The 72,089-nt window shown below is 40.5% G+C and overlaps 3 protein-coding genes across 5 annotated transcripts; 1 reads left to right on the forward strand and 2 right to left on the reverse strand.

Moving 5' to 3' along the window:
- Positions 1-9,396: 9,396 nt before the first annotated feature.
- LOC122612447 lies at positions 9,397-9,967 on the reverse strand. The gene is made up of 2 exons (XM_043786072.1): positions 9,816-9,967; positions 9,397-9,733 (listed from the first exon to the last, which is right to left on the reverse strand). Exons 1-2 carry the CDS (start codon positions 9,965-9,967, stop codon positions 9,397-9,399), a joined length of 489 nt encoding a protein of 162 aa, XP_043642007.1.
- A 2,227-nt stretch (positions 9,968-12,194) lies between these two features.
- LOC122612452 lies at positions 12,195-13,019 on the reverse strand. The gene has a single exon (XM_043786078.1). It carries the CDS (start codon positions 13,017-13,019, stop codon positions 12,195-12,197), a length of 825 nt encoding a protein of 274 aa, XP_043642013.1.
- Positions 13,020-14,045: 1,026 nt separating this feature from the next.
- On the forward strand, positions 14,046-48,136 carry LOC122614130. Of its 3 annotated transcripts, none has more exons than XR_006325726.1 (5): positions 14,046-14,208; positions 46,369-46,494; positions 46,548-47,107; positions 47,657-47,758; positions 47,821-48,136. XR_006325726.1 is itself a non-coding variant. In XM_043788617.1 (4 exons), exons 1-3 carry the CDS (start codon positions 14,122-14,124, stop codon positions 47,097-47,099), a joined length of 765 nt encoding a protein of 254 aa, XP_043644552.1. In that variant the 5' UTR covers positions 14,046-14,121; the 3' UTR covers positions 47,100-47,107; positions 47,821-48,136. The 3 variants fall into 3 exon arrangements, 1 of the variants encoding a protein (XP_043644552.1); XR_006325727.1 differs by lacking the exon at positions 47,657-47,758 and having other exon boundaries at positions 46,548-46,773; positions 46,841-47,107; XM_043788617.1 differs by lacking the exon at positions 47,657-47,758.
- Positions 48,137-72,089: the final 23,953 nt, after the last annotated feature.

Below are 72,089 nucleotides of genomic sequence, written 5' to 3' on the forward strand. Positions count from 1 at the left end.
GTAGGGAAAAACGACTCGGTAGTACGGCACAAAGTCCACACTTCAATTCATTCTCGCGTCAATGCTCATAATTTCGCTACCAATTTTTGGGTGTTAAGATCAATTTAATCTTATCAACCCGATCACGAAGTCAATTGTGCCCAATGGAAAATTCCGGCAAACATTGAACTGGCAGACCCTCGTTTTCACAAGCCCGCAAAAGTGGACTTACTGATTGGCGCAGAATCCTTTTTCGATCTTTTGAGCGTAGGCCAAATAAAATTGGGTTCTGAACATCCTTCACTTCAGAAAACTTTACTAGGATGGATTGTTTCGGGAAAGTTCACTCAACGCGCATCAAAGAACGCTGAGGTATGCAGCGTCTTTGGCAATGAAAATGTAAGTTCTCTCGACTCTCTTGTGGAACGATTTTCGGAATTGGAACACGTTCCTGAGAGATCGAAGGCTGTTTATACAGCTGAACAACGTGCTTGCGAGCAGCATTTTGAAGTTGCCATTTAAGAAAGATCCGAGTGTCTTAGGCTTATCCTTCGAATCGACAAAGCGCAGATTTCTTGCATTGGAACGCAAGCTCGCGAGTTACATGACATGTATCAGGAGTTTATGAGAGAGTATCTTAACCTTGGGCACATGTCACTGCTTCCAACACCTCCTCCAGAGAAACACTATTACATTCCACATCAATGTGTCCTGAGACCTGATAGTAGCACCACAAAGTTGCGAGTTGTTTTTGACGCTTCAAGTAAAACGTCAACCTCGATCTCATTAAATGAGACTCTAATGGTGGGTGCAACTATTCAGAGGGAGCTTTACGCCATTCTGGCAAGATTTCGTTTGCAAAATATGCCTTGACGGCGGATATCTCAAAGATGTATAGGCAAGTTAACATTGCAAACGAAGATAGAGATTTCCAACTTATTGTGTGGAGGGAAAAATCAACGCAAGCTCTCCAAACCTATCGCCTCAACACTGTCACTTATGGGACAGCCTCTGCTCCGTTTCTGGCCATCCGCTGCCTCTTTGAGCTATCAAAAATTTACGCTGAGTCGCATCCTGTTGCATCAGAGGTGATTTCAAGCGACTTCTATGTCGACGATATGCTCACCGGAGCGAACAGTATTGAAGAGTTGGAGGTAATTCGCAAAGAAGTGACGAAGGTTTTGGAGTTAGGGGGTTTCATCTAGCCAAATGGGCAACAAATCACCCAAGTTTGATGAACAACCAGGGATTAGAAAAATCTCTTATATTTAACACTTCTGAATCCGTTAAAACGCTCGGATGAGATGGAACCCTCAAAATGATGCGTTCATTATTGCTTGGAGGATTCGTTTCAGTCCTTACCACCAACTAAACGCAACATTTTGTCCGTCACAGCTCGTTTGTTTGACCCTTTGGGATTATTATGTCCACGAGCAAAAATCTTGCTTCAGGAACTGTGGCGACAGAAATTAGATTGGGACGAATCGGTTCCCATGAACTTGCATACCAGTTGGAACGAATTTAAGCAGAATTTACTAGCAATTGACAAGATCTCCATTCCTCGATATATCTGTCTGTCTGGCTATGACACTTTAAATCCACGGATTTGCTGATGCATCGAGCCACGCCTACGGCTGTTGCATTTATATTCGTACCGTGGCTGGGACAAATAGGTTATCAAGACTTCTAACCGCAAAGTCTAGAGTGTCCCCACTAAAAACAAAGTCAATTCCAAGGCTCGAGCTGTGTGCAGCGCATCTGCTGGCCAAATTATGGTCTCAAGTATCTCCTTTGCTTAACAAATTGGAGCTTGAAAGCATTAACTTCTGGTCGGATTCACAAGTCACATTATACTGGTTAAAGAGGGATCCATCAACTCTAGCAACATTTGTCGCAAATAGATCTCTGAAATTCAAGAACTCGCAGAGAATGTAGTTTGGCGTCATGTGCCCACGAAGAAAATCCGGCTGATTTAGTCTCACGTGGAACAGACTTAGAAGGTTTGAGGTGTACTCTATGGGAAAATGGACCGGAGTTCTTACTCCGAAATCCAAGCGATTGGCCTCGGTCCCATCAGATTGAAGTTTCAACGGAATTACAGTTTTCTGAGAACAAAAAAGCGTGGCAGTATGTTCCGTCACAAAATCACCGAATGTCTTTATTGAGCTTGTTGGAAGATGTTCATCATTTAGTAAACTCTTACGGATCATGGCCTACGTAAATCGATTCATTCAAAGGAAGAAGCCTCAACGCGAGGTCGTCATTTCGGCTAACGAACTGAAGTTGTCGTTTCTTAGGATGGTCCAAATATTCCAAAGGCGGAGTTCAGTTCAGAATACGTCAAGTTGGAGAAGTCTGAATGTTTAAGCCCACATCTACAACGTTTAAATCCTTTTATACATACCAGCGATTTAGAAGGTGTGACGTTCAACTTAATCCGAGTTGGGGGGAGATTGCTAAATGCACCAATTCCGTATGATGCCAGTTTCCACTATTACTGTCCTCAAAGTCAGAATTTGTTTCGCTATTCTTCGCAACCTGCATCGCACTCATTACCATGCTGGTGTCAAGGTGATGGTTTCACTTTTGAGGCAACAGATATGGCTGATCAATGCGCGAGAAGCATGTACGAAAATTGTCCGTAGCTGCGTTCACTGTTTCCGGTATAAACCAGTGCTGATGAGCCAGATAATGGGCAATTTGCCAGCAGATAGGGTCCGAATGGAGCGCCCCTTCCTAGTTTGCGGAGTAGATTTTTGTGTTCCATTTTATGTGTCCTTAAAGGTCCGCGGTAGACCTCCTATCAAAACTTATGTGGCCGTTTTTGTGTGCTTTTCGTCAAAGGCTGTTCACCTTGAACTTGTTGTCGACCTATCACTGACAGCTTCTTATCCGTCTTTAAAAGGTTCGTCGGGAGGAGAGGCTGCCGGAGAAAGTGTACAGCGACAACGCCACGAATTTCGTAGGAGCGTGCAACGTGCTGAAGGAGCTCAGCGAAGCGTTTCACCGCAGTCGGGACGACTGAGCGGATACGCGGCTCAGAGAGGCGTCGAGTGGTGTTTCATACCGCCGAGGTCACACACTTTGGAGGACTTTGGGAAGCAGCCGTCAAGTCCGCCAAAACCCGGTTGCTGCGAGGAGTCGGCAACGCCAAGCTCACAACGGACGAGTTGAACACCCACCTGGTCGAGGTAGAGGCGCTGCTCAATTCGCGTCCAATCGCGTCGCCGGGCAACGATCCCAACGATGGAGAGGCCCTAACACCAGGACACCTACTAATCGGGCAGCCTCTGATCACGCTGCCGCAAGAATCCGGCACAGGAGGAGTGTGCAGCAAGGCCAGTTGCGCGTATTTGAAGCGGTGGCGAATGCTGTCCGCTCTCAAGCAGCAGTTTTGGGACAGCTGGTCCAAGGACTACATCGCCCGCCTGCAGCAGCGCAACAAATGGAGTGTCGGATGCCGCGATCTGGAGGTCGGTTGCCTAGTGGTCGTCCACGAGGACAACGTGCCCCGCAGCGGTGGCTAACAGGCCGCGTGGTGGCAACAACAGCAGGCGAGGACGGTAGAGTGCGTGTGGCGGAAATTCGGACGTCAGGAGGCGTCATCAAGCGCGCCATCCACAAGCTGGCATTGCTGCAGTGGAGACTGCTCCTGTTGAGAAGATCAAGAGCCGGAAGCCTTAACGGGCCGGAATGTTGGAGCAGAATTTATGTTAAAAAGAATACTTGTAATTTGTAACTAGATGAAATGTAAACATAGCATAACAGCTTACATGAGAGCTTAATTGTAGTTGTGCTCACTGGATTACTCTTCTATTGAGAAGCTTTATGGTCAGAGAAAAATTTGGTATGGCCCGTGTGATCAGTCGTTTCGTGAGCATAACCGTGAAGCTTTCACAGTCTTAGAATTGAAGTCGAAGCCGCCAGCTGCGCCCGCGCAAATAAACGTATTAAATCGAACCTTTCGTCTATTTTTGCTAGCCGCCAGTCCAAATTTTCATCATTTAAAGAAACAGAACATTTTGTCAAAATATTTATGCGACTAGTGTATGTCTGACTATAATAGAATTTTCCTATTATCTCGAATCTTGACTCTCTACCACTCTTAAAGCAATCAATACTAAATTTTTTAACACATAATAAGATCTTACCAATATTTATACATTTCCTCGTTTCTGTAAAAAAAAAATTGTTTCCTTGCCAACTTAAGCCGATAATCTGGATTCAATACTTCCTTATAGTGGGACAAGCGGATTCCCTAGTTGTGACACCAAAGCCGACGAATCGCAATTTCTAGCGGTCCCAAATTGCACCCCATCTACTGATCAAGTTGGGATGTTGACTACCACCAGCGTAATGCTATTAAGCACGGAAAATAGATCATTAGTAGCTACGCATCTCCCGATCAGTCCCTTCAACCCTTAGAAGAAAAAGAATTTTTTAAAAACTGCCTCTAGATTGAGCACAAAGCTCAGATGCATAAAAAACAGATCCGTAAAGTCAAAATTTATATTTGCGTATATTGTAAGAGAATGCAGCCATAGATACAGATTTTATAAGTAATATGCAGCACCAGGGCTAATATTTTTTCCGAGATATTTGCGACTTAGTGATACCTCTATAAAATGAGTGCTTTGAACTGGCGAAGGTGCGGTGAACACAAACGCATATACGTCGGCGAAATTTAATAAAGCCAGAGAAAACAATCTATCATAAAACTCTATTGTTGTTCTGCGATCTTAGGCATTTAGGCCACTTAGGCCAGCCATGCTAGACTGAAGTGGCTCATAGGACAACAAAACATATTAATACTAGCCGGTTGAGTCTAAAAATGGCAGCGGTTTCTTACATCGACCTCAGAAAAGGTGCTCTAAACGTGGTGCAGGGCGATAGTCCATATTTTGATATAGCGGAAATTCAAATCGATCTAAAATCTAAAATCTAAAAAGTACGAGGAATATAGAAGGATATAGAAGTGCTCACAAAAGGATTCGAATATTCAAGGGTTCGCAGGTTACTTATAATACGAATATGATTGTGATCGGGAGAATGGATTAGCGGAGATCAAAGGTGTAAACTGTAGGTTCTGCTGGAGCATGGAAAGAATATGGTTCATCAGGATGACGTGCTAGGACGTAATGGGTAATATTAAATAACACTAGTAAACATAGCTCGCAAATAACTCTCAACGTCTTTCGTTTTGCGGTCTGCACTCTAACACAACTGTAAAGACGATGCGCTTGTGCTCTGGCTCTGAACAAAATTTTCGTTTCTCTTTGTTTTTGGTTTTCGTTTACTGTTCTCAGTTGCGTGGTTCTTGTTATGCTCACTCAAGAACAACTCAGAGAGAGCGATCCAACTGAACGATCATTGAGGGTCAGCAGAACAGCGAAAAAACGAAAGACCCATCGTAACAGTCTTTAGTCTTCAGTGTCATTTAGCTTAGAAACGATGTTAACATATTTATAAAATGTAAACATTAATCTAATACGTATTTAGTATTAAGCTTTAGAACTAGTAGCGTATTAACATTTTCTGCACTTAAAGAGCTTCGTCGATCGCTTAAAATGTAATGAAGCGCTAGAAAGGCCTCTCAACAGACACCTGAGTCGCCGATATAGCAGTACAACGTGTGCGAGCGCATTCACCGAATCCACAAAAGCAGCAATCCACTCCTTACTCAGGAGGATCGCTTAATTTTCACTCACTTTTCACTGAAACTTTGCCATCAGGTATCAGGAATATCATGTTAAGGCCTTTTTGCTGCGTTATAACCCAATCAGTATCAGAAAAACTTCGAGGGAACAAATTTGAATCCTAAATTTCAAAAGATGAAGGGAGCCTTAGAGCGCTAGGGAAAAGAAGAGGGAAGAAAACACACGCCGAAAGTTGATCGGCACTAGGAGGCGGAGCACGTCTCTTGTGCCCAGAAGAAAGCATGTAAGAGGAAAGCTGAAACTTCCATGTAAATAATATAAATATAAATAAATATAAATAGTAATGAAGACAAAATGAGGCGGAGCACGTCTCTTGTGCCCAGAAGAAAGCATGTTAAGAGGAAAGCTGAAACTTCCATGTAAATAATATAAATATAAATAATATAAATAATAATGAAGAACAAAATGATAACAAAAAAGCAAGAGTAACGCTATAACAAGTTCCTTGTATATCACACCAAAATGTTTTTGGCATAACGATATAAATTGTCAAGATTTAGCTATATAATAGAATCGTTTACGATTCTACCGATCGTTTTACGATTGTTGAAGCTAAGCTTGCGGGGCAATTTGGACAGACGACCAACGAACTTTCGATCTTACGATTTCAATATATCTTGAATTTTTTATGTATGTACATATTATATGTCCCAATGAAAACGGCACTTTTTAACATTTCGTCAGGCAACAGGACATCCGATGATGGTATCCCAACAAAATTCAGTCGGGGCTAGTTTAAATCTGTCTGAAAATGTGACTCTCCATATTGACTGCACGGTTTATGAATGTTGGCGGTCTGAATCAGCTTCGTTGGGCTTCGTTCCTAAATAGGATTTGGGCCGGAGCTAGTTTAAATCTGTCTGAAAATGTGACCTCTCCATATTGACTGCACGGTTTATGAATGTTGGCGGTTTGAATCAGCTTCCTTGGGCTTCGTTCCTAAATAGGATTTGGGCCGGGCCGTCACTTTTTAGGTCTTTTTACTTTATTGGGTCTGAAACGCATTATACTTTTTGTCAACGAATCTGGTACATTATTTGGATAGTTCGGTTGGAAACCCAAACTACACTTCCGGCGAGATAATTAAAAACAAATGTTGCATGTGATCTGTTAAAGAGCTTACAAAGTTCAATGTGGAACCTTACCAACTTTTTATATTTAAGCCAGTTGGTTCGATGCGACGTCAGCCTGTTAGGGACTAGATTATTATCCAAAGCGATTTTCAGTTAGTAATTGGGAAAGATTTGTCAGTCTATTATGTAGGACTGCCTGGTGAACCGGTACCAATTAAACAATTCGATGACCAAATTTTCTTTTAGATTGTTAACGCGAATTTGCCGCAACAAAGTGAATTGGTTGCTTGTACAATTATAGTGACTCAATCGGTATCCGCCAAGAACCTGTGTGTCCTTATTATTTTAAAATTCTTTATTTAGTCGCCTACTTTGCATAGGGAAATCGGCCAAAGGTATAAAAGAATATAAAAAAGCACACCATACTGTAGCAGTTTGTTTAACATTAGCCCGCTTAACAAAACGAGTGTAAGTAACAATACCGTTTTATAAATAAATACCAAATGTTGATAATAAAATTATTAATCTAGCCCAACTTCTTCGATAAATACACCAAGTGCCCCAGGTTTCTGGAGCAGGCAGTTCAGTCGTTCATCAGACGAATTGAATACTGCTCAATGTATACCGAACAACGATGTTCGATAAAATTCCGTACCTTTTGGAGTCATTGAAATACAAGTAGGATTTCACAAGAGTAGATACCTTATCGTCGAGTTAAAACTCAGCCCCTGGAGAACTTTCTAAACATGCTTTTTCTTCTAGACAAACAATTGATCAAAATTGTATAAAGAATTTAGATCAGACCTAAGTATTGACGACTGAATGACACCCAACATTTTTATCAACCTCTCAACAGTTAAAGTATCAATAATAGTTTTGAGAAGGAGCAGACAAACGTATGCAAACAGATGAAAGTCGCCATCTGTTAGACCATCAAAATGAAAGACGTCTACATTTGCTGAGTTATAATTTCAAACGGAATTTATTTTGTATAATTCCTAGCTTAGGTAGCTAACGTGAAATTCGTAAAACTACTTATCTACAGACCGACTCGTCGCGGAGGACAGTCTGGTGACCCGTGAATCTTCTAAGTGTGGTAAGAGAGATCTCAGCTCCCCGAATAGCACTTATCTCTAAAAATATGCTACAACTGCTCAAAGGAGGTTCAATTTTTTATTGAGTATTTACAAGTGTACAAATATTTTGGTGTTACAAATTACAATTGTTATTTAAAAATTTACGGTGTGAGGCCAACAGTATTATCTTGTTCATGCGTGAACACCATCAATACGATTTAAATTACAATATCATAGTTGATCAAAATAATCGATAAAAAGTCACCATCAATAGGAATTATATTACAATAACATAGCTGATCAAGATAATAACAACGATAAATAGTTCCAAGAAGATCTATTGTATTTTATACAAAAGGAGACATATTCAAATCAGCGAATTTAACAAACCGAAAACTTCCAATACCAGCCTGGGAACCCACCAGTACATAAATATTATATTCAGCAATCATAAATACCGATGTATGTATAGTCGACGCTGGCTCATCAATAACCATGAATATCTCAAACTTTTGCAATCTTCAAGTTCACAAGTTAAACAAATAGTTGACCGAAGCATGACAGGCTTCTCATCAAATTAAATAATCTGCCAGCCAATGGACTATTCGATCAATCAAAGAAATTCTATATTCATTCATACCATATATACCATTTTATAACATTATATTCGGAAGCAAAGTATTAAATTACGATTATAAAGACATTTTAGAAAGGAAACAGTTATCAGTGGAAAAACATGTCTTCATAAAATCCATCAAGAAATTGTGAAGCAATTATACAAGAAACCATTTCAACCTATCCTTTTTAATCATTATACGTCACAAAATAAAAACCGTTCACGAAAACTCAGTATATATGTATGTAAAAGACCCCATGCATATCCCTTCGCTTATGAAGCAAAAGTTAACAAGGATTTTAAAAAATGCTAAAACAAGGCTATATTTATAAAAACGACTCCCCCAATTGCAGTCCATTATGGATTGCTTCTAAAAAGATGGGTTCCTTGGCAACCCAAAATTCAGATTAATGAAATAACCATAAACGATAAATTCTTAATTCTGAATATGGATGAAACTTTAGGTAATTTAAGAATATGCCAATATTTTACAGCAATCGATTTATGGAAAGGTTTAAACCAATTCAAAATGGACCCACGTCTATATAAAAAACTGCTTTTTCGTCCAAACACGGTCACTACGAATACTCGCATGCCATTTGGTTTGGACAATGACCCAGCAACTTTCTAACGTTGCATGAAAGTTTCCTAAGAGACTTCATTAACAAACATTGCCATGTATATTTATATGATTTAATGGTCTACTTAACATATCTAACTGAACATTTGGACTCACTAAAGATATGACTTTGCTAATAGCAAAAGAATAAAATAATAAGGTGCGCCACTGTACTTTTTACACCAATTTTGGCGATGGTGGTTTCGCCATTTACTTCGTTTGCGTACATATATCTTTTATTATTTATTTAAAGCTTTATTATAATAAGGCACACCAATGCGCGCGTATCAAGTCGTATCGAGAGAATGAGCTTAAATTACTGGGTTACCGTATCGCTTAATCTAGTATGCATTGTCAATTCCTTCAGTAGGAACATTTTTTCTTTAATATGGTGCGATGTGGGAGTTGGTCGAATTTTCTGCATGTGCTCTCGAAAACTGCTCAGGAATGTCGTAGGATCCACAGTTTCATCCATGTTGGCGAAGAATTCGTTTGGCAGTCGAATTGGTACTCCGTATAACATTTCAGCTGCAGATGATTTATGTCTTCTTTGAAGCAGGTACGAAGGCCAAGTAGCACAGTTGGTAATAGTTGAGGCCACGGCGTGCCACTGCTGCACATCAAGGACGATTTGAAGGATCTGTGCCACCTCTCTATAAGTCCGTTTTGATTGCGGATGTAGGCCGTAGTGTGAATATGCTTGCTTCCGATCAGGTTGGCTAGTTGTTTGAAAACTGCAGATTCAAACTGCGCGCCTTGATCAGTAGTGATTGTTTTGGGTGATCCAAAACGGATATCCAGTGTGTCCAGAACGCCATGGCTATCGTATCGGCCGTGATATTAGTGAGTGGTACTGCTTCTGGCCATCGTGAGAAACGGTCAATCATGGTGGACAATAAGCGTAGTTTTGTTGTAAAGGCATAACAACTATATCCAGGTGGACGTCGTCGAATCTTCCATTTGCACAGCGATCTTCCGGCTGAAGGTGATTGTGCTTGTGAATTTTGGAGCGCTGGCATGGGAGACAAAATCTACACCATTTGAGGACATCTTTGTTCATCGAAGGCCAGACAAACTTCTGTCTGATTTGACGGGCAGTTGCTCGTCCGCTGGATGCGAAAGATTGTGGATATATGAGAAAGCCTGTTTGCGAAGTGATTGCGGTACAAAGGACGGAGATTTGTGTTGGATACGTCACAGTATATCATTTTCTCCACCGAAAACTTTTCTTCAGCTTTAAGGAAGTAGTTCCTTGCAAGATGCGTGTCAATCAAAATCGAGGCTTGCTCCTCCTCGAGTTGCGCCGCAGTGATCGCTGTGGGCATCGTGATAGTGCAAAGCTCGAAAAAGCGTCTGCGGACTATATTTCTGTTTCTTTTATGTGAAGATGGTCGTCGAGATTGCGAAATATAATTTTAAATGCCGACTGTCGAGGTGATGCTTTTTCAGGGCGCTGTTGGAATGCGTAACCAATGGCTTGTGATCAGTCTTTATCACAAAAATGCGTGCATCGACAGGTGTCTGAAATATTTGATTGCCTCGTATATGGCAAGTAGCTCTCGCGTACGTGTGGAATATTTCTCTGTGTCGGTGAGCTTCATGGAAAAATCCTAGAGGTTGCCAGTATGGACTAGTGCGTTGTTCCAGAATGCTCCGATTGCGAGGTCGATGCCGTCTACAACCAGCTTAGTTCAGATTCGGGGCAGGAATGATAAGAGCGCTGGTTGCTATGCTCTGCTTGCAATCTCGAAGGCTACATGAGTTCTGTATCCAGATGATTTGTCGTTGGTCGTCTTCTTTACATTCTTAGCAGCCGGACAGCGTGCCTGAGTGTGCGAAGATCAGGTAGGCATTGCATAGTAGTTATAAGCCTAAGAAACGCCTAGTGGTGATAGTTCAGACGAGCATAATTGAGGATGGCATCGATGCGACTGGACGTGGTTTGATGCCGTGTTCGTTAATCGTGTAGCTGAAAAATTAACTTGCGTTTGCGCTAGTTGACATTTGCTCAGATTGATGCTTAGCCGTGTTTCTGCAGGACTGATAAACTGCTCGAAGATGTTCTTCGTGTTCGGCGATCGATTTCGAAGTTATAAGCATATCGTCTATGTGCAATATAGAAGTCCATGCGCGAAAATATGTATAAAACGCTGGAACGTCTGTGTCGCATTTTTTAACCCGAAAGCATGTACTGGAATTCTATGAGTCCAAAAGGGGTGCATACGGCCGTCTTTGGATGTCTTCTTCCGCCATGGGAATTTGGTAGTACGCCTTTACCAAATCAAGGTTGAGAAGACTTTCCCACCATGTAGCTGTTCGGTGAAGTCGTGAATGTGTGCAATCGGATAGCGATCTGGTATCGTAATCGAGTTGAGCTTACGATAATCGTGCATTGCCCTCCAGCCACGTCTTTTTTTGGTGACCATGTGGAGTGGCTGGACCAAGACTTTTGGAGGACGACATATGCTTGCTCAATCAGAAAGTTGATTTCCTTTTTCGTAGTTGCAAGTTTATCTCCAGATAAGCGTCGTGGTCGGTCAGAACGGTGGTCCCATATGTTTCGATATGGTGTTGTACATCATGTTGCTTTGTATGCTTCGATGACGGTTTAGTGATTCACAAACTCTTGCAGAGGTCTCGAAATTTAGAAATTCCCTGCACAGTGGAAACGGATGTTTGATTCGCCTGTGCTAGGCGCGCGGTTGTTGACAGTCCTGTGACCGAGTCAATAAGGCATCTGTTTTTTGAGATCAATAAGAAGCTGGAATTCGGCTAAAAAGTCTGCTCCAATTATAGGTGTGTGTACGTCCGCAATATGAATGGGCAGGTGAAGTTGCGTCTGAGATCCAAGTCCAGATTAGTTATTTATCTACCATAGGTGTGAATGATGGTCTGGTTTGCTGCGTATAGCGTCAGATCGGCTTGGGTGGTTTTCTGTTTAACCAGCGTGTGAGGTACAACTGAAACACAGATCCAGAATCGATGAGGTATCTGATGTTGGAGGTACGATCGGTGACGTGCAAACGCTGCTCCCGTGGAACAGCTGACTGAACGCTGGTGGATCGCTGCTGCTGTCCTGGCTGCCGCTGACCAGCGCGTCAGGCGGCAGCTCCTCTAGTTTAACGACGTGGAGCGTGCGCAGGGTGGTCGGCATTTATTTGCGTTGTCACCAAAGCGCTTGTGGTAAAAACAAAGATTTTCCTGTGCTCCTGAAGTCTGTTGACCGGAATTGTCCGCTGGTCTGGCGCCACGAGATGAACTGCGTGATCGGTTGCGTGATTGGATGCGCTTGACATCCTTTTTCAATGCCGTGACATCTTGCATGAGCGAACGTAAATTGTCAGAAAGTTCTTTCAATGGATCTGCAGGGGCAACTGCGCAGATAGCCGGATTTGCTGGAGGAACAGCAGTTGAAGATGTGCCGATGGCAAACGAGGCGTTCGTGCTAACGGCTTCGAGCATTTTGTCTGCAATCTTCGCAAGCTTGTCCAAGTCCGACTGATCCCATACGGTGAGCAGCGGACGAATGGAGGCTGGCATCTCAGCCAGGAATAGGGTGTGAATGATGTTTTCGCTGCCAGGATCCGGGGCCAAGCGTCGCATATTTGCCAAGATTTCCGAAGGCTTTAATCCGGTGGCACCTCCTCCTTGAAGTAGTCGTCGCAGTTTTGACTCGGGCGATTCAGCGAACTTCTGCAGCAAGCGAGTTTTGATTGCTGCGTACTTGTTGTCTGCCGGTGGACGAGTGACCAAATCCTCCACAGCCAAAACCACATATTCTTCCAAATGCAGTGTCACCAAGTCGAACTTGTCAGTGTCGTCGACAATGTGGTGCAAACGGAATGATCGCTCCACTTGAGCAAACCACAGGTGCGGGTTGTTGTGTGTGAATTTTTGGCAAATGCACGGTAACACGTGTGTGCGTGCGCGGCGTCTCATCTCTGTTCGCAGGAACGTTTGTCCGAAGTGCCTCGTGTTGGAGTTCTCGAATTTGAGCGGAGAAATCTCGGTTCGGGTCCGGCATGGCGGTGGACAGATTCTCTTGATCGCTTTCGTCGTCGAAATTTAGGCGTCTTGGTTGTAAATTTCGCAAATTATAACGGCTGTTGCGCATTGACTTGCGTCAACGTATGTGTGTGAGTGTGCGTGCACTTGAATTTCACAAAAGTACGAACAATTGTTTTCAGATTCTCGCACAATTTGCGCTAGTCGGGGTCACCACTTTGGCGATGGTGGTTTCGCCATTTACTTCGTTTGCGTACATATATCTTCTATTACAAAGCTTTATTATAATAAGGCACACACAATGCGCGCGTATCAAGTCGTATCGAGAGAATGACGCTTAAATGGTCAGGGTTACCGTATCGCTTAAATCTAGTATTTTGTAGGTGACGCTACCAATATATCAGTGTCGCCACACAATTGAGTGTAGTGGCTCCACCTAACTTTTACATAAGCTGTATAGTGGCATCACTGCAGTTTAAATGAATTGTGTATACTGGCAACCCTGCACTTCTAAATGAAGTGCTTCTATTGACACCACTTGTATAAGCTGTTCTGTATAGTAGCGCCACATTAGGGCAATTTACATAGTTGATGGCAGTGACTTTTCCCAAAAATGAAACTATTACCGTAAATATTATAAAAAGTATAATTAAACTTAAGGATATTAACTATTACGCTGAATTTAAGAAATTCATTATTACTCAACACATAAAGTTATTGCACAAAAAAAATGATACGACTTTTTTAAGAAGCTCAATATTTTTCCGACTATAAACAATTAATTCAAAACGTCATTAATTTGAATTGTGAAGACTGCAATTTTCCAAAAACAAAACATATACCAACGAAACGTATTTTGAAATAAACACAACAAAAAAAAAATTTATTTGATTTTAACGAGAAAGCTTTCATGAAAAAAGTTTTTTATTTCTCTTATACTTGACTGTACTCCATAGGTGATTGCCAACCAGTTGGACTTATTGACGTTACTGACTGCTACTATGGATTCCCAATTTCCTTGAGTTTCCCACACTTCATGAACGGTGATTTGGGGCTCCAACAAAACATCACCGGCATAAGTCCAAATCCGGAAAAACACTCATCAACATTTGTTATTCAACCAGTAAGTGCATCTCACTACAAAATTTTATATATTTATATATGCTTACAACAAATTAAAGACAAAAAATAATACTATAGTCGAGTTATCCGACTATCAGATACCCGTTACTCAGCTAGTGGAAGTGCGAAAGAGAAAATTCAACATATTCTGGAATATCTGCAGAATTTGAGGGAAAAAATAATAAAATGAAAAACATTAAATTATTTTTCTAAAGTGGTGACAGTATTGGGCGGCTTCCGGGCGTTAGAAGGGGCGCCACAACATTTGAAAAAAAACTTGGTCTACGTCTATGTCTCCGGAATGTTGTATCTGAACTTTGTAGCCTTTTTTATTCCTCAGTTCTCGACTTTCATACGGAGGGACAGAAAGACGGACATGGCCAGACTGACTTCGCCATTGAACATAAGATCAAGAATATATATATGTATTTATACCCGTTACTCGTAGAGTAAAAGGGTATACTAGATTCGTTGAAAAGTATGTAACAGGCAGAAGGAAGCGTTTCCGACCATATAAAGTATATATGTTCTTGATCAGGATCAATAACCGAGTCGATCTGACCATGTCCGTCCGTCTGTCTGTCCGTCTGTCCGTCCGTCCGTATGAACGTCGAGATCTCAGGAACTATTAAAGCTAGAAAGTTGAGAATAAGCATACAGACTCCAGAGACATAGACGGAGCGCAAGTTTGTCGATTCATGTTGCCACGCCCACTCTAACGCGCACAAACCGCCCAAAACTGCCACGCCCACACTTTTGAAAAATGTGTTGATATTTTTTAATTTTCTTATTAGTATTGTAAATTTCTATCGATCTGCAGAAAAACTTTTTGCCACGCCCACCCTAACGCCCACAAACCGTTGTGAAATTTTTTCACATTTTTGTTCGTCTTGTAAATTTAACTCTATATACCAAAAATCTTTTTGCCACGCCCACTCTAACGCCCACAAACCGCCAAAAACGGTCAGTGTTGTAATTTCCCTTCGCACTTTTACCAGCTGAGTAACGGGTATCAGATAGTCGGGGAACCCGACTATAGCGTTCTATCTTGTTTTTTATATGGTCGGAAACACTTCCCTCTACCTGCTACATACTTTTTAACGAATCTAGTATGCCCATGTACTCTACGAGTAACGCGAATAATGAAGTAATTGCTGAATAAAACGTTCTGGCATTCGCCATAATGTTGCACGAGTAGAGATCGGACGAAATAAAACCATATATAAATTTCAGAAAATTTGCATTGCGATACAATGTATTCGGTTGGTTGACATCTGTGATTTTTCTTTTATTACGGTTCCTGTATCGATTATCACCCCAAAAGTAGGATGATATTAATCTTAAGGTTGAGTAAGTGCTACTGTGGACAAAACACGCTTTTAGGACTTCTTACAAAGCATCGTCAACTTAATCGACCAAGAGAATTGCGAATATGATAATCTAACAATGATATGTCGAGCACGCCGTCAATACCGTAATTACATTAAAGTAATTTTGCGATATGAAGGATATTTGATTTTTCTTCTGTGGACAACGTAGTATCGTAGTATCGGTTTGGATACTGGACAAATGACTAAAATATTCTCGATAGACCTAACCGCAATAAGGACCTATCCGCAATTCCTCGTCTGAAGGGACGGTCGTGCCTGTATTTCTTGTACGTACCTGGATCTCCGGCTTAGCCAAGTGCTCTGTAAACACAACTAATGGAATGCTACGAAAGCATACGATTTTGATTCAAATAATAAAATAATCCGAATCTAAAGCAGAGGGAGATGTACAACCACCTCGTTAAGTCAGACTGAATGCAACAAAGAAAATGCAGTTCAACAATAAACGAGTGGCAAATAACCAGTTCAACGGCCACCTTCGCTGATTGGCAAAGTTCATCAGTCAGGCGTTGACTCACAAAATATGGGAAATAGTGAAATATTGGTGGGATCACTTAGCCAAAACAACCGAATATGGAAGTACTCAAGAAAAAGCTCTAGGCCAGTATAAAAAAACCTCATCCCACCAAGAATTGGGAGATAGAGGTATTGTGTCCAAAGTGAGACTACCGATTTCGTGTCCATGGTGGGCAAAAGATTTCGTGTCGAGCGTGGACGTTAGATTTCGTTTCCAAAACAAACAGAAGATTTTGGGTCCAGCCTGAACGATATTTTGGGATTTTGGATTCTCGGACTGGGATCATAGAGGATTGCAAAAGGACACCTCGTTAAGAAAGACCTCCTTTTGGAACCAGTAGACACGAAGTTAACAGAGGTTATGTTGGTCGAGTAGTTAGATGTTTGATATCGCATTGATATCAAAACTAGAATCGACTGTTCCAGTAACACAAGCTGATTATTATACCCGATACTCGTAGAGTAAAAGGGTATACTAGATTCGTTTAAAAGTATGTAACAGGCACAAGGAAGCGTTTACGACCAAATAAAGTATATATATTCTTGATCAGGATCAATAGCCGAATCGATCTGGCCATGTCCGTCTGTCCGTCCGTCTGTCCGTATGAACATCGAGATCTCAGGAACTATAAAAGCTAGAAAGTTGAGATTAAGCATGCACACTCCAGAGACACAGACGCAGCGCAAGTTTGTCGATTCATGTTGTCCCGCCCACTCTAACGCCCACAAACCGCCCAAAACTCCCACGCCCACACTTTTGAAACATGTTTTGATATTTTTGTATTAGTCTTGTAAATTTCTAACGATTTGTAAAAAATTTGCATACAAAATATGCATAACATTCTTGTCTATGTATATGTATGTTTAATTTCAACTTAATATCTAGTAATAACCAACTCTTTGCACATGATTAGATTGGTGTAAGTTTGCAGAACAAAGTTTCCTGATTTTTTTATTAACTATTTACAAACATATATTCTGGTGTCAACATAATTTCATATTACGTAGAACATTCCTTTGTAAGAGCATTTACAAAAAGATAAAAAGATATTATTTATCTTCCAGGCAATGCAATTTTATTAATTAATATTAAATGTTGAATAATTAATATTCTTATAAAGCAATATTGGAATCAGAAACAAGCTAGAAGAGAAAGTAGGTTGAGATCAATGAAATTAACGATTCGTTGCCCGTTGAAGCGATCTTAAGCGTAAAACATTAAATAAACTTTAATAAACATTAATAAACTTTTGTAAACTTATTAAAATTTAAAACACCACAAACATGATGTGCTAAATATAAATAATAAAATAAACATTTATAATAATCAGTGTTGGGACAGTTACGCTATATTTTTACCTAGGTAAGGTACAAGGTAGTTACAATAACAAGAGAGAACGCTATAGTCGAGTTCCCCGACTATCTCATACCCGTTACTCAGCTATTTGAAATGCGAAGGAGAGTCTTGAACAATGACAGTTATTGGCGGTTTGTGGGCGTTAGAGTGGGCGTGGCAAAAAGGTCTTTTGCAAATCGATAGAAAATTACAAGACTAATACAAAAATGAAAAAATATCAAAACTTTTTTCAAGGGTGTGGGCGTGGCAGCTTTGGGCGGTTTGTGGGCGTTAGAGCGGGCGTGGCAAAAAGTTTTTTGGCAAATGGATAGAAATTTACAAGACTAATAGGAAAATGGACAGACGGACGGACAGACGGACATGGCCAGATCGACTCGGCTATTGATCCTGATTAAGAATATATATACTTTATATGGTCGGATACGCTTCCTTCTGCCTGTTACATAATTTTCAACGAGATAGAGGAGAGGAGGAGATAGAGGAGGAGATAGAGGTATTGTGTCCAAAGTGAGACTACCGATTTCGTGTCCATGGTGGGCAAAAGATTTCGTGTCGAGCGTGGACGTTAGATTTCGTTTCCAAAACAAACAGAAGATTTTGGGTCCAGCCTGAACGATATTTTGGGATTTTGGATTCTCGGACTGGGATCATAGAGGATTGCAAAAGGACACCTCGTTAAGAAAGACCTCCTTTTGGAACCAGTAGACACGAAGTTAACAGAGGTTATGTTGGTCGAGTAGTTAGATGTTTGATATCGCATTGATATCAAAACTAGAATCGACTGTTCCAGTAACACAAGCTGATTATTATACCCGATACTCGTAGAGTAAAAGGGTATACTAGATTCGTTTAAAAGTATGTAACAGGCACAAGGAAGCGTTTACGACCAAATAAAGTATATATATTCTTGATCAGGATCAATAGCCGAATCGATCTGGCCATGTCCGTCTGTCCGTCCGTCTGTCCGTATGAACATCGAGAGCTCAGGAACTATAAAAGCTAGAAAGTTGAGATTAAGCATGCACACTCCAGAGACACAGACGCAGCGCAAGTTTGTCGATTCATGTTGTCCCGCCCACTCTAACGCCCACAAACCGCCCAAAGCTCCCACGCCCACACTTTTGAAACATGTTTTGATATTTTTGTATTAGTCTTGTAAATTTCTAACGATTTGTAAAAAATTTGCATACAAAATATGCATAACATTCTTGTCTATGTATATGTATGTTTAATTTCAACTTAATATCTAGTAATAACCAACTCTTTGCACATGATTAGATTGGTGTAAGTTTGCAGAACAAAGTTTCCTGATTTTTTTATTAACTATTTACAAACATATATTCTGGTGTCAACATATTTTCATATTACGTAGAACATTCCTTTGTAAGAGCATTTACAAAAAGATAAAAAGATATTATTTATCTTCCAGGCAATGCAATTTTACTAATTAATATTAAATGTTGAATAATTAATATTCTTATAAAGCAATATTGGAATCAGAAACAAGCTAGAAGAGAAAGTAGGTTGAGATCAATGAAATTAACGATTCGTTGCCCGTTGAAGCGATCTTAAGCGTAAAACATTAAATAAACTTTAATAAACATTAATAAACTTTTGTAAACTTATTAAAATTTAAAACCCCACAAACATGATGTGCTAAATATAAATAATAAAATAAACATTTATAATAATCAGTGTTGGGACAGTTACGCTATATTTTTACCTAGGTAAGGTACAAGGTAGTTACAATAACAAGAGAGAACGCTATAGTCGAGTTCCCCGACTATCTCATACCCGTTACTCAGCTATTTGAAATGCGAAGGAGAGTCTTGAACAATGACAGTTATTGGCGGTTTGTGGGCGTTAGAGTGGGCGTGGCAAAAAGGTCTTTTGCAAATCGATAGAAATTTACAAGACTAATACAAAAATGAAAAAATATCAAAACTTTTTTCAAGGGTGTGGGCGTGGCAGCTTTGGGCGGTTTGTGGGCGTTAGAGCGGGCGTGGCAAAAAGTTTTTTGGCAAATGGATAGAAATTTACAAGACTAATAGGAAAATGGACAGACGGACGGACAGACGGACGGACAGACGGACGGACAGACGGACGGACAGACGGACGGACAGACGGACGGACAGACGGACATGGCCAGATCGACTCGGCTATTGATCCTGATTAAGAATATATATACTTTATATGGTCGGATACGCTTCCTTCTGCCTGTTACATAATTTTCAACGAATCTAGTATACCCTTTTACTCTACGAGTAACGGGTATAATAAGTACCTAGGTAAGGTAAAAGGTTTTTACATTTTTCTGTACCTAGGTAAAGGTAAACGGTAAAATCAATTTTGGCGCGAAATATTGTATGTGCGTATGTAAAAATGAATGGCTACATCAATATAAGCACACATTCATATAATTAATTAATCGCAATACTCATATGTACAAAAAATATAATTTTATTTTACTGAATGATTACAATATTTATTCTTGAAAAGAACACCGACCGATTATAATTAGGCCTGAAACTGAACTCTGATAATTACTCAGATATGATTGACGTTCAAGCCTCGGTTTCGAGCTTTTCTAATATGGACTTTAGTCTTTAGGGATCTGATCAAATGAAGAGAGAGAGCTTTTGAGTTGCTGATTTTAATTTCTCTTGGATTAAAGTGCTCTTAGATTCTTATAATTTTTTTTATTGCAATATAATATTTCTGTTTTTCGAGATTGCGAGTCCGAGCTTTGAACGTGGGAACGTGACGATGGTGCAGGGGCTTAAGCAAGGAATGTTTAAATTAGGGTTTAGTCTACCAGTGGGTGACTTATGAGGAGGGTGACTATATCGTTGTCAACGAACATAGGATCGAGATGTGTTACATCATTGTCCACTGTGTCACTAACAACTTTTGAAATTAGGAATTTTGGTAATTCGGTCACCTTCTTTTGTTGTTGATGCTTTGGTTTAAGGCACTTAGGTGCGGTCTTAACTTTTTGCATCTTTGGATTGATTTCCTCCACTGGAGCAGAATCATCCTTTTGCGAGGGTCGAGGCATTTAGATGCGGTCTCGGCCTTCTTTTCTCCTTACAAAAACTTAAAGGTTTTTGAACCTAGAGTTACCGTCTCGTTATCATAATCTATCTTAGCTTTCGTATCCTCTAGATACTTTCGACCTAACAGGAAATCATAATTGTCGGAAAATTTGTCGATATAGAATTTCTGAACAGACGGACATACTGAAGTGGGCTTCATTATAATGATTTTTTTTTATTTTATTGCTCCTTCAATGGTATACACTGTTAAATCTTCTTTTTGTTCTTCTAAATTTTCAAACTTTTCCCTTATGATATTGATTGATGAGCCTGTGTCGATCATTCTCTTGTAAATTTTGTTATGATAACCTATTCGCACATGGGGACTGGTACGTCCTCCTGTGTCACTTGAGTGTCCGAGGCAGTTTGATGAAAATTTACATCCATTCTGCTTTGGCCACTTTGACTCTCGCGTTTCCTCTTTATCGGCCGCTGACCGTTAGTATTATTTGAGGTTGAAGCTTGGAAATTAAGGGAATTGTTAAAAGGATTGTTTTGTTGGGCTTGTGTTAACTCCCTTCTAAACGTGTAATAATTTCCCTTTTGACTACCCGGTATGAGACGAGTGGAATATTGATTTTGATTTGTCGTACGTTGATTCGAATTTTGAGGTTGCGTATTATTATTCTGATTCATTTTAGGATAATAATTGCTGTAATTGTGATTTCTATTATTGTAATATCTGTTGGCTGAAGCCATATTGTCGGTCATTGTGTATTGTTTGTTGTTTATTGTTGGCATGTGAAGAAGAAAACAATTTTGAAGTCTAGTGTAAGTTAGTTTAGGGCGAAGGCGGGAGTATAATAAAGCTCTCTCTCGCTCTATGCGAATTCGCCCCGTCTTCGCCAACCTCTGTTTAGCTAGGCCTAAGAACATATATGTTAAATAGAAGATGAAGTCGAAAATTGAATTCAACCCGAGCACACGCATTTCTTTCGTTGTCGTCGTTGCGAAATTAAAACCTAATTATTCTTGCCACCAAAGTTCGATCAGTATTTTTAATAAACTAATTAAAATGGTTCATGGCGCCCCCGGGGGACAAAATAATTAGTTTAAACAAAAGGCAACATTTAATTAAAGTGACAGTGACACATATATAATATATAATATAATATATATATATATATATATATATTATATAATATATAAAAGTGCAACATAAAAATTGTTCTTTTGTTTTTTATTTGAGTGCAAATAAATAAATACATAGTTGCCCGCGACGGCCTATTGTGTTTAAATAATAAATATATCTTAAACATATTCCGTGTCGGTCGTGAAATACCCTGCTTCCGGAATTGCCGCCACCACCGAGGGAACTTTTAAGGAAAGTGGCCGCTAAAATTAGCATTTGGAAATCAGAGGTATTTGTGCAAAAAATTGAAAGCTAGAGTTATAGACAAATTTAATGTTTATTGTCTTGTGCTGGAATATTGCACCTCGCTTTCAGTTCTTGGCACATATGTACGTATCAATATAGTAGAGCTAGATTGCATGCAAATTATCAAATTTATTGGTTGATAAAATAAATACACATACATATATTGAACCGCTTTTGAACGCAACATTTATTTATTATTTTGTACAGTATTATTGCAATCACTGCATCGCATTAATAGTTGGGAAGTTAATCCAAGCTTGCGCACTAATACACAGACAGCCTTATATACCAGCAGCTGCAGCGGTGAACTTTTCGTTTTCGCTTCGCCTTTGCACCGCTACTGCGTTGTTGTTGTTTGGCCCTTTTTCGTTGGCGCGCTTAGATTAGCGGACCGTCAAGTGACGCTCTACTCTGTATTCTGCGGGTATACCCTTTTCGGCGTCATTTCGCACCCACTATTAATTGATACTGCGTGACTTGAATTTCAATTTAAATAATTTGTTTTCGTTGTTCTCATCAGAAAAATATTTAATATACATTTCGAACAATAAATTAATAATTTATGAAATTAAAAAGAACCTATTTTTTTGGTTTAATAAATTTCTAATTATTGATTCGAAGGTTATTAAATTATATTGTCGGTCTGATTTGAGATAATTTGTTTCGGCCATTTATTTATTTAATTCGGAAATAATATTTAATTAATTTAATTTAGTTAATTTAAATATTTAATTTAAAATGAGCATAGAAACCAAAAATAAATCGGTTCTGGAAGAGCTGAAAAGCAAGCTCCAAAGTCGGGTCAGAACAATTCGCCGATTAAATGAACGATTAGAACGGGATCGATTCCGCTATTAGAGGAGAATTGAAATGTCGACTAGAAAACTTAAATGCTTCAATTATAAGGCAAATCAATTACAAGAACAGATAGAAGACATAGATTGTGCGATGAATTTGGCGAAGAGTTGGAAGAACTTTGTATAGTGACCAAGGCAAAAATAATGTCCCTGTTGTCTGCCTTGAAGGTAGCAAGCGTCAGCGAAGCTCCGGATCAGCTGCTGTAGCTCCAACTCGTGCGCGACTTCCGAATTTGGCATTGCCAAAATTCAGTGGAGATTATTCGGAGTTCAAAAATTTCATCAGCCTTTTCGAAACTTTGGTTCATAAAGACGCCAGCATTCCAGTTATCGAAAAATTTAACCATTTAATTTCATGTCTCTCTGGTGAAGCTTTAGGAACAATTAAAGCTTACCAAGTCACGAGAGCAATTACGAAAGGCACTAGCCAGTTTAAAAAAGGTTACGATAACGAATGCCTCATCTTTATGAATAATATATCAACATTGTTTAGTCTGCCTAAAATATCGCATCAGTCCGCTTCCTCCTTGAGAAACCTTATCGATACTGTTTCTTCGATTTATGGTTCTCTGTTATCGATAGGAGATGATACAAAAATTTCGAATGCAATGTTGATATATTTGGTATTGAATAGAGTCGACCCAGTGACCAAACAAAATGGGAGGAACAGCTCGATTATGAGACTTTGCCGCTTTGGGCCGATTTTGAAAAAATGTTAAATCGCCGATATCAGCATTTATCAGCTGAAGAATCGACAAAGCCGAAGCAAGATAAAATTGTGTCAAGCAAGCCACATAATCTCGTGTTCCTTCTCCAACAGCAAGCCTCAGCAAACTTGTAGCTATTGCAATGCAGCAGATCATTTGCTACAGAATTGTAGCCCGTTTGGGCGTCTCTCTGTAATGCAAAGGTTCGAGTTGTTAAGTCTGCCTCCTTATGTATCAATTGTCTGCGAAAAGGCCATACTGTTTCGAAATGCAAAGGCAAAAAGTGTCGAGTTTGTGACCGCTCACACCATATTCTGCTTCATAGATATACAGTGCCTGAGAACATTTAGCGTTGCCACCCCCGCCAGAGACCATGTCTCCTACTTTTAACCAAGATCAGCCTTCCACGTCACATGTTATGCATGCCACGTCCTTGGACAGGGTGATTTTGGCTAGTCAATCGTAAGCGTCCGTACGAAAAACGGAGAATACGTTTGCCCGAGCTCTGCTGGACTCTGGGTCTCAAACGAATTTTATAACAGAAGAACTGGCGAACCGCTTACAGATTCGTAGAGAGGAGTCGTGTATCAACTTACTTGGTATTGGCGAGTCCAATTCTCAAGTCAAAAAAAAGGTACACACAGTGGTGAAGTCGCGAATAAATGGAAGTGAGTTCTCGTTCGATTTCTGGATCTTAAAGTCGATCTCCGGTTACCATCCTGATCAGTCGGTGAACGTCAGTGATTGGAAGATCCCGAAGAACCGACCATTAGCAGACCCATATTTCTACAAGTCACAAAAAATTGATATGTTGATAGGAGCAGAATCATTTTTCGAATTGCTAGCTGTTGGTCAAATTAGACAAGGTCCTGACTATCCAACTGTACAAAAGACCCTTCTTGGTTGGGTTGTTTCGGGCAGATACAAGTCTGCAGTCCCGAAACAAGTTGTGAATAGTTTCAGTTGTAGTGAAGAACCTTTAGTATCGATTGACAGCACACTACAGAAATTTTGGTCGCTGGAGGAAATGCCAAATCCAAAGAAAATTCTGTCGCCTGAGCACAAGTTATGTGAAGACCATTATAGGAAGACTACTCAGATATTGCCATCAGGTCGGTTTGAAGTTAGGCTGCCGTTTAAATCTGATCCAAATGGATTAGGCAACTCCTTCGAGGTTGCAAAACGGCGGTTTTTGTCGCTTGAGCGAAGGTTGTCTCGAGATCCTAACTTGAAGACCATGTACTTGGAATTCATGGAAGAATATCTCACCCTAGGTCATAAGTCGCCTACAGACAACAAAATCCCATCCACTCCACATTATGTCATTCCCCATCAATGCGTGTTAAGGCCCCAGAGTACGTCAACAAAGTTGCGCGTCGTGTTCGATGCGTCCTGCAAAACATCGTCTCAGGTGGCCTTAAACGACATCCTGATGGTGGGGCCGACAATTCAAGAAGAGTTGTACTCCACTCTACTCCGCTTCCGGCTGGTATGCCCTGACTGCCGATGTAAAAAAGATGTATCGCCAAGTAATGGTTAATGAAGCGGAAGGAAGTTTCAACTCAGTGTGGAGGAGAGACCCCTCTGATCCTTGAGATTATACAAGCTCAACACCGTCACATATGGTACTGGACCAGCCCATTTCTGGCTATTCGGTGTTTAAAGAGGTTGAGTGAATCTGCTAAATGTTCTAGATCCCTAGAGTTGGATATTTTTACGTCGATGACATGTTAACTGGTGCTGCATGCGTAGAGGAGCTAAGACAATTAAGTCTGAAGTGTCTCAGGTTCTTCAAACAGCAGGTTTTGAATTGACAAAGTGGTTTTCAAACTCACTGAGGTCACTGCATCTGAGAGCACAGTTAAGTCGATACCTATCTCGGATTCAGAGTCAACTAAGGCGTTAGGAATATCGTGGTTGCCTAGCGAAGATGCCTTCAAGTTCAAAATTGACACTTCTGTCATGGGTCTCCGAGCGACAAAACGGAACATACTATCGGTGACATCGAAGCTGTTTGACCCCTCGGCTTGTTAAGTCCCATTGTGATTAAAGGAAAGATCCTATTGCAGGAACTCTGGCTTAATAAGTTAGATTGGGATGAGTCAATTCCGATGCATTTGGAAACAGCTTGGATATGCTAAAAAGCACTCTGTCTCAACTGGATGAGATATCGATTCCTCGGTCGTGCATACGACCCATGTCACCGGTACAGCTACATGCCTTTGCGACGCTCCATGAGAGTTATGGAGCTTGCGTCTATATTCGTAGCAAAACTGCCGAAGGTTTTAAATTATCGTTGTTGACTTCAAAGTCAAAAGTAGCGCCGCTCAAGACAAAACGCTCCAAGGCTGAGTTATGTGCCGCTACTTCTCGCAGATCCTGCCATAGAATCAAACCCTTATTAAAAGTCCTATCGAACGAATTGTATACTGGTCGGACTCTGAAGTTACTCTTCACTGGATTCGATCTCATCCATCTTCGTTGTCGACATTCGTTTCGAACAGGGTAGCGGAGATTCAAGAATGGTCAGGAGAAGCTACATGGCGGCATGTTCCCACAAAGCAGAACCCAGCAGATATCGTTTCGAGAGGTTGTGACGTCGACGAGATAGGGCAGTCGATCTGGTTCACTGGCCCACCATTTCTGAAGGACGAAGAAGAAAACTGGCCCAAAAATGCGCATTTCGAACCGGATGAGGAAGTCTTGCGTCAGGAAGCTAGGAAGACTGTGGTCGGGCTGACCGCTGCTGTGCAAACTTCCGATTTGCTGGATGTCATCGAGGGGTTTTCGTCACACCTTAAACTGCTTAGAGTGTTCGCTTATATGTTCCGCTTTATAAGAAAATGCAAAGACAAGAGTATAGTTTTCGAAGAAACTCTGTCACCGACTGATATAATGAAGCGTTTCATAAGATTTACGAAATAGACAAAAGCACGAGTATCAAGAGAAATTAAAAGGTTCGTAAAGGCTCCAAGGTCGGCCAAGTCTTCAGCGATTGAACCATTCATCCATGAGGATACAGGCACTTGGTGCAACTTTTCGTTGTTGCGAGTTGGGGGGCGACTAGCTAACGCTCCTATATCATATGATGCCAAGTTTCCCTTGCTGTTGACGAAACGCTCGCAGTTTGTGCAGAGCTACGTCCGGCATTTGCACCATTCCAATTTTCATGTCGGCCCTCGAGCACTTGTGAGCATCCTACGACAGCGTATTTGGACCGTAAACGCTCAGGAACTTGCAGTCAGACAGTTCGATCATGTGTGCGCTGCTTCAAATGCAAGCCTCGACTAATGCACAAATTATGGGAAATCTACCCGCAGATAGACTCCGTGCTCTCCGCCCATTTGCGATATTGGCGTTGATTTTTGTGGCCCTGTCTATACGACATTAAAAATCGAGGAAGGCCCCGTATAAGTCCTACGTTCCTTATTTGTTTGTTTTGCGTCAAGCGGTTCACTTAGAGATTGTCTCAGATCTAAGTACTGATTCTTCTATTGGCTTTTCAAAGATTCATTGGTGATAACGAGGATGTCCGCAGACGGTGCATTGCGACAACGCGACGAACTTCGTCGGAGCGAGTCGCCACTTCTGGCTCTTCGCGATCGGATCGAGGAGCAGCGGACGCAATTCGCGAGTTCGCATCAAAAAGCGGATGCGAATTTGCGTTCACACCCCTCGGGCTCCGCACATGGGCGGACTATGGAGGCAGGTGTGAAAACTGCAAAGCACCTACTCCACGAGCGGTGGGCAGCGCACTCCTCAACGCCGAAGAGCTGGAACAGTCCTCGTCGGGATCGAGGCCACGATGAACTCGCGGCCCCTCGGACGCTCAGCCAGGACCCAGCGACGGAGAGGCGCTAACTCCCGGGCACCTGCTGACAGGCGGCCTCATCGCAGCACCAGCACTCCGGATCCCGGACCAGGCGGGTCTCAGTTGCTTGCGGCGATGGCGGCTTGTCTCGTCAGTCAGGGAAACGTTCTGCGGCGATGGTCCCGGGAATATGTCTGGACCTTCAGGTTCGGGGCAAGTGGCACGAGGAGAAGGCCAACGTCGAGGAGGGCCAACTCGTCGTCGTGGCAGAGGACAACCTGCTGCCTCAACAGTGGCTCCGGGGAAGGATCGTCGCGACGCACGCAGGAGAGGACGGCAAGGTTAGGGTCGTCGACCTTAGGAGGAGTGATGGAGCCATTTCCGGAGGGCGATCCACAAGCTGGCGCCGCTGCCGATTTGTTGAAGCCGTGGAGGCGTTCAACGGGGCCGGTGTTGGCTGAACCATATTGTCGGTCATTGTGTATTGTTTGTTGTTTATTGTTGGCATGTGAAGAAGAAAAAATTTGAAGTCTAGTGTAAGTTAGTTTAGGGCGAAGGCGGGAGCATAATAAAGCTCTCTCTCGCTCTTTGCGAATTCGCCCGTCTTCGCCATCCTTTGTTAAGCTAGGCCTAAGAACATATATGTTAAATAGAAGATGAAGTCGAAAATTGAATTCAACCGAGCACGCGCATTTCTTTTCGTTGTCGTCGTTGCGAAATTAAAACCTAATTATTCTTGCACCAAAGTTCGATCAGTATTTTTAATAAACTAATTAAAATGGTTCATGGCGCCCCCGGGTGGACAATATAATTAGTTTAAACAAAAGGCAACATTTAATTAAAGTGACAGTGACACATATATAATATATAATATAATATATATATATATATATATATATATTATAATATATAAAAGTGCAACATAAAAAAATTGTTCTTTGTTTTTTATTTGAGTGCAAATAAATAAATACATAGTTGCCCGCGACGGCCTATTGTGTTTAAATAATAAATATATCTTAAAATATTCCGTGTCGGTCGTGAAATACCCTGCTTCCGGAATTGCCGCCACCACCGAGGGAACTTTTAAGGAAAGTGGCCGCTAAATTAGCATTTGGAAATCAGAGGTATTTGTGCAAAAAATTGAAAGCTAGAGTTATAGACAAATTTAATGTTTATTGTCTTGTGCTGGAATATTGCACCTCGCTTTCAGTTCTTGGCACATATGTACGTATCAATATAGTAGAGCTAGATTGCATGCAAATTATCAAATTTATTGGTTGATAAAATAAATACACATACATATATTGAACCGCTTTTGAACGCAACATTTTTATTATTTTGTACAGTATTATTGCAATCACTGCATCGCATTAATAGTTGGGAAGTTAATCCAAGCTTGCGCACTAATACACAGACAGCCTTATATACCAGCAGCTGCAGCGGTGAACTTTTCGTTTTCGCTTCGCCTTTGCACCGCTACCTGCGTTGTTGTTGTTTGGCCCTTTTTCGTTGGCGCGCTTAGATTAGCGGATCGTCAAGTGACGCTCTACTCTGTATTCTGCGGGTATACCCTTTTCGGCGTCATTTCGCACCCACTATTAATTGATACTGCGTGACTTGAATTTCAATTTAAATAATTTGTTTTCGTTGTTCTCATCAGAAAAATATTTAATATACATTTCGAACAATAAATTAATAATTTATGAAATTAAAAAGAACCTATTTTTTTGGTTTAATAAATTTCTAATTATTGATTCGAAGGTTATTAAATTATATTGTCGGTCTGATTTGAGATAATTTGTTTCGGCCATTTATTTATTTAATTCGGAAATAATATTTAATTAATTTAATTAGTTAATTTAAATATTTAATTTAAAATGAGCATAGAAACCAAAAATAAATCGGTTCTGGAAGAGCTGAAAAGCAAGCTCCAAAGTCGGGTCAGAACAATTCGCCGATTAAATGAACGATTAGAAGCGGGATCGATTCCGCTATTAGAGGAGGAATTGAAATGTCGACTAGAAAACTTAAATGCTTCAATTGATAAGGCAAATCAATTACAAGAACAGATAGAAGACATAGATTGTGGCGATGAATTTGGCGAAGAGTTGGAAGAACTTTGTATAGTGACCAAGGCAAAAATAATGTCCCTGTTGTCTGCCTTGAAGGTAGCAAGCGTCAGCGAAGCTCCGGCATCAGCTGCTGTAGCTCCAACTCGTGCGCGACTTCCGAATTTGGCATTGCCAAAATTCAGTGGAGATTATTCGGAGTTCAAAATTTCATCAGCCTTTTCGAAACTTTGGTTCATAAAGACGCCAGCATTCCAGTTATCGAAAAATGTAACCATTTAATTTCATGTCTCTCTGGTGAAGCTTTAGGAACAATTAAAGCTTACCAAGTCACCGAGAGCAATTACGAAAGGCACTAGCCAGTTTAAAAAAGGTTTACGATAACGAATGCCTCATCTTTATGAATAATATATCAACATTGTTTAGTCTGCCTAAAATATCGCATCAGTCCGCTTCCTCCTTGAGAAACCTTATCGATACTTTTTCTTCGATTTATGGTTCTCTGTTATCGAAAGGAGATGATACAAAAATTTTGAATGCAATGTTGATATATTTGGTATTGAATAGAGTCGACCCAGTGACCAAACAAAAATGGGAGGAACAGCTCGATTATGAGACTTTGCCGCTTTGGGCCGATTTTGAAAAATGTTAAATCGCCGATATCAGCATTTATCAGCTAAAGAATCGACAAAGCCGAAGCAAGATAAAATTGTGTCAAGCAAGCCACATAATCTCGTGTTCCTTCTCCAACAGCAAGCCTCAGCAAACTTGTAGCTATTGCAATGCAGCAGATCATTTAGTACAGAATTGTAGCCCGTTTGGGCGTCTCTCTGTAATGCAAAGGTTCGAGTTGGTTAAGTCTGCCTCCTTATGTGTCAATTGTCTGCGAAAAGGCCATACTGTTTCGAAATGCAAAGGCAAAAAGTGCCGAGCTTGTGACCGCTCACACCATATTCTGCTTCATAGATATACAGTGCCTGAGAACAGTTTAGCGTTGCCACCCCCGCCAGAGACCATGTCTCCTACTTTTAACCAAGATCAGCCTTCCACGTCACATGTTATGCATGCCACGTCCTTGGACAGGGTGATTTTGGTTACGTCAATCGTAAGCGTCCGTACGAAAAACGGAGAATACGTTTTGGCCCGAGCTCTGCTGGACTCTGGGTCTCAAACGAATTTTATAACAGAAGAACTGGCGAACCGCTTACAGATTCGTAGAGAGGAGCCGTGTATCAACTTACTTGGTATTGGCGAGTCCAATTCTCAAGTCAAAAAAAAGGTACACACAGTGGTGAAGGCGCGAATAAATGGTAGTGAGTTCTCGTTCGATTTCTGGATCTTAAAGTCGATCTCCGGTTACCATCCTGATCAGTCGGTGAACGTCAGTGATTGGAAGATCCCGAAGAACCTACCATTAGCAGACCCATATTTCTACAAGTCACAACAAATTGATATGTTGATAGGAGCAGAATCATTTTTCGAATTGCTAGCTGTTGGTCAAATTAGACAAGGTCGTGACTATCCAACTCTACAAAAGACCCATCTTGGTTGGGTTGTTTCGGGCAGATACAAGTCTGCAGTCCCGAAACAAGTTGTGAATAGTTTCAGTTGTAGTGAAGAACCTTTAGTATCGATTGACAGCACACTACAGAAATTTTGGTCGCTGGAGGAATGCCAAATCCAAAGAAATTCTGTCGCCTGAGCACAAGTTATGTGAAGACCATTATAGGAAGACTACTCGGGTATTGCCATCAGGTCGGTTTGAAGTTAGGCTGCCGTTTAAATCTGATCCAAATGGATTAGGCAACTCCTTCGAGGTTGCAAAACGGCGGTTTTTTTTGCTTGAGCGAAGGGTGTCTCGAGATCCTAACTTGAAGACCATGTACTTGGAATTCATGGAAGAATATCTCGCCCTAGGTCATATGTCGCCTACAGACAACAAAATCCCTTCCACTCCACATTATGTCATTCCCCATAAATGCGTGTTAAGGCCCCAGAGTACGTCAACAAAGTTGTGCGTCGTGTTCGATGCGTCCTGCAAAACATCGTCTCAGGTGGCCTTAAACGACATCCTGATGGTGGGGCCGACAATTCAAGAAGAGTTGTACTCCACTCTACTCCGCTTCCGGCTGGTATGCCCTGACTGCCGATGTAAAAAGATGTATCGCCAAGTAATAGTTAATGAAGCGGAAAGGAAGTTTCAACTCAGTGTGGAGGAGAGACCCCTCTGTATCCTTGAGATTATACAAGCTCAACACCGTCACATATGGTACTGGACCAGCCCCATTTCTGGCTATTCGGTGTTTAAAGAGGTTGAGTGAATCTGCTAAATGTTCATTCCCTAGAGTTGGGAATTTTTACGTCGATGACATGTTAACTGGTTCTGCATGCGTAGAGGAGCTAAAGACAATGAAGTCTGAAGTGTCTCAGGTTCTTCAAACAGCAGGTTTTGAATTGACAAAGTGGTTTTCAAACTCACCTGAGGTCACTGCATCTGAGAGCACAGTTAAGTCGATACCTATCTCGGATTCAGAGTCAACTAAGGCGTTAGGAATATCGTGGTTGCCTAGCGAAGATGCCTTCAAGTTCAAAATTGACACTTCTGTCATGGGTCTCCGAGCGACAAAACGGAACATACTATCGGTGACATCGAAGCTGTTTGGCCCCCTCGGCTTGTTAAGTCCCATTGTGATTAAAGGAAAGATCCTATTGCAGGAACTCTGGCTTAATAAGTTAGATTGGGATGAGTCAATTCCGATGCATTTGGAAACAGCTTGGGATATGCTAAAAAGCACTCTGTCTCAACTGGATGAGATATCGATTCCTCGGTTCGTGCATTGTCACCGGTACAGCTACATGCCTTTGCCGACGCTTCCATGAGAGCTTATGGAGCTTGCGTCTATATTCGTAGCAAAACTGTCGAAGGTTTTAAATTATCGTTGTTGACTTCAAAGTCAAAAGTAGCGCCGCTCAAGACCAAAACGCTCCCAAGGCTTGAGTTATGTGCCGCTCACCTTCTCGCAGATCGCTGCCATATAATCAAACCCTTATTAAAAGTCCCTATCGAACTAATTGTATACTGGTCGAACTCTGAAGTTACTCTTCACTGGATTCGATCTCATCCATCTTCGTTGTCGACATTCGTTTCGAACAGGGTAGCGGAGATTAAGAATGGTCAGGAGAAGCTACATGGCGGCATGTTCCCACAAAGCAGAACTCAGCAGATATCGTTTCGAGAGGTTGTGACGTCGACGAGATAGGGCAGTCGATCTGGTTCACTAGCCCACCATTTCTGAAGGACGAAGAAGAAAACTGGCCCATAAATGCGCATTTCGAGCCGGATGAGGAAGTCTTGCGTCAGGAAGCTAGGAAGACTGTGGTCGGGCTGACCGCTGCTGTGCAAACTTCCGATTTGCTGGATGTCACCGAGGGGTTTTCGTCACACCTCAAACTGCTTAGAGTGTTCGCTTATATGTTCCGCTTTATAAGAAAATGCAAAGACAAGAGTATAGTTTTCGAAGAAACTCTGTCACCGACTGAATATAATGAAGCGTTTCATAAGATTACCAAATTAGACAAAAGCACGAGTATCAAGGAGAAATTAAAAAGGTTCGTAAAGGCTCCAAGGTCGGCCCAAGTCTTCAGCGATTGAACCAATTCATCCATGAGGATACAGGCACTTGGTGCAGAGCTACGTCCGGCATTTGCACCATTCCAATTTTCATGTCGGCCCTCGAGCACTTGTGAGCATCCTACGACAGCGTATTTGGACCGTAAACGCTCAGGAACTTTGCAGTCAGACAGTTCGATCATGTGTGCGCTGCTTCAAATGCAAGCCTCGACTAATGGCACAAATTATGGGAAATCTACTCGCAGATAGACTCCGTGCTCTCCGCCCATTTGCGATATGTGGCGTTGATTTTTGTGGCCCTGTCTATACGACATTAAAAATTCGAGGAAGGCCCCCGTATAAGTCCTACGTTGCCTTATTTGTTTGTTTTGCGTCCAAGGCGGTTCACTTAGAGATTGTCTCAGATCTAAGTACTGATTTCTTCCTATTGGCTTTTCAAAGATTCATTGGTTGATATACGAGGATGTCCGCAGACGGTGCATTGCGACAACGCGACGAACTTCGTCGGAGCGAGTCGCCACTTCCTGGCTCTTCGCGATCGGATCGAGGAGCAAGCGGACGCAATTCGCGAGTTCGCATCAAAAAGCGGATGCGAATTTGCGTTCACACCCCCTCGGACTCCGTACATGGGCGGACTATGGGAAGCAGGTGTGAAAACTGCAAAGCACCTACTCCAACGAGCGGTGGGCAGCGCACTCCTCAACGCCGAAGAGCTGGAAACAGTCCTCGTCGGGATCGAGGCCACGATGAACTCGCGGCCCCTCGGAGCGCTCAGCCAGGACCCAAGCGACGGAGAGGCGCTAACTCCCGGGCACCTGCTGACAGGCGGGCCTCATCGCAGCACCAGCACTCCGGATCCCGGACCAGGCGGGTCTCAGTTGCTTGCGGCGATGGCGGTTTGTCTCGTCAGTCAGGGAAACGTTCTGACGGCGGTGGTCCCGGGGATATGTCATGGGCCTTCAGGGTCGGGGGAAGTGGCACGAGGGGAAGGCCAACGTCGAGGAGGGCCAACTCGTCGTCGTGGCAGAGGACAACCTGCTGCCTCAACAGTGGCTCCGGGGAAGGATCGTCGCGACGCACGCAGGAGAGGACGGCAAGGTTAGGGTCGTCGACCTTAGGAGGAGTGATGGAGCCATTTTCCGGAGGGCGATCCACAAGCTGGCGCCGCTGCCGATTTGTTGAAGCCGTGGAGGCGTTCAACGGGGCCGGTGTTGGCTGAACCCATATTGTCGGTCATTGTGTATTGTTTGTTGTTTATTGTTGGCATGTGAAGAAGAACAAAAATTTGAAGTCTAGTGTAAGTTAGTTTAGGGCGAAGGCGGGAGCATAATAAAGCTCTCTCTCGCTCTTTGCGAATTCGCCCCGTCTTCGCCATCCTTTGTTATGCTAGGCCTAAGAACATATATGTTAAATAGAAGATGAAGTCGAAAATTGAATTCAACCCGAGCACGCGCATTTCTTTTCGTTGTCGTCGTTGCGAAATTAAAACCTAATTATTCTTGCCACCAAAGTTCGATCAGTATTTTTAATAAAGTAATTCAAAAGTTCAATATCTTTGATTATTGCTTTGACTATGATTTCTCCTGTTCCTGCGTCTGTTCCCTTTTGATCTATTAGAACGCTGATTTTCTGGACTGGCGTCATCGATTTGATTTATCGACAGGGTCGCTTTCTAATTCTAGCTTGTCAAACATAATCCAATATTGTGATTCGAGCTTCTCGATGAACTTACAGATGCTTCCGGGGTATGATGTATCCTCCAGTTGTCTTATAAGTGTTATGTAGGGCCTGTGGTCTTTGAATGCCATCGCCAGGGCCGTCTTTGTATCCAGCTATGTATTTACTCTTTCTTGGGTCACGACCTCCAATGCTGCATCCACTAGTAAGCGTTTTACTGCTCCGTAGATAACATGTGCCTGCCTTGCATCTTGGGTAGGGTATAGATTAAGTAGCTGCTCGACCTGGTTAACAAACACAGACAGCTTGCCAGGTGTGCCATCATAGTAGTTCAGTTCTTTAATTTGATTCAGTAATTGATTTAGGTGGGATTCCGACAGTTGTTGAACTGCCATGGTCTATTTGTATAAGTTTCTGGATACACGGAGTTTATTTTAAATTTGGTTTTAAATTACGGAATTAAAAATTTGTAGTTGAAGTTAATCAAGTTGAAGCTAAGATTGCGGGGCAATGTGAACAGACGACCAGCGAACTTTCTATCTTACGATTTCAATATATCTTGGATTCATGTATTTACATATGTCCCAATGAAAACGGCACTTTTTAACATTTCGTCGGCAAGAACGCCGATGATGGTAGTCTCAGCAGAAATTCAGTCGGGGCTTGTTAAAATATGTCTGAAAAAAGTGACCTCTCCATATTGACCGCACGGTTTATGAATGTTGGCGGTCTGAATCAACACCCATCCCAACCATGAGAACTCCATCATTCATAAGGAGCTCGGCATTCCATGGGTGGTAGACGAGATCTATCGTCACAGCGAGAGATACGCAGAAGACTGGACAACAACCCCAACCACCTGGCCAATCCCGTAGACGTCCGCTGAGAACGCACCCACTTGACCTCACCCAACATTAAGCATCAGATAACTCCCCGATTGGCAAAAGTGGACCATGAACCAAAACTTTGTCTAGTGAGGGAGGAAGATAGTACCAGGGATATAGTTAAATAAGGTCTCTTTGGCAGTGTCAAGTGCAAATTCTCCAAATTTGTTTACGTTGATTTTGTAACCAGAAGCCATACATTGTAGCAATGTTGCACAACGGACTATAACACTTTCACAGCAGGGGCAAGATATTTTCAATTTAAAAAAACCTGAAAGAATACATAATTGGAAGAGCTGATGATTAGTATTGAATAGGTGCAAGCAAACGAATAAGAAAATGTAATTTAAAGGAAAGAAAAGGAGGGTCTTCTGAAAAGTTGGCATGTCAGGACCATGTTCTATAAATATGTCTACTTTTTGTTGGTTGTTACTTGGAGTTTTCCAGACACTGACGTTAATGGTTTCAAATCATAATCTACCATTTATATGCGGCTATTTACCTGCATCCAAAACAAATACCATAACAATCCTCATGTATAAAAATGGATCCCCTTAAATTGCTCAGGATCAGTTCTTATAATACCTCAGTACTGCCAATAGAACCGACTGTAGAGTTTGCCCACTCAGTAAATATAATTCTGATGTAGTTATAATTAAAGGCTCGGATTTGAAATATGTCGGGGCTTCCGATTTAGACGATTCGGTTGTTCATTTCTTAAAGGGAGTATTTGATCACTAATTATCTACCCCCACCAAAAACATTGGAACAGAATTCGCCTCTCTTGAGTGGGACGATTTTCAGTTTGGGACGGCAAAGTAGTATGTTTTAAAAAGTCTAATTAATTCGGATGAACAGCACACCGATAACCAATGCGTTACTTTATGATAATCATATCAGTTCATCGTGCTGAGTCAATCAAACATTTATTTTATGGATGACGAAGACGGCCCTGCAATACTAGACGTTTTATTTGATAAGGGTATTTAATTTGTCTATATTATACAGAAATTTATTCAATAAGTTATTTTAAACAAGAGAGAACGCTATAGTCGAGTTCCCCGACTATCTGATACCCATTACTCAGCTAGTGGAAGTGCGAAGAAAAATTTACAAGACTAACAAAAATGTAAAAAAAAAAGTTTTTCAAAAGTGCGGGCGTGGGAGTTTTGGGCGGTTTGTGGCCGTTAGGGTGGGCGTGGCATAAAATAACCAAACATTTTTCAAAAGTGTCGGCAGTTTTGGTTTGTTGGCGTTAGAGTGGGCGTGGCAACATGAATCGACAAACTTGCGCTGCGCCTAGGCACTGGAGTCTGGATGCTGAATATGAACTTTCTAGCTTTTACAGTTCCTAAGATCTCTACGTTCATACGGACGGACAGACGGATATATCTCTCGATTTGCCAAAAAACTTTTTGCCACGGCCACTTTAACGCCCTCAAACCGCCAAAAACTGTCAGTGTTGAAGAATCTCCTGCAGGTTTTCAATCTTGAAATTAATTCTTAAATTTCGTTTGATTAAATATGTCACCGTGAATTTTTTCCAAATAGTTATACCTTATTATTATTTTGGAATATATTTTTCACAGTTTGAATAGAGCTCGGATAAAAGTATTTTCCTGATGTTTATCTCTTGAAATTTAGAAAATAACCTTGGGAGGCCAAGTGGCAATCCGAGGCATCACTCCTCCTATAATTAATAAAAATTCACAAATAGGTTATATTATTGTATTTGTATGGTCTGTTTTATTCGGAAATGTAGACTGACTAAGCCAGAACTTGGCTTCAAAATATAAACCCATAGTCATAAGCCTACAAAGTAGCTTAGATAAATCGATAACGCGACAGCTTTAGCGAGAGAAGATAAAAGGGCGAAAGGGGAGACTCGATGAGAGCTGCATGTACCGTGGTACACCAATCTCGCTCTTTGCACCGACAAAGCTTATAGCATTGTCACTCCATATGGTACGATGGCCTCGAAGGCTGATTAGTCTTCTCAGCGCTGCGATAAAAAAATCCATCGTGGGATCCTGGACAAATTCCAAATGAGCTGCCTTCGTGAAAAAGCAAATGAAGACGGCGATATAGCACCTATGGGGTGTCTTGTCCCTGGTCTCTGCCGTATAGCATGATTGAATGGCACTCAATAGTCCACTCTTATAGTGTGAAATGCATTCTGAAGCCTCCCACAGACCGAAGTATAGGTCTAAACAAAACTAGCTTGCTTTTCTGTGGAAACGGCTTGCCCTGGCTAAGAAATCCATACTCTTTCGCCAAGTGAACCTACTGGGTACTCCTCTGAAGAAGTACAGTTGATCTCCTCCACTGGAAGGCCTTTTAATGGCATAGATTTGGCTCTGCAACTTGAAATAAAAATGTATGCAAATACGTGCTGCAACTTATCAAAAGAGTTGAGGAATTGGAAGTTCAATGAATTGTCAATGCAAACGCTTCCAAGTAGAGCCGCAGAACGGCGCTCTGGCAAATCCTTTACTGCATGCAATTGGGACGAGCTGTGCAAAAGGAATGGAGGCTTGCTAGTCCAAAGGGAATGCTCCAGCAATTCTCTCGGGGTACATCCTCGCCACACGACGTCTGCCGTGTTCACCGGAACGTGATGCCAAGTCATGTCTTTCGTCATCTTCTGAATTGTAGCGATTCTGTTTGATACGAATACGTTGAAATCCCTCGGAGGTTGCCATATCCACGCCAACACAATAGACAAGTCTGACCATCAATGAAACGCGGAATCGAAATCTATGAATTCCTTGACCTTTACGATTAGCTCAGACAATAAAAGCGCTGCGGAAAGTTCTAATATTGGAGTTGTTAAGGCTTTCAGTGGAACTACTCTTGACTTGGCACAGCGCAGATGGACTTTCGGTAAAAATCGTGTAAATTTTAGGTTTTGTTTTGTACTGTGAGGTCAACCTCCCCTATGACGAAAGAATTGGCTCTGGCAATGCGTCATCCCAACCCACGTTAGCAATTAATAGAAATTTCAGAAAGATCTTAGATTTTTTGACAATCGGGGTTATTAGACAAAATAAATCATAGAAGTTGGCTATTCTGACAATACAATCCGCTAGGTGGGTCGATAATTGGACGGTATTTAAGAAAAAATTAATCAGAAGCTGATCTGAAGCTGGATCCCAGACTAATCCCAATCCTTTGGCAATATCCGATCCATCGTGAAATTTGATTGACTGCTTCTTGTCGCAGTCAGACTCTTCTTCCAGGGCTGCTGATTCATTCGAACACCATTTACGGATTGGAAAGTGGCCTCGCGATAGTAGTTCCTTCGCCTTCCTTGGTAGTTCCTTGGCTCTGAAATCCAAGAAGGCAGCTGGCTTGGTTTCATAAGTCACAGTGTTCAATTGCGCAAGAATATCGACTGCCTTATCAGAAATCATGGAAGAATCTCCGTTCCCAAAAATCAAGATTTGCGATGTTCTATGACTAAAATTGAGTTAACTAGCTAAGCAAGAAGTTATAAAGTTTAGCTAAGTGACTGAATCTAAAGTTGCTCGGCAAAGCATAAATGCTCCAATTCTATTTCTTACGTAGATAATAGCAGTTTGATGCATGCAACATTCATAACATTCAAGGTTTTTGGTGAAGGGCTTGCTAACTGATGATCAGGTTTAGATTATGAATAAGAACATGATAATAATGTTGAATAAGAAGATGGCAATGGCTGAGAGCTCAAGTTTGGGTCACATGACGGAGTTGAAAATAAAGTGGATGGTGCGGATGAGGCATGATTCCCGATGCATACCCTTGAAATTCATGCTGACTAGTAGTTATGTACGAGTTTGATGTAATGATCTCTGCTGCACATATTGCGCAAACAGAGATTGAGACACTAGAGGATTTTCTAGTTGGTGATCTGTCTAACCCCATATTGCTTAAGAATATTGCTTTTTGGCAGCTTCTAGCTTCAAAGCGAACGGTCGTGTTTTTTTTCTGCGCTCCGAATTTATTTATGATTTGACAAATCCAGCGGTAGATTTTAACAAATTCTTGAATAATTAAATTTCGTAATCAGTACTAGTTAAAGTTCCTTTCGCTTCGCGAGTGAATCTTTTGTAATTTGTGCATTATTTTAATAAATTATTTCAATCTGTTCTCTTTCTGTCTTTGCGTTTTGTTTACTCTCTCTTTCGTGCGTTGTCAGTAGTGCTGTTTGGTGTTGTTTTTGTACTTAACTGCACGGTGTACCCGCTCTCTCGCTCTCCCACACAAAATCCTAAAGTGCAGACTGCGCTCTTGCGGTACATTTTTTGATTTTGTCTTTTGGTACAGTGGTCAAAACCCAATTAAATAGGGAAACCATAGTTGTCTGCTTCCATAACAAATGCCGTCAGGTAATAAAGCCTTAGCAGTCAAAAATTACCTGTTGGCTATGTGATAGAATGGTGCACACTAAGTGCGCTGATTTTAACGGCCGAACAAGTTATGACCTAGCTAAAGGCTCTAATCTAAAATACTGCCTAGGAGTTGCGAATGAAATGCAACTCTTTATGCGCTAAACTAAAGATGGCTTGAAAGGACTGATCAGCAGTTTTGGCGTGGCTAGAGATAGTTTTCGTCGAGCTGATGATCTTCTTTCTGCTCTAGATTCACAATTTAATAGCCTCAAGAATCTCCAAAGCGCAAGAAAGCCGCTGGTGGTAGGCTGCCTAAGGGGAATGCCCCGCAACCTTCGGTAAGTGATCTACAGGACTCCACAGCTGATCAGTTGACGATCGCAGCAAACCATTAAATGTTGCTTAGATCGGCAGCTAAAAAAGCTTCGGAGCAATCCGATCAATCCGTTTTGGATGGAGTTCAGCCTGGGATTGCTACAGATTCCGTTTTGTCCGCACTGGTTTCTCAACCGGTGATTCCACCCGTCCGGAATATTTTACCAACACAACGGAATATTGAGTCCGGACTACCGGAAAAAGTTGGCACTTCAGAAATACAACCTGCAGTGCCAAAACCCTTCTCGGTGGTTCCACTAAAGAAACAAATGTTTGCTTCTCGGCTTTCCCCTGATCAATCATTATCTGATGTATTGTCTTATATACAAGATAAAACAAAAGCCGACAACAAAAAAATGGAAAAATTTAACTTTTCTTACGCTAGGGATATCTCATCTTTCAAGATAACTGTCCCTAATGAGCTATTCTCGACCATATGTATGTTTTGGTGTTTTTTGACCAGATAGTATGGTTGTGAATGAGTTCGAAGCTAAGATTCAAAATAGAAAAAAGGGCCCGTGGGAATTAAACTTCCAACACGTGGCCAGATCACTGCCCCATCCTCCTCTACTACTTCTAATTCTTTATCTTCAAAAAACTAAAATCTAGTCTCACTATCTGTTATCAAAATGTAAGAGGCTTGTGTAGTAAGCTAACTAATTTGTATTCTAATAGCCTTTCCTTTGCATCCCATATTATTGTGTTTACAGAGACTTGGTTAAAACCGGAGATACTTAACTTCAAAGTTTTCCCAGGTATGTACACGGTATACAAGCATGATCGTCCCTCCATGCGGGGAGGTGGAGTCCTAATTGCTGTTAGGTCTACCCTCACTTCAGAGGAGGTACTTTTTGATGAGTTCCGTAACTTAGAATTCTTATGTGTAAAGCTGTCATTTTCTGATAGCTATGTTTATATTACGTGCTCGTACATTCCGCCGTCTTCTGAATTTCCTGAATATATTAACCATTTGTCCGCTATCCAATCCGTTTCAAACAGACTGTCCGATAGGGACCAACTAGTTGTTCTAGGTGACTTTAATATACCAGGCACTAAGTGGTCCACAGAAGAACAGTCGAATATTCTTCTGCCTATAGCACAGCATGACTTTATTGACGGCTTGCTCGACATATCGTTCTCGCAAGTTAATTATATTCGAAATTCTCTTGGTCGTTTATTGGATCTATGTTTTGTTACCAGTTCTGAAAGTGTGTTTCTGATGAGAGTAGCACCTCTTAGTCAACCAGAAGATCCATACCATCCAACTTTCGAGGTGACAATCGACACAGGTACCGTAATAAAAGAGAGGCCAGATAAGTCAACCAAACGAATTCATTGTTTTCGTAAGGCAAACTTTCGGAGGCTAAATCTTTTTATATCTGGCTTTAATTGGTCCGATCTATATTCTATTCTATATAATCGGCCATTATGGCCGATGATATTTTTTTTTTTAGACTGCAATTAAATCTTTTTTTAACTCTTGTGTTCCGATGTACTATCCGTCTACCTCTAACAAACCTCCTTGGTTTAATAAAGAGTTGACACATCTAAGAAATGTTGAGTCCACCCTTTATATAAAATTTAAAAATACCGGTTCTCAGTCTATATTTTCTAAATATGTAAGTGCTCGGTTAAATTTTACCGTGCTTAACGCTCAGTGTTATAAGAATTATTTAAACCGTTGTAAGTTCCAGTTCGCACAGGATTCCAAACAGTTTTATAATTTCGTTAACACTAAGCGCAAAACAACAAGTTATCCTTCCTCGCTATTTTTTGAAAATACTACGGTAACATCGGATCAGGCAATAGCCGATCTATTTGCCAAGTTTTTTCAAACCACATATGCTACGTTACCTCATTCCGAACGGCCTTACTCTTACGCGGTATCAAAGTCGAATTTAATATTCTGTCCTACTTTAAACGAAAGCTCACTGCTTTATGATCTTCAGCGAGTTAAGCCTGTCTATTCGCCAGGTCCCAACGGAATTCCTGGCTGTGTGCTTAGATTCTGTGCGAAAGCCTTGTGCAAACCTCTTCACAGTTCCCCCATATATGGAAGGAGTCCTTTGTGATCCCTCTCCATAAAAAAGGTAGCAAATCGGATGCAAGCAATTACAGAGGAATCTCCGAATTGTCTGCTATCCCTAAGCTTTTTGAAAACGTTATCAATCCTCATTTGCAGCACCTTTGTAAGTCAATTATATCTCCGTCAGCATGGGTTCATGAAACGCAGATCAACAACTACTAACCTTCTGGAGTTAACCTCCTTCGTAGTACAGGGCTTCAAAAAAAATCTTCAAACTGATGTCATCTATACGGATTTTAGTAAAGCATTCGACTCTGTTAATCATTCACTTTAAGTAAGGAAACTTGTTTGATTGTATTCTCCGAGTCACATCCTCCCTTGTGGGAGCCACCTAGGTCCATTCCTTTTTACCTTATTTATTAACGACCTTCCCTTAATAATAAAGCATTGGCGTGTACTAATGTACACTGATGATGTAAAATTATGGTTGCAATATAGGGACATTTCTCGCCATTTGGACTTACAATCCGATCTAGATTGCTTGAAAGCCTGGTGCCGTGATAACGTTTTAAACCTAAATGGCTTTTAGTGTAAAGTTATGACCTTTTGTCATGCCAACTCAATGCACGCGTCTTACACTTTAAGTGGGGGCTCTTTGGATAGAATAACACATGTTGATAATCTTGGTGTTCTTCTGGACCCTAAACTTAAATTTTCAGACAATATTTCGTCTATTGTCAATAAGGCCAGGGGTGTGTTTGGTTTTATAAAACGGTGGTCAAAGGAATTTGATGATCCTTACATGACCAAAACCTTATTTATTTCTCTAGTCCGTCCGATCCTCGAGTATGGATCACCTGTTTGGAGTCCACAATACATATACTTTTTGCCTTATGCAAAACCTTAGATTACCTCCTTATTGAAGTACCTTATTTATTTCTTTAGTCCGTCCGATCCTCGAGTATGGATCACCTGTTTGGAGTCCACAATACATATACTTTTTGCCTTATGCAAAACCTTAGATTACCTCCTTATTGAAGTAGCTTAATGTTAATTAACTTACCCTCCTTAGCTTACCGTAGAACGATGCTTGGAACAATCTTTATTTTTAACCTTATTCGTGGGGAAGTTGATAGTCCCGACTTGTTTTGTCGGCTAAACTTTACTGTTCCAAGCAGATTTACTAGAAATTACGTACCTCTAATTTTAAATCAATGTAGATCTAACTATGAGTTGCATGATCCCTACAGAGTATTATGTTCTGACTATAATAGATTCTATCCTATTATCTCTAATTCTGACTCTCTGCCGTTCTTAAAGCGATTAATACTAACGTATTTAACCAATTCTTAGATCTTACTACTAGTATACATATATTTCCTCGTCCTTTACTGTCTTCTATATCGCGTCTATCTTCCCGCGATTCGAGCCGTACGATACACGGCAGCGCCTTTCGGTCGGTTGGGCGGGAAGTGTGGCCGTGAAAATCGCGAGTCAAAAAAAAAATAAGAAATCCCAAGTTTCGAGATGGAGAGAAAATATAACAAGAGAGAACGCTATAGTCGAGTTCCCCGACTATCTGATACCCGTTACTCAGATGGTGAAAGTGCGCAGGAGAGTCTTCAACACTGACAGTTTTTGGCGGTTTGTGGGCGTTAGAGTGGGTGGCAAAAAGTTTTTTTTTAAAGCACATATTCCATTTCTAAGACTAAATTACAAAAAAAACCAATCGATTTTTTTTAACGAAGCCTTCGACCGTGCACTCTTCCTCTACACGAGTATTCCAACCTTGAGGAAAATATATTGTCTTTTTGAGAAATAGTAAAGAAGAAGAAAATCGTCAACTAGCTTTGAGGATATGGCATCCCTCATGAGTAACACCAGTATTTTCAGTCATGTTAAATTTATGATCTTTTTCAGGATAGCGTATAGTATACCCTTTTACTCTACGAGTAACGGGTATAAAAATGTAATCGAGTAATCCACGTGTAAATTCGCTTTGAGTATAATTAAAAGTTAACTTTAGAAATATTATTTATATTTAATAAATTGTTTCCAGTGTATTATTTAGATGCATTATTCTAGGGTAAAATGTATTTAAATTATACTGAAGGTATAAGGTACTAAGGTTTTTAAATTTAAAATATTTTAAAAATAAATTTTTTCATTACATTTTTTTTTTTTCAGTGTATAATTCGAATATTTGAACGAATTTTCCTTTGTTCTATTTAATTTCTCTCAGTATGTTTCAGTGAATCATTTCCTATAAAAATATTAATTTATTGGAGTTAAAACGACCGCAATTTTAATCAATTTTAATCGAAAGATGATCTCCCGAGCAGATGAGCTGAAGTTAAAGCATGGCGTTTTCCACGAAGACTTTGGGAATAGACGGACATATACATTCACTAATGTTTTCTCGAACCAAAACTTATTTAAAAAAACTTTTCTTTACCAAATTTAAACCGAAAATTTAAACGCGCACTCTCTGAAACCGAACTGCTCTTACAAATAATTAAGTTAGGTTAAGTTTAATAATATAGAAAAATATTAAACCTAAAGAAAAAAATTAAATAATACAAAAGTGATGTAATACAAGTTCTCTCTTTGAGTACATAGTTGTTAAATCCATTTTAATTAATTTAAATATTTGCGGATGTGTGTTAACCAGAAAATTTCTCTCAATGTGGATTCGCAGTTTGGTATATTTCTCGCAGATGTGGCGATGAGGTCCGACAGATTATATAATGTGTTATATGTTTTCTTCGCCCCCTGGGTCAGCGGTGCTGCCTTAAAAGTCAGAGCCTTCGCGTAAGCAACACCAACCAGGTTTCCCCCGATATTTACTTACCGTTGAATGCCCTGGTCGAACCTTGGGGACTTGAAGGTGTCGCTGCTGCTCGGCGGCTGCGCCAAGCATAGATTTTGGCATATTAACTTTTTTCCTGGGAAAACAGACTAAAAAAAATTCGGCTCACGAACCTTTTAAGCGGCGAGCAAAACTTACTTGATTTCTACATTCTTGCACTTTTGTGCATTTTTATACGCCGAAAAAGATCCGATCACCAGTAACATTAGTTAGAAGTTCTTTTTTTCTTGATCTTTATTTTTCTCGTTTTACACTTTGGTTTGATTCTCCGTTTTGGGTTTCTCCGTCTGTTCAAACGCTTTCGGACTCGCCGGGGTCGCGCGGCTACCTGTCAACTCAGCTACCTGTGTCTCAATTGGGAGATGTTGTTCACTCGTATTCTCTTTCTCCTTGACCGTCTCCCAAATCCAGCTTGGTACCGTTTCTTTCTTGAAATCTCTTATTCGTGCCGTCTCACTCCTGCTCTCCACACACTCCGTCTCCACGTTCCGTTCCTCCATACTCTCGTTCTCCAATTGATCTTCGGACTTTGTTTTTCAAAACTCTTTCTACAGATTTTGTATCTCCAAACTCTCCGTTTCGCACTGCGGTTACAACGCAATAATTTGTTGCGTAACTGGCAACAGACAGGCCCGCCTTTCGCAGTTGACATCTGCATTTGTGCTTAGTCTTGTAAATTTCTATCGATTTGCCAAAAATCTGTCAGTGTTGAAGACTATCCTGCGCACTTCCAATAGCTGAGTAACGGGTATCAGATAGTCGGGGAACTCGACTATAGCGTTTTCTCTTGTTATTTTTACAAACCTAACATTGCTTAATAAATGTTCATATTTTAATACCCTTGCAGAAAGTATATTGATTTCAGTCGGAAGCTTTTTTTGGACGTAGTAAAATAGACATTTGTTCGTTTGGCTGTCCGTTTCTATGCAGACTTAGTTTTAAGCCTACCTACATTAAACTTTTTCGAAAGACCCTTTGTTAATGCAGGAATTGGTCAGAATAGATTCATATGTCATTTAGCTGCCATAGATTTAATCAAAAAGTAAATGGGAAACATGATATTTTTGATTATAAAGTGTTTTAATTTGGTATTGACAGTTTACAATTTCGATCTCTTATAAAGTATGTGTGTATTTATTATTTTTTAGGAATCCGGCCTGCCGCTATCACTCTCTGTAAAAGTGCAAATAAACATGCACTTTAAGGACCTAACCAATTTTCCAATAGTATCTGTGTTTAATCATCTTACAGTGCCAATGTTGTGGTTTGAAATCGTAAGTACCTACACTACTACTACAATGCAATCTTTGTGAATTGTTCATTTTAGATGATGTCAAAACTGCCTGACAGCTTGGATTCGCGGTTCAATTTTTACCTGAATATTTTGCCGTTAGTTAATCCCCTAGGCTTTTGGTGCGGCATACTGTTGGGAATAAGTCTCTTAAGCTATGCAATTACCAAAGCCACGATTCATATGTCTAGTTTGGCCCGTCGTACTGCCAATATAACAGATGTTAAATATGTACGAGCAAATTTAATTCAAAACCTCGCAGGTGAAGCCGCAAATCATGCTTACAGTCCTTGCGATATTAAGTTACTAGATGATCTTTCGGTTGTCAGGCATCCTGTTAAAAATCGAACAGTCCGGGATTCGGCATTTAGCACGAAAACCACGTACGCCTTGGATATGGAGCCTGCTTTGTTGGACACGGGCGAAAGCAGCGACGAGGGACGCGACTGCGACATTGTAACTATATCCCGTAATTCTACCAGCACCCTCTATAGCGCAGATAAAACAAACCGCCGAGTCGGCGACGAGTGCTTCGCCGAGATCCAAACTCCCCAAACGATTTTTATAAGAGAAGAACAGCTGCATTAAGCCAACAGGTGAGTGTAGTATAAAAAAAGTTTAGTTCATACAATACCCGTTACTTGTAGAGTAAAAGGGTATACTACATTTGTTGAAAAGTATGTAACATGCTAAAGGAAGCCTTTCCGACTATATTAAGTAAATATATTCTCGGGATCAATAGCCGAGTCGATCTGGCCATGTCCGTCTGTCCGTCCGTCTGCCCGTCTGTCTGTCACGTCAAAATCTCAGGAACTATAAATGCTAGAAAGTAGAGATTAAGCATGTTGACTCCAGAGACATAGATGCAGCGAAAGTTTATCGATTCATGTTGTTTTTTCTCCTTTTACACTAAAATTGCTAAACAAATATGTAAAATTCATTCTAAAATTATTACATTTTTTTTTTCGCTTATAATAAAAATCCGAAAATTATCTTTGAAAAGTGGGCACATATAGGAAAAGGTCGTGAGGAATTACCAATAGCATGATACATATTAGTAAATTACTCTACAAGTAACTGGTATAAAAAGTTCAAGAGTCAAGTCAAGTTTTAGTCGAAAGAGGTTTTCTTTTTCTTTCTTACAGTTACCATACATATTCTAAGAAATAGAGTAAATATAAAGTGATTTTAAATCACCTGGTGAGGTTGTACAAATATTTTTCGCGAGTGGTAACCTGGGAATGATAGTAAATAATAATTCTTTAACAGAAAGTAATAATTGACCAAACTAAAATGTTTTTTTTTTCAGATGTCGTATAACTCAGGGAGTCTTAAGTTTATCAGCTCACTTTTGGCCATTGAGAGTTTAAGGTCACACATGAACTAAACGAAGGAATGAATACCATTTACTGGTTTTGGATGCTTAAATGAACTGGAACATAAGGTTTTTGGCTAATTAAACTAAGTTATAGAATACTGTCCTGGTAAAAGCTAATTAAATCGCTGATTTGGTTATATTTATTTTAATACACATGCTAATTGCTCCTTATTAACTGTGATAGGTTTAAACAATAAATTGTAGTTCATAAAATGTTTAAAAGGATTACATTTTACCCCTGTATATATCGCACAATTTACTTTTTATTAAATAAATATAAATAAAAATATAAATAAATATGACAATAAATTGCAAATGAATTTGGTATGTGCTTATACTCGCAACCAGGTGCCCAAAAATTCGTAGAACTGTAGCTTATACCCTAGCAGCAAGAACCTCCGCAACCTGATTGTGACCTAAAAACTAAGTAAAAACAATAAAAACGATCAAAATATAACAATAATATTTATCCAGCGCTGTATGAGGAAAAAATTATATGTTAGTCTTTCGAAGCTTATCAGATAACAAAATCTCCAATAAGTAGAGACTTATTGAGCTAAAAAGCCTTTTTATTAGCTTTTTTTTACGAAAGAAAAGTTGATTTAAGTTTAGCGATTTTGATCGAATAGATGCATCGATGCGCGCATGCATGGTTTACGAAAGCGTACATTCGCATACATGAGCGACTTAAGCTGCTTGGATGCTCACGCTTCTCTGCATAGATAACGAAAGAGGTGAACAGCTGAAGTGCCAAAAAGCTTAGTTGTGCCTCTAAACTTGGTAATAAATATATTTAAGAACTGCTAACGACTGCGAGACCCAACATATTCCCCCCGTTGAAGGCGGGCTAGAAACAAAATGGCAACTCCATGCCATTGTAGCGACTGCAACCTCCAGAAACAGCCCACCCTAACCCACGCTTTTAAATTTTGGGCATTCCGACACAAAGCCGTTTTTAGAAAAGACTGGTGCGTTGAAGACAATGAGAATCTGGGTCCGCGAGCTTAAAATATATATTGTATTGTATAAGTTAACAACAAAAGAACTCACAGCACCGAATTGCGAAAGATCGCAAACGGATCCGGCCATGCCCCTGCAGTAGCGCGGGATCAGCGTTTCTGTGGGAGCGACGAGGGCAAATGCAGAAAGCTTGCACGCGCATCCGGCCGTGCACCTGCATTGGCCTCGAAATGCGAAGCTCAGCGTCTGGAGAGCTTCCGTGGGAGCAACGAGGGCAGAGGCAGCGACGGAGCCAGCACCGACGCCAACAGAGGCAGCGACGGTGCTGGGAGGTATAAATAACACCCAAATTGTAAAATAGCTTTAGTTCAATTTTGCTTAAAAATAAACACGGACTTCTGTCCAATAAAAACTATTAAAAAATCGAATTAACTTCATTCGGATTAACTGGCGCCCAACGTTAAAGGGTCCGGACGCGGTAAAAAATCCTTCGGCGTAAACGTAAATCCTGTAAGTGCACCCCACAGGCTGCCCCGGTTACGATACGCGAAAACGCAAACCTATAAGAGCACCCCACAGGCTGCCCCGGTTCGCGGATAAATCTGGATAAATCCGTAAGAGCACTGACGTGCCAAGATCACCGCTGGACGGCTCCTGCAAAAAAAAAAAGAACTCACTTACATCAGACTGAAGGCGATCGCCTCAGCCAACTGGACGGAGGAGTTAAGACGGTACCCAAGTAGCCCAGGAGCAAACAGGAAGACTACCCACTAACCGGTTCAGGATGTATTTCATAATGTAAGTTAGTTAAGAAAAAAAACATTTTTTAAAAAAAAACACACAAAATCTATACGTGAAACACTGTGCAAAGATAAAAAATTTTTTAGTCTGAAAACATAACAAATCCGTACAAGAAATACTGTGAAAATATAAAATCTTTAATTCAAACAAAAAATTATTTGAAAAACATACAATACCCATACGTGAAATACTGTGAAAAGATAAAAAATTTTTTATTTTTCGAAAACACACAAAATCTATACAAAAAATACTGTGCAAATATAAAATTTGTAATTCCAAAAACACAAGAAAAAAATATTAAAATATAAAAATTGTTTAATTCCGAAAACAAATATCGCATAAATAATCATGGCGAATCCAAACAACCTAATTAGGCCTGCCCTACTTAATAATAACACAGCCCCCGAAGTAAACCAAGCCCTTAATGTAGCCCAAATGCAGGGACAAATTCAAGAAATAGTAGAGAGGCTTTTGAACCAAAGACTAAACTCAAACACTGCACCACTACTCGATCAGGCAGTCGATATCAACAATGCAAATATGATGGAATTAGAGCGAGTCCCAGATATAGTTAAGGGTTTAAGGGAATTTTCTGGCCAAGCCGGAGAATTTAGTTCATGGAGGAAAAGCGTTGAGAGGGTATTAAAAATATATTCGTCACTAGCAGGAACACCCAAATACTACGGAATTCTCAACATTATTAGGAACAAAATCGTAGGCAACGCAGACTCAGTACTAGAATCTTACAACACCCCACTAAATTGGATAGCTATCTCGAAATGTTTGACAGCACACTACGCGGACAAGCGCGATGTGACCACACTAGAATACCAAATGACCTCGTTAGTACAGGGAAATCAAACCACATCAGAATTCTACCAACAAGTTTACACCCACCTATCCCTTATTTTGAACAAGATTACTTGTATGGAAATGGGAAAGGAATCAATAGATCTATTTGCCAAATCCTACAGGGACAAAGCACTCGACACCTTCATTAGAGGCCTGAACGGCGACTTGCCCAGACTGTTGGGTACCAAAGAGCCCGCGGATCTCCCCTCAGCACTTCAGCTATGTGAGAAATTAGAAAACCAAAATTTTAGAACTAATTACGCAAATAGCCAAACACATTCAAGAAAATTCGAAGGCCCTAATAGAGGACCACACCTACCAAGGAAATCCGTTCAACAATTTTCAAACACAGGTCGACAACCATTCATTCCACACTTGGCTCATGTTCCACAGACCCCTAAAGCAAATAATTATGTGCCACAGCAACAATATGGTGCACATTACCAACAATATTCTGGCAACCCAACAACACAGCCACCAAGACCATCGGCCCCAAAGCCACAACCTAGGCCAGAGCCTATGGACGTAGATAAAAGTATGCAAACTAAACAAGTAAATTACATGAATAGACCCAAATTTGGACAACAGGAAAAAAGACCACCACCACACGGACTAACCGGACTGCCAGACAAAAGACAGAGAAATTTCCATCTAGAAACCACTAGCGAACAAGCTACAGAATACATTGACGATCCAACAGACACTGACGAAGCGACACTTAACGAATACTATTCACAAACCCCAGATTTCGAACAGGAACCAGAGGAGACAGAATATACTGAATTACATTTTTTAGAGTAGAACCCTCTTCGTTACCCTACTTCCAATCTAAGGCAGGTAATGGAGAGATGATAAAAATTCTGATAGACACCGGATCGAACAAAAACTATATTCAACCCAGATTAGTTAAGAAACCAATCAAAAACAATAAACCTTTTTTCGTTAACTCTGTGGGCGGACAAGTTCCGATAACGCACCATACAATCGCCAATCCTTTCAACCTAAAAGACACTTATATAAAATTTTATCTACTACCCTCCTTAACGAGCTTCGACGCCATTATCGGAAACGATACACTGCGCGAAGTAAAAGCCCAAATTAATTTGCAGAAAGGGTATATTTCAATACAGAACAAAAGACGAATTAAAATAAAGCAGAAAACCTCACACGAAGTCAACAAATTAGATACCCAAGTAGAACACGCTACAGAGACTCAAAAGAAACATTTAAGGACTATTTGCTCAAAATTTAAAAATCTCTTTGGAGACCCGGACGAAAAACTGACATACACGACAAAAGTAGAAGCCACTATAAGAAGTACAAACGATAGCCCAATATACTCAAGACATTACCCATACCCAGAGGCTCTCAGACCAGAAGTAGAAAAACAAATACAAGAGCTACTCGCAAACGACATAATTAGACCCTCATGGTCTCCATACAACTCCCCAATATGGATCGTCCCGAAAAAAATGGACGCATCTGGACAGAGAAAGCACAGAATGGTAATCGACTATAGGAAACTAAACATGGTTACGATTCCAGACAGATACCCTATACCGGACATTAACAATGTACTTGCACAATTAGGACAGAATAAGTTTTTCTCAGTCATTGACCTTAAAAGCGGCTTTCACCAAATTCCACTAAGGAAATCCGATATAGAAAAAACAGCATTTTCAGTTAACCAGGGAAAATACGAGTTCACCAGACTACCGTTTGGCCTCAAAAACGCCCCTTCAATTTTTCAACGGACGCTGGACGATATCCTTAGAGAACACATAGGAGTTAGGTGTTTCGTATACATCGATGATATCATCATCTTTAGCAAAAATGAAGAAAACCATTTAAAAGACATCGAGTTAATATTTAATATTCTGGAAGAAGCAAACATGCGAATTCAGCTTGACAAATGCGAATTCTTCAGAAAAGAAGTCGAATTCTTAGGGTTTTTAGTGGCCGATACCGGAATAAAAAAGAATCCCGAAAAAGTCAGGGCCATCGTAGAATTCCCCGAGCCAAAAACCCTCAAAGATCTTCGTTCCTTTTTAGGACTGTCAGGGTTTTACCGTCGCTTTATCAAAGATTATGCGAAGCTCGCAAAGCCCCTTACAGCCCTTCTAAGAGGGGAAGAGGGCCGAGGCCGTATTTCAAAAAATGCCTCAAGCAGAACGCCAATCTACCTCGAAGAAAACGCTAGGGAAGCATTTAATAAGCTAAAACAAACTCTCGCTTCCGAAGAAGTCATGCTGGCTTATCCAGATTATAGTAAAGAATTCCAATTGACCACAGATGCTTCAGATTATGCCATAGGAGCCGTATTAGCTCAGGAAGACAAACCAATAATGTTTATTTCTAGAACCTTAAGCAAGGCAAAAGAAAGTTACGCACCGAACAAAAAAGAAATGTTGGCAATAATTTGGTCAATACAAACCCTTCGAAATTTTTTGTATGGTCCAACCAAAATAAAAATATTCACAGATCATGAGTCCCTCACACACCCAACTAATCCAAAAAGCCGTAACGACCAAATGAAAAGATGGAAAGCAATTTTAGAAGAATACACCCACGAACTTTTGCACAAACCTGGCAAGGCAAACGTGGTTGCCGACGCATTGAGTAGACCTCCCTTGCAAACGCATGGAGAACTAAATGCAATGACGGAAACCGTGCACAGTAGTTCCAGTTCTCCCGAAAAATTAATACCTATGGCGGAAGAACCAATAAATGTTTTTAAGAATCAAATACTGCTATTTTCGGGAGTAAAATCCTACAAATTTGAAATTGTTTTTCCAACATATCACAGACACATTATTACAGAACCCATATTCAATTCAGAAAATTTATTACAAATTCTAAAAGAAAGGCTAAATCCGTCCGTCATAAATGGAATCTATACCGATGAGAAAACACTTGGGAAACTTCAAGAAATTTATCCACTTTTTAATAATTACAAAACTAGATTTTCTAATAAAATAGTTACAGATCTGACAGACGAAACCGACCAAGAAAACGCCATTATAACAGAACATAGAAGAGCACACCGCAATAGCAGCGAAAACAGACAGCAGCTGTTAGAAAAAGTATATTTTCCACAAATGAGGGCGAAAATCATAAAAATAACGAAGGAATGTCAGACATGCAAGGAACAAAAATATGAAAGACACCCAAATAAGCCAGAGCTACAAAGCACACCAATACCACAATACCCAGGACAAATTATTCACGTAGACTTCTACCTCACATGTAAACAAGTAGTACTCACAGCAATAGATAAATTCTCAAAATTCGCACAGGCTAAAATAGTTAATTCACGAGCAACCCAAGACATTAAACAACCACTGAAAGAAACATTAATAAACTTCGGTATCCCAGAAATAGTGATAATAGATAACGAAAAATCCCTTGGATCAGGGCCCATAATGCGGATGCTGCAAGACCAGTTCAATATAAAGGTCTATAAAGCACCACCTTACAACAGTTCAGCCAACGGTCAGATCGAACGTTTTCATTCCACTCTTTCAGAAATTATTAGATGCCAAAAAGTCGAGAAATTGCACAATTCCCTAAATGACCTTATAGAGAGATCAGTTGCTAAATACAATTATTCAATACACTCAACCACAAACAGAAAACCGGTCGATTTATTCTTTGGCAGAAAAGTATCACTTGACCCTAAACTACTCCAGACGGAAAGACAGAAAGTTACAGACAAGATTAGGCTCACGCAGGAAAAAGATTTAGCCCACCATAACAAAAGTAGAGATCAGATAAAAAAATATTATCCTGGACAGGAGATATTCGTACAAAACAATAAAAGATTAGGAACCAAGTTGTCAGCCAGATACAAAAAAGAAATTGTCAAAGAAGACAGAAACACGACAGTACTAGTAGAAATTGGGAGAATCATTTACAAAAAACTCATTCGAAATTAAAACTCCATTCACAGGGCCCTATTCACTATATGCGCTGCTACTGACTTACGAATAACGGACTATACGAACTCAGACATCGTAACACTAACGACGGGACTGGCAAAGGTCCAAATTGGGACCTTTAGGTTAATCCATGTTATTAATATTGAGGAATACGAAAATGCAATTGACAAAATTAACCACACAACCCTGTTAAACTTAAAAACGCACGACCCGATTCTACCCTTCATAATGGAGGAAATTAAAATTTCGAAAAATTTAATCAATAGCTTGAAAGTCAGGAGTATAAGGAAAAGACATATAGATCTAATAGGTACCGCCTGGAAGTGGCTTGCCAGATCCCCGGACAGCAGGGATTTCGAAATTATTCAGGAAAAAATAAACTCAGCCCTAACCAACAACAATAATCAGGTTATCCTCAATAGATTAATCCTAGACAAGATAAACAAGATCACTTCGGCCAACAGGAATTTAATGAACAGCTTAGGATACCAAAGGGACGTTCAGAGAGACACCAGTACCACCCTTATGTTCCAAATCCAAATGCTTAAGGAGGAGATTCTTAATCTCAACCAGGCCATACAGTGGGCCAAAGCAGATATTAGTAACCCCCAAATATTAGGAGATCAGGAAATTAATGAAATCAAAAAAATACTAGATCAGGATCAGCTACCCTATATAAATTTGGAAGAAGCCATGCACATAGCTGAGGTAAATATCGCAAGTAATGGTCCAATGCTAATTTATATCGTAAAAATCCCTGTAACCGATACCAAACTATGCGAAGATATTCTAATAAAACCAATAAAAATTGGTCAATATGTCAACAAGATAGAAACCGAAAATGTAATTAAATGTAATGAAAAAATATTCGCAAAAACCACAAAATGTAATAGCTATAATGAAATAACAATTTGTAAACATAGAAATATAATAGACATTAGTAACTCAACCTGCCTACCAAATCTCTTAAAAAGTCGCCCTGCCACCTGCACTAGAGTCAACAATCAACACATCCCCACGATCGAGGAAATCGCACCCGGAGTTGTCCTACTCAATAAATTCAGCGGCAATATTTCGGTCAACGGAACAACGTCGACACTGAATGGGTCGTTTATCATCAACTTCAGCAATACTACCATAGAAATTGAAGAACAAATCTTCACAAACCAGTACGCCATACACCACCAGCCAATGCCGGCTATTCTGCAAACTAAAATGACAATCAAAGGCATAGAAGAGAAACTTTCACTGGAACTAATTAAAGAACTCAACACCAATAACACTGAAGCCTTGGAGCTATTAGAAACCACCTCCCACACAGCCGACATCTTAATGGGCTGCGTTATAATCATCGGAATCGTCATAATAACGATCCGCGTCTTGATTAGGAGGGTTGCTAGATTTCACTTAAACCAAACCAATGATGACACCCAGATCAACGACCGCAACGAGTGGGGACACTCGATTTTAAAGGTGGAAGAGTTAACAACAAAAGAACTCACAGCACCGAATTGCGAAAGATCGCAAACGGATCCGGCCATGCACCTGCAGTAGCGCGGGATCAGCGTTTCTGTGGGAGCGACGAGGGCAAATGCAGAAAGCTTGCACGCGCATCCGGCCGTGCACCTGCATTGGCCTCGAAATGCGAAGCTCAGCGTCTGGAGAGCTTCCGTGGGAGCAACGAGGGCAGAGGCAGCGACGGAGCCAGCACCGACGCCAACAGAGGCAGCGACGGTGCTGGGAGGTATAAATAACACCCAAATTGTAAAATAGCTTTAGTTCAATTTTGCTTAAAAATAAACACGGACTTCTGTCCAATAAAAACTATTAAAAAATCGAATTAACTTCATTCGGATTAACTTATATTTTAGCTACAAATGTTAATGTTAAAGCATGGCTTACACTCGATTGTATTGTAGGCAATGACTTTGTCTTCTTAAGTTGAAGCTGATCTGCAAATTGGGATGTTGTATGGTACAGTTGAGAGCCCGAGTGCAAAAGAGCACGGCAGGAAGCAAAGGTTTACTGAGAAACTGTGCAAGAAGAGCAGCAAAAGTCCCACGCAATGGAATGAGTCGAAGGCAAGCGTTTTCTTAAGCTGTGATCTTTCTTGAGGAGAAGGCGAGGCCAAATGAAGCAGAGTGTGGTGCTTAGATCCGCATGAACGGCAATTGTCGGAGTTGCACTGACCCATTTAATGACCAGTTTTAAGACAATTAATGCAAAGAGAGAGCCTTTTTCTTTTTTATAGCCGTTACTAGTAGAATAAAAGGGTATACTAGATTCGTTGAGAAGTATGTAACAGGCAGAAGGAAGCGTTTCCGACTATATAAGGTATTATATTCTTGGCCAGGATCAATAGCCGAGTCGGCAACGAGTCGGAACGTCGATATCTCAGAAACTATAAAAGCTAGAAGGTTGAGATTAATCATGCAGCTTTGACAGACATAGACGCAGCGCAAGTATATGGGCCCATTTTGCCACGCCCACTCTAACGCCCGCAAACCGCCCAAAGCTGCCACGTCCAAACTTTTGAATAATGTTTTTATATTTTATATTAGTCTTGTAAATGTCTATTGATTTTTTTAAGAAACATTTTGCCACGCCCACTCTAACACCTACAAACCGCAACGCCCATTTTTATTTTTGTCTTGTAAATTAGTCTTGTAAATTTTTATGGATTTGCAGAAAAACTGTTTGCCACACCCACTCTAACGCCCACAGACCGCCCAAAACTGCAACTCCCACATTATTGACAATTGTATGATATTTTTTCACATTTTTGTTAGACTTGTAAATTTTCTCTTAATTTGCCAAAAATCTTTTTGCCACGCCCACTCTAACGCCCACAAACCGCCAAATACTGTAAGTGTGGAAATTTCTCCTTCGCACTTCCATCTCTGAGTGCGGATATCTGATAGTCGGGGAACTCGACTATAGCGTTCTCTCTTGTTGCTTTTTGGAATCAATGGACAATAATAAAATACGTGCCCAGAAGCATTACAAAAAGCACAGCATCTCCGTTTTCCAGCGTCCTGCATCGCTGTTTCTGAAATGATGCCATGTATTCCCACGATGGATTAAAATTTTTTAATAGCTGGGTCCTCCGAATGCTCTTCCCCATTTTCCTGATTTGGACAATGATGCATACAGCGATTTGTTTCGTTGAGCCCAAATCACTTAGAATATGAGCGATATATTTATCCGGTAGTTCACCAAGCATTGAAAGAGAACCACTCTTAGCCCCAGATTCTCAGTAATGTGTGCTTGAAAAACCAAACGACGATTAGCAAATCTATTTTGTAATAATTCTAATTTTATAGTTGCCATCCGAAATTTCCAGTGAGCGAATGCTTTTCAACGCAGTGTCCCTAAGGTCAAGATGGCTTTCTATGATGGCTATTTTAAGTAAACATACAACAAAATCCCTAACAATACTTAAAGTAAAAACAGATTTTTAATATTTATAAAAGAAAAAATTATAAATATATCTTAAGTCATTACAATAAAACAATTTTTTAAAGAGGTCGTTGTTGAGAAGAACAATCCAATATACGATGAGCGAATATCATGTGCGATGATGTAATCGATCGAAACCCAGAAATGATTAGTTTTAGAGTACACCCAACAAGAGCGCCTTGTTGAGGTGTAAGACACTTGAAATTGGTTGTTGCTCAAAACCTCCAATAAACGTCGGATTCGGTAAACAAGTGTTAATCCGACCTCGAAGTCATTTATGGGTCTCTGGGTCTAAGTTTTATTTCTTGATCACAACAATGTTTATGTGCGACATACGGTTAGTTATTAATAACCTTCCCTTAGTTATAACACATTCTCGTTTACGCAGATGTTGTTAAATTATGTTTGCAATATTAGGACATTTCTTGCCAGGACTTACAATCCGATCTACCAGCTTTCAAAAATTGTGCCCTATAACTAACTAAACTTAAACTTATACCCAATACACGCGACTAAGTGTTTTTCTGTACCCAATACTTTAATTTTCCGATCTTATTTCGACCATAGTAAATAAAGCCAGGGGTGTGCTTGGTTTTATAAAAAGGTTTAACCACCTTGGATAATTGGATAATTCTTACATGACTAAAACCCTATTAAGTTCGCTAGTTCCGTACGACTGTAGAGTATAAATAACCTTTTTGGAATTCACTTGGATTACTAACATTTATAGTACAAAATCAGTTTTAAGTTATTTAAATATATATTTTCCTCGTTCCTTACTCTATTCTTATATCACGTATATCTTTTCGCGAATCAAGCCGATTCAGCAGCGCCGCTCGGCCGGTTGGTCGAAAGATGTAACCGTGGGACCCGTGTGCGTGGTGAAATAAGCCTGGAGCTAAAATAGGCTTCAAAATTTACTAGGAGGGTAGGTAGTCTGCTGCAGTCTAGTCTGTGGGATTTTCGACAAGAAGCTTTTGGCACCTGCCTTCCAGAGCCCTCCTATTAAAGGTGTGACAGGACGTTTTAAGTTCCAGTAAATATTTTACCGTTGGCCAAGCTTTTAGAATTGGCCGAAAGACAGCTGTATACAGTTGTAAACCAGTAGAATTATGCCTATGTCGTTGTTTTCACAATGGATATTGGCTGTCAAAGGATATATTTCTCTTTTTCACTTAAATTTTCATACAAATTTGTAAGATGAATTTTTTTTTTATTTGGTTTTTTCTAAACCTTTTAAAGCTTCAAAGTCTCGGCAGTTTGCTATTAGTTCACCATAGACGAGTTAATCGACAAAAAGATACCGGTAAGCTAAGTAGCTTACAGGAATTCGAGAAATCTGGAAATATACAAGGAGCAAAGTGGCTTCTGCATTAATCAGAAATCAAATTCTTTAAATATAATGGTAAATATCTTATTTTAGAGATTGTGCACAAGGCAATACCACTTGAAAACGCAAAAAGGGTGTTAAGTCTACTGTTCAAAAATAATCAACAAATCACCTAATGACCATCTATTTATTTGGTTAGGGATTGATAACATATTTTGATATTTTTTTCGCTTATAATAAAAATCTGAAATTTAACTTTGAAAAGTGGGCAAGTATAGGAAAAAGTCGTGAAGAATTACCGATAATACCGATAAATAATGACGTTTTCTTTAACCTGATACATATTACTTACTATAGAAATATACTTAATATAGAAATAGAGTAAATATAAAGCGATTCTAAATCACCTGGTGAGTTTTTCCATGGCTGTACTAATATTTTTCGCGAGTGGTAACCTGGGAATGATAGTAAATAATAATTCTTTAACAGAAAGTAATAATTGACCAAACTAAAATATTTTCAGATGTCGTATAACTCAGGGAGTGTAAAGTTTATCAGCTCACTTTTGGCCATTGAGAGTTTAAGGTCACACATGAACTAAACAAAGGAATGAATACCATTTACTGTTTTTGGATGCTTAAATTAACTGGAACATAAGGTTTTTGGCTAATTAAACTAAGTTATAGACCACAGTCCTGGTAAAAGCTAATTAAATCACTGATTTGGTTATATTTATTTTATAAACAAGCTAATTGCTCCTTATTTACTGTGATAGGTTTAAACAATAATTTGTAGTTCACAAAATGTTTAAAAGGATTACAATTTACCCCTGTATATATCGCACAATTTACTTTTTATTAAATAAATATAAATAAAAATATATATGTAAATATAAATGATTATGCTATGTGCATATAAGTTAGCACGCGCAACGAAGATATTGCGAAACTGCCAAGTTGCAGACCGAACGGAAAACACATGGAGATCGACCTCTAGGAGCTCATAGAATCGATAAAACAACATTGAATTAAACATTTATAACTAAAAACAATGCCTGCAAATTCAACATGCCACACTAGAGCTAAGACCCAAGTCCAACAACAATGAATTTATTCGTTGCGCCTAAATGCAGTCCGGAAGTGCAGAAGAAGATGAATCGCGATACAGAGAGCTTTTAGTCTGAGCTGGTTTGGGAAAATATAAACTTTTCCATTACACACCGAATTGAATTTATTATTTTTTTATTTGTTGGTTTGATGCATGCATAGTAGTTCACCTATACGTTTTATTTCTTTATAACACAACATCAGCTACTCAAAATAAAATGTATTAAATTTTTATGAATTTATCCGGAAGCAAATTAAAAGATGAAAAGTTACAATTAATGCATGAGATTTTTATGAAGCTTATATGAATTTATCTTGAAGCAAGGAAAAGGTGAAAAGATACAATTAATGCATGACATTTTTAAGAAGCTCTATTTTGTTCTGTTTGAAGCTCAGCAGCATATGGTCAGCAACTAACACTTTTATATTGTAAAAATTTTTATTTTTATTATATTTTTTTTATCATATCCTTTTATTACATACTCCTTACATATAGAATTAATTAATTTTTATTATACGCACTCCCCTTTATAAAATTTATTGCCACATTAGATCACAGTAGAAGAGCCGCATAAACGTAACGCTCCTGTACAATGTACAAACTGCCAAGAGTATGGCCACACGAGGTCGTATTGCACACTTCGCCCGGTGTGCGTAGCCTGTGGAGGTCTCCATGACTCCACACACTGCCAAACTAATAAAGAAAATGCAAACGAGAAACAATGCAATAACTGTGGGGGTAATCACACAGCAAACTACAGAGGCTGTCCAATCTACAGAGAGCTGAAAAGCCGTCTTCACAGAAGAATGAACACGGCGCGGGCACACCAAGGAACAGCTACGCTGACACCATCAGAAACATATCCTGAAGTACTTTTTTCGAAAGCAACATGTTTCGCTCCCTGGTCTACACCCAGCACTAACAAGATAACCTTTGCAAACGTTTTAAAATCAGGTATGACGCCTCCAGCCCAAAATACCCGAACCCCACATGAAGTGCATACATAATTAGACACACAACAAAACAAAATCCACTACCCAAGCCACAGCACAGCTGGCATTGCACCTCACCGACATTGAGAAGTGACTCTCTGACTGGCGAATAAAGGTAAACGAGCAAACATGCAAGCACGTGACGTTTACGCTAAACAAACAAGACTGCCCTCCGCTCTTATTGAATCATCAGTTATCAATGCAATTACGGAACTTAAGGAAAAATACCATAGCAAGCTTTACTCGCACCCCAACCACCTAGCGAGAGGTTTAACCCAGCTCAGCAGCCGTTCCCGTCTCCGGCGAAAAGACCTACCAACCCAGCGAAGAAATTTTTAGGGCCGTTTAGTCATAGAACAGTTGGAAAAATAATACAACTGTTCAGAAAAAAAATACTTGTTATAGTTAAGATTTTTAAACTTATTGATAGTTCTTAAACAATAATTAAAAGCAAAGTAATATAAAAAAAAAAACATTAATGAAAACATCCTTATATTACAAATGCATATAGTACATTTTTCTTCCTCGCCATACTTCTTGCTCCCAATTTAGAATTTTTAGAATTCCTTTAGGTGTGCCCGCTATTTCGTAGCCCTACTCTGATGGATGGCTCTTTGGGCTCCTACACTGCACCGAATCTAGGATGATAATGTCGTTCAGCTAAGTTACTAGCAAATGAACTCATGCTGATGATTCTGCGGCTGTAGGGGACGAAGGGGTCACCAAAGCTATGCTTTCAGGTGGGTGACCATAGGTAGGGTGGTCACATGCGACCACGACAACACCTTTGACTTCGCTTTTACCATTATATTTTGTCCGTTTTCCGATCCTTAACCCTGTCTCTTCTATCTTTTGAATCAAGTATTAAGCTCTTCCGGTTCTCTATACTAGCTTTCTCAATGTCGCAGCACGTTCATTTCAATTCTTGTTAATAATAAGTTAGTGTAGCGGGAAAACGATCTGGCCAAGCAAAACTACCACCCCCCAAGCCGACGAGCTAGAAGAAACTAAAACGTGCCCCTCAAGCTCAGATCGTCCGACAAAACTATATTCCGTTGCACGTTACAATAGCACAACAGAACGACAAAAAACAAGGAAGCTGCAGGGAATGCCCTCGCCTTCCTTCGAAGGAAACTGAGCAAGGCGCAAGAGAGCTGTAGGGAGTACCCCTCGCCCTCCATCAAGGGAAACGAAAGTTGATCGCTGGGAGCTGAGGGAATACCCTCGCCCCCCTCCGAGGGAGAATATAGCCGGCAGCAGACAATTTCAAGGAAAAAAAAAAAAATGTAAGTCGGCTTTTTGGCAAAAGGAAATTGGTAAAATAAATTAAAAACTGTTAACAGTGTAAAGTGCGGACTCTTCCCAAATCTGTGAGAAGTTAAAATAAAGTATAGAGGGGTGCGAAAATAAAAACGCATGAGTGCAAAATATTAATGAAAAATATTCCATCTAATTTCTGGTTCGTGCGTTACACTGGAAAAAATTAGTGAAAAACGATAAAACATTTCCAAGTTAAAAAAAAAAAAAATAATAATTCGGAATTGAAAACAATCAGGGTGGAGTTGAAATTATTAAAAAAAAACAAAGAAATTACCATCCTACCAGGAGTGCACTGTTGCGAGCCCTGTTCTGTCCCGGCATTTGAAGGGAAACAGGAAACTTACGTTTCTTGGAGGCAGGCTGCGAAGGCGGCCTACAAGGTATTCGAGCCTTATAATGGCAGCGGCCGACATTATCAGGTCGTCGCAATTCTCAGAAATAAAGTAAGAGGGCCAGCGGCAGCTGTATTAGCCTCATTTAATACAGTATTAAACATTGATGCCATATTGGCGCGCCTCGACTTTACATATGCGGACAAAACCCCGACACATGTAATTCAGCAGGAAAATAAATTAACACTTCTAACAAACAAAATCGTAATGACTCACGACGCGGCCGCAGTGGCCGTTTTAAATGAACAGTTCCGAAACGACGCGCTGCATGCGTTTGTGTCAGGTCTAAAAAAATCACTGAAAGTAGCTGTTTTCCCGGCACAGCCTCGGGATCTGCCAACAGCCTTAGCCCTGGCCCAAGAGGGCGAATCAAGCAATGATAATAGGAGTGTGTACGCGGCTAGTTTCGCCAGGCATAACGAAGACAAAACAAGAGAGAACGCTATAGTCGAGTTCCCCGACTATCTGATACCCGTTACTCAGCTAGTGGAAGTGCGAAGGAGAGTCTTTAACACTGACAGTTTTTGGAGGCTTGTAGGCGCTAAAGTGGGCGTGGCAAAAAGTTGTTTGGCAAATCGATAGAAATTTACAAGTCTAATACAAAAATGAAAAAATATCAAAACATTCTTCATAAGTGTGGCGTGGCAGTTTTGGGCGGTTTGTGGGCGTTAAAGTGGGCGTGGCAAAAAGTTTTTTGGCAAATCGATAGAAATTTCCAAGACTAATACAAAAATGAAAAAATATCAAAACCTTTGTCAAAAGTGTGGGCGTGGCAGTTTTGGGCAGTTTGTGGGCGTTAGAGTGGGCGTGGCAAAAAGTTTTTTTGCCAATCCATAGAAATTTACAAGACTAATACAAAAATGAAAAAATATCAAAACCTTTTTAAAAAGTTTGGGCGTGGCAGTTTTTGGCGGTTTGTGGGCGTTAGAGTGGGCGTGGCAACATGAATCGAAAACTATGTCCCTGGAGTCTGTATGCTTAATCCCAACTGTCTACCTTTTGTAGTTCCTGAGATCTCGACGTTCATACGGACAGACGGACGGATAGACGGACGGACGGACATGGCCAGATCGACTCGGCTATTGATCCCGATCAAGAATATATATACTTTATATGGTCAGAAGCGCTTCCTTTTGCCGGTTACATACTTTTCAACGAATCTAGTATACCATTTTACTCTACGAGTAACGGGTATAAAAATTAATATAAATATGACTGAAGAACAAAAATCAACATTTAAGAGGCTAAGAGAGATACTGGCATCAGAAGACGTTCTTCTTTCATACCCAGACTTTAAAAAACCTTTCGACTTAACGACGGATGCATCTGGGTACGGACTTGGAGCCGTATTATCTCAAGACAAGCTCCCAATTACAATTGTATCGCGCACGCTGCGTGATAACGAAACAAATTTTGCAACCAACGAACGAGAGCTTCTCGCCATAGTTTGGGCGCCTAACAACCTTCGTAATTATATATACGGTGTAAAAGAATTGCGCGTCTACACCGACCACCAACCACTTACTTTTGCCATCTCGGACAAAAATCCTAATGCGAAGCTAAAACGTTGGAATGGGATTATCGAAGACTATGGGGCGAAGCTTATTTACACGCCAGGAAAAGAAAACCTCGTAGCAGACGTGTTATCTCGTCAGAACGTAAACGCATTAGAAGACACATACGAGTCAGACGCATTATCTCGGCAAACCAAAAGGGTTTGTGAAGACACCTACGAGTCGGACGCAGCCACAATATATAGCGAAGAAGCACTGACCAATATAATCGACACAACGGACAAATGGCTTGTCCAGGAATCAGATCATTATAGAAGAGGGTAAAAATTCTTCAATGAATAACCTTAATCTCTTTAAAAACAAAATGAGGCACGTAATAAGATTTTCCGACCGGGAAATCCTTATAAACACCATTAAAGATGTGGTGAATGCGGGAGTCGTCAACGCAATACATTGCACACTTCCAATCCTAGCATTTATTCAACACTCACTAATAGAAGCATTCCTAAATACCACATTCAGATATTCAAAACATGTGGCGCAAGATATTACAGACAAAACGGAACAACGTGAAATCGCCACAGCCGAACACAATAGGGCCCATCGCGCAGCCCAAGAAAATGTGAAACAGATCTTGCGAGACTACTTCTTCTCAAAAATGCTTCGCATAACCACGGAAACGGCATCTAACTGCAAGATCCTTTCTATGGCCAAGTATAGTCGACACCCTAATAAACATAAAACGGAAAGACGCCAATTCCCTCTTATGCTGGAGAAATACTCCACATCGATATATGTATTCTCAACACACCCTTTTCCTTACGTGTGTCGACAAATTTTCAAAATTTGCTATTGTACAGGCAATCGCATCAATCGCATCACTAATATTAAATATATCCAACTTCTTTCCAAACGTAAAAATAGATGGTGACACCAAAAGGTCACTAAATTCAGAAACCATTAAATTAGTCCTCCTCAACAATTTTAACATTTCAATCGCAAACGCACCACCTTTACACAGTACTTCCAACGGGCAGGTAGAAAGGTTTCACGGCACACTCGCAGAAATAGCCCGGTGATAAACGACACCACAGAGGTACTTCTTTTAGCTACTGCCAGGTATAATAGAACCATACATTCGGTAACAGACAAAAAACCAATAGAAATAATACATTCAACACCAGTAGAATTCGAGAAAGAAATCAGCGACAAAATTCAACAGGCACAGAATAGGAGCTTTTAAAAATTCAATAAAGATAGGACGAATAAAGATTACCAAGTAGGCGATAAAGTTTTCGTAAAGTCAAACAAACGCTTGGAAAATAAACTGTCGCCGCTCTGCTCTGAACAAACCAGTAAAGCAGACCTGGGGACCAAGGTTCCCATAAAGGGGAGGGTGGTCCATAAAGACAATCTTCGTTAATCACCCCTTACTTATTTGTATATTTCGTTCAGGCTAGGAGCATATTTTCTACCTCTAGTAATAGCGGCTGTGACGACGGACGCGGTGACAAAAATCGGTAACTACACGAACTCGAACTACCCTATAACGGACGGAGACGTAGTAATATGGGACAGCTACGGATACTTTCAACACTCAACGAAGACTACGCAGACCAGACGGAGAAGCTTACGGTGGGCTTTACAGATGACCACAGGACACCAGTGGTAAAGGCGGACCTTCAGCATATTCGCAATTTAGTTGCTACCCTTAAAATACACCATAGGGGAACTAGGAGCATTAATATACTGGCAACAACATTAAAGGTTATTGCAGGAACTCCCGACTTTGATGACTGGGAGCAAATAAAATGTAATCAGGAGCAATTAAGTAGAACGGAAGAAAGTCAAAAGGAGTTAAATATAAAATTTCAAGATAGACTAAACGAGCTAACCAACTCGCTAAATATAATCCTGAAATCAGATGGAGTTAAAGAAGCTCACCTCTTAGAGATCATCTTAGCGAAAAATAGAATAAAAAACTAAATATTGTAAACCCAGCTATCCTGGATAGCACCGATATAAGCGAACTCAAAGACAAAAAGCCTACAAATATTAGGTTGGTAGAAATATTAGAAGTATCTAATGTAAGCGTTTTTCAAAATTATGAATTAATTAATTTCCTCATTAAAGTACCAGACGCTAAGTTAGTCTGTAAAAAAATCGCTGTTTACCCGGCTCAACACCACAATCGGATCCTAGATTTCGATGACGGAAATCTGGTCGCTGAATGCGCCGCTCAGATTATAAACATCGGGGACTGCAAGACAACAGTCGGAGCAACTTTCTGCAAGGAACTCCAATGCAGCACATGCGTACGTGAAATGGTTGCGGGGACTATTGCACACTGTAATACGCTTCCGGGGCACCTGAACTCAGTCACCATTGTGAACCATGCCAACATCATCATCAATGATGCCAACATGACCATCATAGACGATAACGGTCTTGTCCAGACGGTAGCTGGTATTAATTAACCTGGTTAATTACTCGAACTGAGTTTCCCTAAATGGAAACTGGTATGTCAACCAGCTAGGAAGCTCAAGAAAAAAACCCTCAGTGGCGGCCATGCCCTTGGTGAATGTCACTTCACACCAGGACCGACTAGGCCTCCCTCTATTACACGAGCTGAGCCTGAGAAACCTCCATCACATCGGAGCTATAAAGGAAAGGTTCCTGTTGGGACCCCTCGTCGGCTACTCATTAATCGAGCTAGTTCTAGCCTGCGTCATCTGGCTTAGCCGTCTGATTTGGATAGCTAATTGGCGCACCGACTCAAAGAGCGGTGACGACATAGAAGGAGGAGGCCGCCGGGACGACGACCATTTAAAGGAGGGAAGAGTTAGCAAGCGCAACGAAGATTTTGCGAAACTGCCAAGTTGCAGACCGGACGGAAAAGCCCGCACGCGAAAGACAGAAACTGCTGAATACGCAGTCCGTGGTGCAGTGCTCCATACTCTGTCGGATCACGCCGAAAACAAGTGGCCGTCGTCAAGCGGACGCAAAGTCGCTGACACGGCACCCAATTGACCGCGCAGTCGAGAGTCCAAAACTCCGCCGAAAAACAGCGAAACATTTAGGTTCAGTTTAAGAGAATAGCTCTATCAATTAACATCGGTGCAACACATGTGAACTTAGAATAATTTGAATCAATAAAAAATAAAGAGCAATCTAATAATTTGAATCAATAAACAAGAGAGAACGCTATAGTCGAGTTGCCCGACAATCTAATACCCGTTACTCAGCTTTTGGAAGTGCGCAGGATCGTCTTCAACACTTACAGTTTTTGGCGGTTTGTGGGCGTAAAAAAAAGTTTTTTGGCAAATCGATAAAAATTTACAAGACTAAAAGAAAATGAAAAGATATCAAAACATTTTTCAAAAGTGTGGACGTGGCAGTTTTGGGTGAATCGACAAACATACGCTGCGTCTGTCTCTGGAGTCTGTATCCTTAATCTCAACTAGCTTTTGTAGTTCCTGAGATCTCAGCGTTCATACGGACGGACAGACGGACATGGCCAGATCAACTCGGCTATTGATCCTGATCAAGAATATATATACTTTATATGTTTGGAAACGCTTCCTTTTGACTGTTACATACTTTTCAACGAATCTAGTATGTATACACTTTTACTCTACGAGTTACGAGTATAATAACAATAATACTTTTACAGGGCTGTATGAGGAAAAAACAACAAAGAATACTTTAGTCGGCTTTCCCGACTGTCAACATTGACACCTTTTTTGCGGGCTTGGCAAAAAGGATTTTGGGCAAATCAATAGAAATTTACAAGACTAACTAACGGAATAAAACAATTTATGGTTTTTTATATTTAGGATAGTCCAATTAGATAAAAAAAAGTCGATTTTTACTTTTATATGCCACACAGGCTTATCGCCCACCTCTCAAAGACAGCTGATTGTCGATAACATGCGTAAGACAAAATTAGCGGCACATCATTTTGCAACATTTGTGGCTTATATTTCCTCAGAGAATTATAAAAGTTTAAAGTGGTGTAATGGAAAACAGCACAGGTATGTAGATTTGTAGTTCACTAACATTTTTGTGTATGTTATATGTTTTTGTGTAGTTCTATCGTGTTTTGTTTATGTGCCGTTTTTACAGTCAACTTAACAAATGTAGATGTGTTTCGTGGAATATAACTTTTGTATGGCAAACCACTTCAAAAGAATTTTAACGGCAAGTTATTATCTAACATGTGTATAATATTATACAACTAGTTTCATATGCTCCTTTTTGTTCCTTTTTGAAGAAATCACGTTTTTGTAGTTGAATATTTGTTTGGGCATGCAGAGCTGCTAGACATTTGGAGCAACAATAGTCGCTCTGCTGATGCAGTTAGGCAGCATATATTTAAAGCAATTCGTCAGAATAATTAAAATGAATGTTGTATTTCATTGGAAAATACTTAAATATAGATAAAAAATCTTTTTCTTTCAGATTCTCTGCATAGATAACGAAAGAGGTGCACAGCTGAGGTGCCGAAAATCTTAATTGTGCCTTAAATAGAAGACCCATCGAACGATGCTTGGAACTGTCTTTATTTGTAATATTTTTCGTGAGAAAATTATTAGTCCCGACATGGTTAGTCGGCTTAAGTTTTCTGTCTCAAGTATATTCACTAGAACTTACTTACCCCTAATTGTAGATCTAACTATGAGCTGCTTGTCCTACAGAGTATTATCTTCTGACTATTCTGCCCTTTTTCCTATTATCTCAAATCTCTGCCGCACTTTAAGCAATCATTACATGGCAGCGCCCCTCGGTTGAATTGCTCTGGAGGTATCGCAGTGAAAACGCGCTCAAAAAAATAAAAATATTCATTCCTTTAATTCCTGAATTGGTCAAAGGTGATAACGTAGCATTGGACCTTGCCTCACCGCTGATATTACAATTGAGGTGGAACATCTTTTCCACTACCCAAATCCTAAGAATTTGGATATAGAATGCGTAGAAAAGGTCTCAAAACATCGGACCAAAAATCATAGTTGACGTGGAAAATTATACAGTATATTCCGCGGCACCCACTAGGAAAAAGCCCCGGTTTGAAGCCTGTTAAACGCCAGCGTTTGTTTAATAAAAAAAAGAACAGCAGATAAGTGCACGTCCTATACTATTTTTTTACCTTGTCCAACCCGGACGTTGTTAGAGTGAAAAGACGGTTCTTGGTGTGCTGGGGTACGTACTCTGGCTGCCGAAATAACTAATTTAAGCTCAACGAATATTTTAAAGTCCAAAGTCCAGTCTATTTTGCGGCAAATGAATTCTATGAAATTTTATTTAAACGCTGATTCGGTTAATCAGTTTGATAAAGCGGAATTACTAGCGCGAGTGGAATGGATCAATTCCCTATCCCTAGCTATTTACATTACTAACATTGCGGATCTTTATTTTCGATTTAGGAAGCTTTGGTTGCAAAATCTGGAAATTGCCCGTTTTCATGGATCCTATTCTGATTAGCCGGATTTTATCGCAACTTTAACCACGGTCTTCGGAAATGTTGATGAGATAAAAGATACTGCAAAATGGCAAAATCTACGATCCAGTTTAAGCGGCGTGGAACTGGAGACCATACACTCGCTGGAACCCTCGAATTCGATTTATAAAAAGTGTAGTAGGATAGATACCCTTTAGGCCCACAGTACCATGTATGTATCATGTAGTAGTTTAGGTTAACGTATGAAGCCCATGGGGGCAGAGAGAAGTATACGATCATATCCCCGTTATAAGTAAGAACAATACTGTTGTCCCGCTCTTACTTATAAGCTAGCTTTAAGAGACAACAATGTACATACACCTAGCTCTCTCACGCATACAGACACGCATGAGAGAGCATAAGTAAAACGAAGAAGCAAAGCGCGGCATTCGGTCGCTGCTTCTGGAAGAGTAAAGTCAGTAATAATAGAAAACTGAATTAAGCAAAGCGTCGCGCCGGAGTTGTTTCAAGCGTTTACAACATCAGAAGTGGTCATTACTCACAATGCCTGACACCATATTAAATCAATTCTCGGTGCAACAACTAAAAAAATGGTTGGGAGCCCTTGGACGCCAAACTTCCGGCACTAAAGCGGAGTTGATAGGGCGTCTCCAAGCCATTTCTCCGGAAATACGTGGCGATCCACCGTCATACAACGGATCAGCAACGGAAGCAACGGATGGAGCTGCATCGCAGCTAGCACAACGAGAGCTGCAAGAGGGAGACACACCAGCGACCCCGTTAGACGCGCAATCGGCGGCGTCAGAGACCCTAGAAAGTCTGGATTTGGAGCAGTTATCGCTAGTGGATGCCGAAAAAGCCACCCTGCAGAAAATTCGTGACGAAATAGATGCAAACATGGCCGTGTTGCAGAGCATTTACGCAGAAATCGGCAAGGCGAACAAGAACAAGTCCGTTCATGCTGGCCAAGCCCATGACGTAATCGAAAATGATGGCAATGTCAACATGTGCGCTAACAGCACCAATGTTAAAGCTAACAGCACCATAGTGACCATCACTGCCGATAACATTATAGAGGGAGATACCAGTGTTGGAAAGGAGACCGCTAGCAGTGATGATCAACGCCAGAGTACAAATGTAAACAAGCTCTTGGAATCGCCAGCAGCAGCGCTTGCCTTGGCAAAAGAGGTCACCATGGAGTACGACGGCAGCGTGTGTGTGCGTAATTGGGTCACACAGTTCCAGAACATCGGCAAGATCTACAATTTGGACGACGGCTGCTTGCATATGCTTCTAATTGCCAAGCTGAAAGGGAGTGCACAACGTTGGCTGCACGCAAACACCACGAGAATTCTGGAGTCAACCGATCAGCTGTGTAAGCAGTTAATTATGTCATTTGGGGTCAAAATGTCCAAAGGAGAATTGAGGAGCGCATTCCAAAAGCGGGAATGGCGTTCAGAGAAGAAATTTGCGGCTTATTTCGAGGACAAGATGATGCTGGCCAACGGCATCAACATCGATCTGGAGGAACTCCTGGAAAACATTATCGAGGGAATTCCGGCACCAGCGCTACGCAATCAGGCGTACCGAACCGATGCAGGTTTTGAGAGCCTTCTCGGAAGTACGTCTGCCAAAGCACAAGCCTGATAATAGTTCGCCAAAACGCCTCTTTGAAGGAGGTCCAACTAAGAAGGATTTGCGTTGCGCCAACTGCAACTCAAAAGAACACTTCGCCAAAGAGTGCCTGAAGCCAAAGAGAGAGCCCGGATCCTGCTACGCTTGTGGAGCGTTCGGACACTTCGTCGGACAATGCCCGGAGCGCAAGAGCGCCAATATCAACAATTATGTAAGGCATGTTAAGATTTTTTTTCACAGTAGCTTTAAAACCCCACTAATTATAGAATGCCTCATAGACACCGGGAGTCCAATATCATTTGCAAAACTAAGCAGTATATCCAGTAAAGTCAATTTAGAGTCTGCTTCTGAAAACTATTTCGGGCTAAATAAAAGCCAACTAATAATACTCGGAAAAACCTTATGTTACATTACAAAAGAAAGAATAAAATGTTATTTTGAT

Source organism: Drosophila teissieri, chromosome 2R (assembly GCF_016746235.2).
Source record: "Drosophila teissieri strain GT53w chromosome 2R, Prin_Dtei_1.1, whole genome shotgun sequence".
Classification (NCBI taxonomy): domain Eukaryota; kingdom Metazoa; phylum Arthropoda; class Insecta; order Diptera; family Drosophilidae; genus Drosophila; species Drosophila teissieri.

Coding starts and splice junctions, on each gene's coding strand:
- LOC122612447 (XM_043786072.1), bottom strand. CDS start 9,967: ATGATTGACCGTTTCTCACGATGGCCAGAAGCAGTACCACTCACTAAT. Junction 9,734..9,815: donor GCGCGCAGTTTGAATCTGCA/GTTTTCAAACAA, acceptor ACGGACTTATAG/AGAGGTGGCACAGATCCTTC.
- LOC122612452 (XM_043786078.1), bottom strand. CDS start 13,019: ATGAGACGCCGCGCACGCACACACGTGTTACCGTGCATTTGCCAAAAA.
- LOC122614130 (XM_043788617.1), top strand. CDS start 14,122: ATGAACGGTGATTTGGGGCTCCAACAAAACATCACCGGCATAAGTCCA. Junction 14,209..46,368: donor CAACATTTGTTATTCAACCA/GTAAGTGCATCT, acceptor ATTATTTTTTAG/GAATCCGGCCTGCCGCTATC. Junction 46,495..46,547: donor CAATGTTGTGGTTTGAAATC/GTAAGTACCTAC, acceptor TGTTCATTTTAG/ATGATGTCAAAACTGCCTGA.